Here is a 60,130-nt window from a genome sequence, read left to right as displayed (position 1 = left end):
TTGCTCGCTCGATGCGGATCCTCTTGCAAGGCGCGTTCTTGCGTAGTTTGCTCGCTTGCTTGTCCTCGAGAGAGGGAGAGCCTTGATTAACTCGAGCTCGCTCCCGCTGCCGCTGTTTCGTCATTCGGTCGCTGATATTAAATTCCGGCGCGAAGACGACCCCACATGCCAAAAACAGCCGAGTCACTGCGCTCGCAATTCCAATTCATTATCATTCTATGTTGTTTAACGCCGAATGCCGTGGCTGATTGCCGTTGCCCAAATTTTCGATACATCATTTTCGCGTGCGCGCGTTCGCCGGAATAATAGAGTTTACAGCGAGCCCGGCCCTCATTGGGCTAATTTGCACTCGCAGGTACTGATTAGCACTCGATTTAGAGTGCTATTAGCTTTGAATCCTGTCGCGGCCATATAATTTATGCGCGCGCATGAAGATTGTTCTTCGCTCATAAATTTACGCTAGGATAATAAATACTAGGCTTCGCGGGTAATGCTCCGTCGAGTTTCATCCGATATTTATCGATAATGTTTGTTATTTCGTCGATCAGTGTCGTTCATTTCAATAGCTCGCGCTTGATATTTCAAATCGGAGTTGCGGTTCAGTTGCCACGCACGTAAGACGAAAGACCCCAAAAAATGGAATACAGTCAGCCGGTCAATAAAAAGAAAATCACGAATAGATACGTAATTTTTATTGGTCAGGTAGCTGGCAAGCTCGTAAAGCTCGGCGAGCCTGCCCGGCCCACGGAAACGTGCCGTGTGCGTGTGCGAAAGCCCGATACGCCGATACAGAGCATTGATTGGTCCGAGCCCTTGCGTTGTTCAGCTTTATTAATTTCATTACCTAACACATGCGCCGCATTCACAAATGCCCGGCTGAATATTCTACGTGCATTTGGCTCTCTGGCTGCCTGGCCCACACCACTGCAACACGATCGTGTGCACGGCTTCCTGTTAAATGAGACTTTGCATCGCGCGGATCGCTGAAACATGATCGTAGTGATCGCAGCGATGCGCCTGGATCTGATTGCTCGGTGCAATATAATACCGCGACAGCGAATTGAGAAATAAAAAAAGCTCGAAAAATTGCAATTGAAATATGCAAACGCGACGCTGGCGCGAGATCACGTTTTTGTTGTAAAGCAAGGTGCTGCGTTGGCGGTGAAACGGAATGCAGGGTGGCGAGGTTCACGAGGGTTGCGCGATATCGAGTGTCGCGACGCTATCTGTTCCGCTTGATTTCCGACTTTGTTTTTTCCAAGGTCTCCTGCAGAGCTTGCTGCCCCGACATTTCAAAAAAATACGCACTCTAGCTTTCTCTATAATGCACTTGCTGCTCCGCTCGCTGGCTCATTTACCAGCCGAGATGCAGTATTTTTTCGAATCCGGAGATTTCGCCGAATACTTTATAAGGCATAAATTTCTGAACAAACTTAATGCAACGTTCACGACTTTGCTGTTGCTTCGGAAGCTCTTTCCAATAAATGATTGCGACTGAAGACTGAATTATCCTCGAAAGCTGGAAACGCCTTAACGCAAAGTTCTCGTTAACTTTGAAAGTATCGAATAAGTTGGACAGAGAGCAGGCAGTTTTCTCGCTTACTTATTGCGTCGCCGGTAAAGCGAGAAGCGAATAAATAAATTGACGCGACAGCGGGTCCGCGGGAAAAACTTTTGTAACGCTAGTTGCATCTGTGGGGCACTCGTCGCTTACCGGGATTGCCAGCAGAGTCGCAAATATCGGGGAGCGATTCGGCGCAACTCCAGCGCGGAAGCTAATTAAGCGAGGCGTACATCAGGCTTACTGGTCGGCTATCCGCTGGACGAAGATCGAGCAAGCGACTCGTCGAGAGCGAGGGAAGGCGTTGGCTCGGCTAAAAAGTTCCTGTGCCGCCGTTGGCGCTCGGTTTGGCGAGCCCGCGCAGCTGCCTTCGAAATTGAAAAACGAGGAAATTATGTGGAGTGTGCCCGCGAGGAAAAGTTTTTCGCTCCGGGCCAACGTGCCCGGCATAATGTGCAAAAATGAGGACCTCTGTCGCGGAGTCCGCGGCACTTTCACGCGCCAGACCAACAAACTGAATTCCCCTTTGCCTGTCGGCGAAACTCACGATCGAAGTTCTCTCGCGAGCGAGCGGCTGGCAAGTCGATCGATAAGGGAGCAGAGATCGCAAGCGGCTTTGTTGAACCCGCGCTAATTCAATTGCGAGCGGGAGTAAGCAGCGCGTCTCGCAAGTCGTTTCCGTCTGGAGCTTTCGTCAATTGGAATCCGCAATATACTTAGGCTCGAGGCAGAGAGTACCAAGTGAAATGTTTGAGGCGTCGGCTGACTGGCTGGCTGAGCGTCGCGACGATCGGCTCGCTGGCAATGTCGTCGTCGCCGCCACCGCCGCCACCGCCGCCGCGCTATTACCAGACACTCAGCCACGCCTTCAACTATGCGAGGCGCACACGTGTACGCGAAAGGCTTAATTGCCCACAGTCCTCGGCCCCGTCTCTGCGTCCGACCAGGTATTTTCTCGCTCTACCTCGCGATTCTTTCTCGTTGCGCTCGGGTCGCCGGCAAATTACGCGGATACTAACTAATCCTCGCTCTCTGGGGCTTAAGCTCGAGTAGTTGTCTCGGCATTTACAGCCAAGTATACCACGCGGCAGCCAGCAGCGGAATCGCAAGTTCGAGTTTGCTCGTGTGGAACTCCTCCTCCTCTCGTTTAGTGCGGGAGAGTGGGCGCGGAAGCGTTGTTCCTCCGTCCCGAGCTTGTTGCTGCTCACCCGATGCCCCCTCCCCCTGCACAGTCCAGTTCTCTTCGAGCATTCACAATAATTAATTAGCCAAGTTGTTGCTGCTGCTACTGCTGCTTCTGCTGCTGTTGCTAGCACTTGTTGGTGCTCTCGTCGATCGCGCGCCCGCGCACAGCTGCGCTCGCTTTGCTGTACACACAAAGCTTCGCCCTTCTCCGCGACGAGCACTCTCTCTCTCTCTCTCTCTCTCTCTCTCTCTCTTTTGCTCTCTTTCTCTTTATACGCGCTCTTGATAAATATCTACGCGTCATTGTCGCGCGGAGAACACTCTCGTCGATTACCCGCGAGCGAAAAGCCTCGCTGTTCTCTGCCGAGTTTTAATCAGAGGGGTATCGAGTCGAGAGTGGTGCTGATTGTTTTTTATTTCGTTCTATGTTGCAGGCAGCGGCGAAGAATCGAGGCCGAGCGCGACCGATCCCGCCAAATTGGTTGTAAAGAAGCCCAGACCCAAGGCCGGATCGCCCAATCGACAGGGTCCTCAACAGTGCCAGGTGAGTCGAGGAGCGCGGCGTTCAGTAGTACAGCCCGTGCTTTAGTCAGTCGCGCGAAAAAGTGAAAAAAAGAAAGAAGGGAGATGAATCGGGCGCGGGTGGCAAATTAAATCTTGCCACTCGCTCGCGTTTGCTCTTCTAAAAAGCGAACGCGAGGGGCATAGGGGAGAGGGAAAAGCCACAAATTTGGCTGGCGCGGCGTGCTTCCGCCTCGTTGGCGGTCGCGCGACCGCAGCGCTCTCGCTCCACCGTCGCGTAGTCGTCGTTTGCTCCCGTCGTCGCTTTGTGCGCCCGCCGCGCGCACGCTATCCCACTAACGAGTCCAACTTGCGACGATACAATTCTCCCCGCCGAGCCGTGTGTGCGCGCGCGCGCGCGATTTATCTTCGCGCGGGCCGAGGCGCAAGCTCCTTTGACACCGGAGATCCGACCGTTCGAACGAATAGATACGTTGTTCGCGAGCTCGGAGGCTCAGCGCAAATCTATAATTGTATCGTCGACTCGTGCGTTCGCGCTGTTTGTCTGCACCGGCGGATGCTCGTCTTGACGAGCATTTGTCGGAGCCGTGAAATCTTCGAGTCGTCTTTGCAATCTTGACTGTTAGCGCGATATTGCCGGTTCGTTGGCCTTGTTTGTTTCCCAAATAAGTTTTCCCTCCCGAAATTTGGCCCAGCTTGTGCTTTAGGATTTGTATTTTCCCTTTGGGGAGTCTCCAACTTTCCAAGCTTATTCACTTGTCGCGGCACAGCTGCGCAATCCAAACAGCCTCACTGATTTTAATTAGTCCTTCTGTCTCGCGCCCGTTCGTTGTTTTGCTCGGCGAATCCTTGATAACCTCGCTGATTTTTAATTCGAGCGGCGCGGAATAAATTCTGATCAAGACGGCCGCTCGATGGAAATTAGACCCAGGGCAAAAGGACGAGCACCCCTCGTCGGTGAGTATCGGGAGGGAGCTTTTTTTATTCGCGGCCCGTACTTTGGGCGTGAAAATGCGCCGGGACGGAATTCGTGAACGAGAAAAAGTCGACAGAATCGAGCGTGAAGCCAAATAGAAGAGAGATTAAAGAGCAAGAAGGTGGAGCGTGCTTTACGTAGACGAAGCGCAAGGTCGATTATCTGGGCTCGGTCTAGCGATATCAAGTAGCGCGCGCGCGCGTCACGGCACTCGGTCCTCCTCCCCCTCTCCCTAAATATATACAGATATATAGGCGTACCTGTGTATGCGCGTGTCTGGCCTCGATTCCAGCCGGCGAAGCGAATTGCTCGGGGTATTAGAACGAGGCTTCGTTTAATTAATTAATTGAGCGTGTTGGGGGGGGGGGGGGTGCAAGTTTGGTGTCATATTACTTCCTCTCGTTGCTCTGCCTGGCGGAGGAAGGCAAGCAGTCGGCGCTTCGCTCGCAATCTCGCCTTTTTCCCCCTTCATCCCTGGCGTCGGTGCTTGTTTGTGCCAACTTTACTCTGCCGAAGTCTGATTAATCGACCTTGGCCGCGCGCAGCGTCCTCTCCTATTGACTCTTTCGTCGGCGATCGAGAAATCACGAGGAAAAGTAAATCGAGTTTGAGCTCCCGTTCGATTACGCTATCCCCGTAACGAAGTGGCTGCCTCCGCAATGGAACGCCAACTTGCGTGTAAGTTAGAGAGAGAGAGAGAGAGAGAGAGAGACAGAGACAGAGACAGAGAGGGAAACTGGAGTTGTCGTGGGCAGACGCGCGCGGGCGCGCGTTCACAGCTTCCGTTAATTAACGAAACTTTCGAGCAAGTTTGGACGCCGCTGCCGTCGCGACGAAGGTCGCGCGGCGCTGGCATGTCGAGCATCAGCCTACAAACGGAGTCGACGGAGCTGATTCCACTCCAATTTATTAACGGACGGCCAAACAGCTACCAACTTGTTCTTGTCTCTGTCTCCTCTCACTGTTTATCTTCCATTCCGATGTCACAGTCTTTGAAGCGAGCGCCACGGCTACGTACAATGGGGCGTCGGCACAACTCTTCCACCTCTTTTTTTCCTCTGCCGCTCGCGGAAAGCCGTCGAGAAGAGAACTCTTTGAAGTTTGAGTCAAGGGTTTATCGATGCCGAAGAGAGGGAGAGAGAGAGAGAGAAGAGAGAAAGTAAATGGAAAATCACTATAAACAGCCGAGCGAGAGAGTGCGAAATGATTTCCGTGCGCAAGCGGATGGAAGCGAGAGAGAGTGAGAGAAGCAGCAGCGACAGACAAAGAAGGAGGTTAAGCTAAGGTGCGAACGCGACGAGAGTAATGATGTTGACTTGTCAAAGGGAAAAGGGAGATTCGGTAGAGGCAAGGATTGGGGTTTCGTCGCGGCTCTACATCTCGAGCGAGTGCTGCTGGCGTAAATTGAAACTTTGGCTGTAGGTGTGAATGCGTCTCTCTCTCTCTCTCTCTCTCTCTCTCTCTCTCTCTCTCTCTACAGAGAGATCTAGAGATGTCCTTGGGAGTGGAGTTAAATTGCGCAAATTAGATTTTGAAGTACGACTATCTGCTTTCCTCGCTCGCTCTCGCGCTGCTTAGCCGAGTTTCTACATAGCCTAGCTACTTGCTCGTCAACTTCGGCAACGGCTCACTTTCCTACTCCCCCGTTCCCTCTTGGCGCCTTGGAATACTCGCCGCAGACGTGGATTCGCGCGCCGCCCCGATAAGAGGCTTTCCAAGTTGCAAGTTGCGAGCTTTCGCGGGCCATCGGCGCTCTCGAGTGCGTCTCGCGCGACGCAATTGGTAAAGCACTCCGAGGAAGAAAAACGTCCGTGAAGACTGACAGGAGGAAGGGGTCATCAGTAAAACGCTACAAGTTGTATTGTTCAGCAGGAAACAAAACAAATCGAGCGAGCAGCAGCAGCAGCAGCGATGGCAGCGTATAAATCAGAGAGTGTGTGTGTGTTCTGGTGTGCGTGTGCGTAGTCCTAGCGAGTGAGAGAGGGACAAATGAAAGGTAAATGGAGCGATAAAGCGAGGCGCTCGCGGGACGCCGAATCAGCAGTGGGCTCGCTCGCTGCACTACTACCACGGCGGTTTTCGCGCTCTATTAGTCAGGCTTGGCCAGCGCTGCTGCAGCCGTGCGGTAAAACTGCAGGTAGCTGCAGCACCCTCTACCAATCAATTCCTCCTCTCTCTCTCTCTCTCTCTCTCTCTCTCTCTCTCTCTCTCTCTCTCTCTCTCTTCTTTCTTTCTTTCTGTCTCTGTCTTTCTCTCTGTCTCCTATTCGCGCCAATTATTTCGGCTAAGCTAATAAGTATTCAAGCCCCCGTTAAATCAGCTTTACTCCCTAATTGCCTGCCCTCTTCCCGCCGCGTTTTTCCGACGCTAACACTTTTACACCGTACAGTTCCTCGGACTGAGCTGCCTGCCCGTCTAATGAAGCCACATTGTTCCGACAGTAGCGCTCTATTTTTTTTTATTCTATTTTACTTTGTTTTTTGTTCTACTAACGCATCCGCGTTCCGCGTTCGTTATCAATCGGTTAACAATTTGAACCGTGAAGCTTCGATGTCGAAACGAAAACTTTTCGGCTCTCGCTTTTCCCTCCTCCATTCTCTTCTTCGTTTTAACTTCACGGAAGAAAATAGGTCGCTGCTACTGCCGAAGTACGATAAATCCAAGCCCTGAGCTTGCAAGTCGAGCCGAAAGTTCAGCTAATCCAGCCCTTTGTCGTAAAATCCTCTCCTCGTTGCTGCCGCCGCTACCTTACCTACCTTTTTTCTCTTTCTCTCTCTGTCTCTCTCGGCTCTTTTCTCTCCTCTCATTTTACGAGCGAGACTCTACCATGATAATTGAACGACAGTTTTTGCTCAAGCTTGTACAATTCTGCGATCGACGGTCGTTTCCCATCGTTCTAGTAGTTTACTTGTTATAAAATTGGTGAGATTATAACGATGCGTGTGCTGCTTGTGTTGCAGGTATGCGGCAAGGTGTTCAACAATGCGTCGGCGCTGACGAAGCACAAGCTGACGCACAGCGACGAGCGGAAGTACGTCTGTACGATGTGCGGCAAGGCGTTCAAGCGGCAGGACCACCTGTGAGTAGCGAATGCGCATCTGCGTCTGTTTTTGCTTTTTCCCTGGCGCTACGCGCGGCTGCCTGATCAAAACTCGCGATTACTACTTGCGGCGCGCATTCGCCTTGTGCACAGTGCCTTCGGACTGCTCACGTCGTTGTCGCTTTATTAACAGGCGAGGCGAACTCGCTCTGGCAGTACAAGAGCAAAAAAATAAAATAACAAAACAAAGGAACTTGCGCTTGCCAAGGAAGCAGGGCTTTGAGGATTCAATTTGGCCTCCTTTGCGGACAACGAAAAAAAAAAAAAAAAAAAAAAAAACAGGAAAAAAAGAGAGGAAAGAAAGGCAGGCAGTGATGGCTTTCTGCCTCGCGCTTTTTACTCTACGCGACTGCTGACGCCTCTTTCTCTCTGTGTTCGTCGCCGCGCGCGGTTCTCCCTCTACGTATGTCGGCGCACACGTGTGTATGTGTGTGTACATGACTGTACAATCTCCCCCGTTCGCTGCTTGGAATTCGCGATGCATTCGGGCGGCTGCTCGCACGTCCTTCGTCTTCCTCTTTCCTTTTTTCTTACTTAGTTTTTTTGAGCATGTGTAGGTTTGCGGTGGGCAGCGACCATCCCTCTCTCATTTTCTCGAGCTGACGCTGCGTTTTAACCCTTCGACGAAGAAAAGAGAAAGAGTACAATAAAAGAAAGCTAGCTATATCTCTAGGGCGAGAAGCCCGAGATCGAAGACAATTTGCCGCGCGAACGCGCTAACGAGGATTTGCATTCAAGTCCTTTCTCATCCTCGATACTTTTTCTTTGTTCAGCGCTACTTTTGTAGCTTCCCTCGCGCATCTCTTCAGTTTTATTTCTCTCTCTCTCTCTCTCTCTCTCTCTCTCTCTATCGTTTTCTTTCTTTATTTCTGTGAGTACCCCAGGGCTCCGTTCTGGTACCCCTACCATTCAGTTGGCATGTTAATGACTAGCGACATGTGCTGTACAAACGAAACATTAAACGCACTTTTACGTGGGCGACCCGTAGATGTATTTGTACATTGAAAAGATAAGCTTGTGGGGGGGTGGAGGTAGGGGGTAGGATATAACAAGATTATTCACGGTCGTTTCTGATTGGGTCAGAGACTCTAGATTGCGTTTTAATGCCGGAAAAACGAAGTTAACTATCATGGGCTCCAGCAAGAACGTTAATGCTATTTGAGTTATGCAGCCACCGAATGTTGAAGTGAAGAAAGGAGTGTTCGTTCTTTTCGGTGACGAAGTTGTCAGTTTGGGGTCAGTTTCGGCCCCGAACTTGAGTGGAGATCGTACGCTGAGCAAGTCACAGACTGGATCATCCGAATACTTTACAATCTGCGCTTCATCAGACTTTGTACCACAGTGGCACTTCGTGGGAAGTTGGTAAAATCCTTAGTTCAACCACACCTAAACTGTTAGGAGCTGGTGTGTTTGGCTGCTGCACACGAGGAACGTGGTCGATCACAAAGACCGAGTAATTAATGTGCGAGGTACATATAGCTGGGGTTGAGAAGGATGAACACATCTCTCCCTACAGGGAGCGTTTGAGCTGACTACGCTTTGATTCGCGCAGAAGCTATTTCGCTGCTCTGCTAATTTACAAAATTGTCAGACTACGCGAGCCCGCATACTAAGCAGAGTTCTTTACTGCGCGTATAGGTCCGAACCCAGCAGCAGGGCTGAGCAGCCGGAGTTCGGCGTTACCAGGGTGAGCACAGTCACTGGATCAAGGTCTTTTGGGGTTTTACCCTCCATTCCTGGTCTTTCAGCGTGGGGGGAGGTTCAAGGAGACGGCACGCACCCACTTTCTAGAACTTGTACCTTCGCCATTTTCGGAAGTGACTGGGATGAGGGTCCCTCATCTGTTTTATTTTACAATTGAATTTGATTATGTGACTACATTCCTAATCTGCTTTTACTCAGCATTTATTTCATTGAAATCGAGCTATTTAGACAACTGCCATAGGTCCATAACCGAATTATTAGTATTACGTAACTTTTATTATCTGAGAATGTGCAAACAGCTTTATAACAAAGTTAGTTTGATCGAACTTGTTATTCTTTATGCATGTATATTATACGTATTGTTATTACTTTTATCACTGGCCAATAAAAGGTTACAATCAATCAATCAACCTCTCACTCGCTCGCCTGTGCTAACTCGCATCTGGTTTTATTTATATCACTTTGCAAAGGTCTTCCTCGTCGTTTCCGCTTTTACTCGCTATTTTGTGCAATAGCCATCGGCTCTTTCATCCGCGATTAAAAACTTCTCGACGAGGCGCCGCCGCGACGATTTAGAGCACCTCTTCAAGATCCTTTAGTCGCAACGGGCGCGCTGGCTAAACCAGAATAAAAAAGACGAGAGAGAGAAGTCAATTTTATCGCTCCTTAATTTACTGCCACTATACAGCAATCAGCTCGCGCAAATGCAAATGAACTGTGAATTCTTCTTCTTTCCTGGCTCGCCTCTTGCGAGAGAAAGGGAGACGCGTGCGCTTGGTGTTTTATTAGAGGTCTACGTACAGTTAAGACTGAAAAGTTGGGGCTCGCGGAACGAGCAGCTACAAATTACAAACCTTCTCCGGCAGGAAAAGAGCGATTAGGCAAAGAAAGTTTGTCGATTCTCTCTGTCTCGAGTTGAAGTATTTTATAGCTTCGGCCATTTTCGGAGAAAAACTTCGCCCCGAAGCCCGGGGCAGCACCAGCGAGATTGCCGTCGGAAAAAATCTTGCCGCGTACACGAAACGAGAGCCTCGCTCCTTTACCTCTCCACCAAGTGTTAATCTAGAATGTTTCTTAAGCATCCCCTTAATACAATAATGAAGGGGGGAGGGGGGCATAGAACTCCGAGCACGCGAGTACACTCGTGGGATCGCTTGGTCTCTCTCTCTCTTTCTCTCTCTCTCTCTCTCTCTCTCTCTCTCTCTCTCTCTCTCGTCTCTCTCTCTCTCTCTCTCTCTTTTTCCCCCGAGTGGCTGGATGGCGACCAGAGAGACTCGGACTCGGTTAGAGCAGAAGTGGTTATACGCGGCGCCGCCACCGAGAAAGCTTTCTTTAAGCTGGCACACCTACTTGTTGCATCGCGAAACCGACAGAGGCCTATACAACTTCCTGGATTTTGCATTCAAACGGCCAACTAAACTTGATTTCGTTTTGATGAAAAAATCAAAAGAGAGAGAGAGAGAGAGAGAGAGAGAGAGAGAGAGAGAGAGAGAGAGAGAGAGAGAGAAGCAGAGAAATTTTGGCGAAAAAAGAGAAAGCGATCTGTTGTCGAACATTGCATAAACATACTTGTTGCACACAAAAGCCAGCGACACTCAGTGCGGGGTGCAGCAACGTTACGAGGGGACAAGTCAAGCTGACTGAGAGAGTCTGAACAAGCCTCATCTTTGATTTTTCAAGAGGCTCCTTCTCTCTCTCGCTCTCCCTCCCCTTGTTCTGTTTGTCGCGCGCTGGCGCAAAAGCGCACGCCTAGAGGCGCCACTCGTGAATTTAAACGGCCTTGCTTTTCTCTCTTCGGAGCTCCCTTTGTGTCGCGTGTCCCGGCGCCGCAAGCTCCCTTACGCTTCATTTTTCTCGCTGCAAGCAAGCACAGACAATTTACGAGTCGCCGCGGCTGTTGTTGCTCGTTGCAGAAACGGCCACATGCTCACGCACCGAAACAAAAAGCCCTACGAGTGCAAGGCCGAGGGCTGCGGCAAGTCGTACTGCGACGCTCGGAGCTTGCGGCGACACACCGAGAATCACCATGCCGCCGCTGCCGCCGCTGCCGCCGCCGCCGCCGGTGGAAAGCCAAGCGAAGGAGCCACGACGAGTGGCAGCACTCCGAACAGCGCCGCGGGCAGCGCTTCGCCGAGCAGTCCCAATACCGGGCCCAACACACCCAATAGCAGCCCGAGCACGCCGAGCGCTCCGCAGACGCAGTCGCAGCTACAGACACCGCCGCAGCAGCAATCGGCCAGTAGTGCAGCTACCACGCTCAAGCAGCTACTGGCGTCCGAGCCTGCGCTCTCCCCCATTTCGCACATCAAGGTTAGTCAACTACAGCTTTCTATCTTTGTCGAGTTGCGCTCGGGTACCAGCGAAATCGTCGATCGACCCGCACGCGCGCAACTCTCCTACTCGTTTCGCTCGCGCAAACGAAACGATGACGCAGAAAGGGGGAGAAAATAATGTTCGATTTGTCGCTCAAACTTACCGAATACCCGTGGAATTAAAAAAAAACAAGGCAGCACTCGAAGACTTTCATCGAGTTCGACGCTCGCGAACGAGAGGAGAAGTGTTTGTTCTTTTTTGAGGGCGGATGACCCGCGGAAACTTTTCAGAATCGCGCGACCTTTATCCTTACTTGCGAGATTTTCATCTCGCACTTCGCCACGTTTCCGTGGCTGAAATTTGGGGAAATATATCGCGCGCGCGAAAAAAGAAAATAAAAAAGAAGGAAAAAGTATACAAAAGAAAATAGGAATCAAACGCTAGAAAGTTTTATTTGTTTTAATCGACCGCGAAGAGAAAAAAGGAGCGAAGAAAAAAAAAAGTACCTTTTTTAAAAAATAACCTCGGCGTGTTGGAAAGGAAGTCGAGTCACGAGTAATTATTCTGAGAAAAACGCGGTGTATTTTGAGCGATAGGAAAAGAAAGTAATGTAGAATTTGCGTGAGCAAATCTCGCGGTGGTATAGCTGAGAGGTTTCGCTAAAAAGAGGAAAGAGCGAGGGCAAGAGAAAAAGGAGTCGAGCTCGTGCAGAATAATTGAACGAGCTCGAACGAACACGAAATCTCACAGTTACGGCTGAAGGAACGCAAGCGTGTTGCCAGTGGCAGAGAGTGGCGAGTAAGGAGGTCAAGTGAGTAAATAAAGTAGGCGCAGGCAGCTCCGGCTAAGAGAGGTCATTTCGTCGTGTGCGCCGTGGCGCATTCGCAGTTCGATACACTCGGCTCGGATTTGCGCTCTTCGAGGAAAAAAAAAGCGACCAATACGAGTCCGCTCTGATTAGGTTGACAAGTGCCAGTCAATTACTGGTCAGTGCTCGTGTTTGTGCCGCGCAGCCGTAAATGCGAGCTTTCGCCGCAGGAGACTGTACGCAGTGTTGATCTTTCGCTGTTTGTCTTTGCCAGTGCAGCAGAGCAGCGGCGAGTAGTAGCTTTCTCAAGAATTGAATTGCTGCTCGCGGAGCGCAGCTAACGGTCTCGCTACTTTTTGTAAATACATTATAGAATTCGCTTAAGCTGCCGCTGATGCTGCTGCGTTGGTCCTACCCTGCTTACACCCTTTAACTTTCAAAGGGAAGCAACGAAGCGCGAGCGGCAAAGGGAGCAAGCGGCTTCTGCATTTTGTGAACTGGAAAGCGCGATACCTCCCCCCCCCCCTCTCTCGCGCTGTAAAACTTTTAATTTAAGTCTTATAAAACTTTTTGAATTAACACTTCTGTCCTCCTTGCCAACTTCTTTTACTCTCTCTCTCTCTCTCTCTCTCTCTCTCTCGACAACTTTTCCTACACCCTTGCCGTTTCGATTTCCTAATGCACCTCATTTGATGCTATCTCTCTCTATATTCAAACTTGAATTCACTTTGGTGAGAAATAAACTGCACGAGAGAGCCGTACATTAGCGGTGGCTGCGGCTTTTGTAACGAAAAAAGAAGATACTAATTGTCCGTTGACGCTGGGTGACTTGAAATAATTTAGTTCGATCGAGGCGATGAGATGGGGTAAAAAAAAGAGAGAAGAAAGATGGACGAAGGAGGAAATTGACAGGGTCCCGAGTCTCGACAGCGATCTGCTCGGTATCAGGTTCTCTCTCTCTCTCTCTCTCTCTCTCTCAGTTTCTCTCTTGTTTCCGCGCGCGAGTGAAGTCAAGACTGTTTGGCGTAAAGGGGAAAGAGTTTAAGGTTCGTGTAGCATCAGGCTAACTGACACTAAGAGCAGGAGAAAGAGAGAGAGAGAGAGGGAGGGAGTGAAGAACAGATTAATTGAATGTTGCTAAGTAGTTTGGGGAGAGGAGGTAGGTCGTAAATAGATTACAGATATTGCAAGTTGAAGAGCAAATAAGGATTACCGTTTGTTTTTTTTCCCTCGCTCATCTTCGGGACATAAGATTGTCGCTGGGGAATTGATTGCAAAGGTGCGTCCTTTCGAGGTGAAATCTTAATCCTTAGACAGCTTGTCACCGCTCTCTCTCTCTCTCTCTCTCTCTCTCTCTCTCTCTCTCTTCTCTCTGTCTATCCGGCAGCCTTTACGAGGGCTTGGTCGGGGACTACATGCAGACAGACGTATCGCACGAGCAAGTTGACGTGCACGCCAGACGCAAGTAAATACATACTACAGTCGCTTCGGTAAGCTCGTATCGGCTTATCCTCCTTCATTTGCTTGAAGCTGGCCCGAAGCTTGGCCCACGGCGAGGCACTTGCTAGTTCTTCGATCCAAGTCGCTCGCACACACGAGCTCTGGCACTGCAAGCACAAGGATGTTAGTTTGATCCCTCTTGCAGCACCTTCGCCAAGCACTTTACGGATCTTTCTCTCTCTCTATCTCTCCCTCTCTGCCGGAGCTTTAAGCTTTGCACCTTGCAAGACTCTTCAGGCAATCATTAAAAATTCCGTGTATTCGCAGGCGCACACCGTTTACTTTTTTCATTGCTTATTTCGTTCGCATAGCCGGCAATATTATAAGCTCGAGCTTCATTCATACTGCGAATTTCAATGTCATTTATTATTTATCAGCGCTAAAAACACGCCAACTCGACGCCAGTACGCTCTGAATATAGTTGTGTCGTTAGAAATTCATGGCTGCGTGCTACATATAGAGAAGCTCGAAAGGTTAGAAAAGCTATGAAACAAAAATGACTGCTTTATATTCACTGCCAGCTAACGCTAATTGGCTAACGGAATTCAGTAATACTATACACCGCAGTGAAAATAAAGTACTGGTAGTTACTTGTCTGCGGGGAACAAGAAAACTTTTCAATCAACAGTTTCGAAGTGCATCCCTACAGCCGAAAGCTGCTATCCAACCATCGATGAACGCTGATTCTATTAAATTACTCCTGCGAAAGAGTAAAAAAGTGAGTTTGACGTGTCACGAAAAAACATGTCGACACAGAGAAAAAAAAATAGTCGCGAGACAGCGAGTTTGGCAAACGTTACAAACATGCGCCTTATCAGGTATTATGTTTAGCTTATCTCTCTCAAAAAAACAGAAAAAAACGGACATATGATGGGCATGTATTGGCGCGTGCATTTCGGCCTGGACTTTAAGCTCCAATATGAATATTCCATGGAAGGAATATCCATATTGGAGCTTAAAGTCTAGGCTGGGAGTGCTCGGCCTTGTTTTTTACGTTGAGCTTGTCTGGACGCTATGCAAAAATAATGAAGCAAAACTACGCAGATAAAGAAGAAGAGAGGGGATACAAAGCAAATAAATAAATAAACGAAAAGAAAAACAAGATCTTTGGATGCAAAATTCATTAGCGATAATGAAATCTGCTGTGGCAGGTGTGCTCGCAGCGAATCGCGCGATACATCCGCGCGACGTCCGTTATTCAAGCGAGTAAAAAGGATAGGAGAAAGCCGTAGCGAAGTGAGAAAATGAAAAACAGAGCGGCGCTGTCTGTGCCGGGGCGCGGGGGACAACGCTAGTCGCGCGTTCATTTGATATACAGCTAATTAGAGATCAGAATCTCGGGGAGCGCTCGCTCGGCGAAGTCGCCTACGTGCGCGAAACCGCTCGCGCGTATGTGTGCGCGTGCATACGCGCGCGGGGCACTCCGCGGCTGAATATTTCGCCAGTAACAGCGGCAGCAGCCTGCCAACCACGCCCTTTCCAACCCTCTCCTCCTCGTCCGCCCCCGACCGCTGTAGCGCCGTTATTTATACTTCATTTGCGCGCGCGCGTGCAAACGATACGCGTATACGCGCGTGTACGTAGGCGCGCAGGCAGCGCGGGCCCGATGCCAATCGAATTCGTTGCGCGCTCGGCGCTATACCTCCGCCATTCCGTCCGCCAACGCTCGTTTGTTTATCAATTCGATGTGTATTGCGCGCGCTCGCCAAATCGACCAGTGAGCTTTCCCCTGTTTATTACTTTTTTTTTTATTACCGAAATTCAAAAATCCCCCGGAACGCCTGGATTTTCGAAGCGAAGCTCGTCCGAGAACTATCAACCGAGATCCAAGAGAATGTTCACAGGCGTGGCCAGCAGCTGCGACCGACAGCCGTTTGGACCCACTTCGCGCCTAACCGTACACTTGCGCCACGCGGCTCCGATTGCCAACAACTTAATGCGCGCATGGAGCCGATGCACCGCGGCTGCATTTTTATCTGTCGTGTTTCATTTGACGGCGAGTGACGCTGACAGATGATGCACTTCTGCGGTCGGAATCCGAGCCAAAAATTCATCATCGATCGATGCTTTAGATTGGGGATGTACTAGGAGCGATCGTTAATCATTGGGCAAAAGGGAGAAAACAAGTGCAAGAATCTCGCGGGAAGTGAGAAAGAGCAGGAGGGAAAGCTCCGACGGAAGACGGAAAGTCCATGCTGAAAAGTTGGCGGTTCGGCTGGTACGAGGAGCTTTAACTAACGTAAGCCAGTAGTGCACGCACGTTGAGAGAGAAAGAGAGAGAGAGAGAGCGAGCGAAAGGCTGGACCTCAATGCGCGCGAAACTTTCGAATGAAAATTGACGTCGGCGCTGCACGGAGTGCGCCACGCCGCGAGTAATATGTGGCCAAGGGAGATGAGCTATAAACGAATTAAAAGTACGCGAGAACGCCCTCGTGGACGGAGCAAAGTAGAAAAGAAGCTAAAAGTCGCGCGCTGCCACCAAAGTATCGAGCTTTTCACGCCCGCCAGCGGCAGCGCGCAGCCCGCGGATAATCCGGCTTAATTAATTTAACGTCCGTTTCTTTTCTCACCGACGCGACTTCTTTGACGCCGCCACTTTCTCGTCCTCGAGTCGTGGAAACACAGTAGTCGCTGGCTGTGCTCTCTCTCTCTCTCTCTCGTTCTGATAAATTGCTTGGCTCGATTTGTCAAAAGCTCTCCGCCGGCGCGCGATAACGTCAAACTTTCGCACCCCCCCCCCCCCCCCCGCCCCACCCGTCCCCAGCCGCGCTCAGCCTCCCACCCTGTCTCTCTCAAATGCGGAAAACACTAGCTCACCGGGGAACAACTGCAGAGACGCCGTTGGGGAGCCGGTTCTCGTCTTTTTACATGAAAATACGCATCCCTCTTGCTCTTCCGAAGATAAAACCAACGACCTGCACTTTTCAGAACTTTGCTCTCCTCCTTCCCGACGAGTTTAACATGGAAAAGAGTCAGCGAAGAACTTGACACCGAGTCGTAATCGCTTGCCGTTGCTTTTTTGTCGAAGCGGCGCGAGCCCCTGTAATTAGGACAAATGACGCGTGGTACACGGGCGACAGAGCAAACACAGGAGGTGCAGCTTATAGCCGGATTCCCCATTGAGGAAATTCACAATGCGCTCCGGGCCGCCGGCTAATCAATAAATCCAATTGCGACGGGCGCCGCGGCCCTTGTGCCGCCCTCGGCAAAGTTTCGCCACGGCGACGGCGCGGCGACGCTAATCGTCAAATTGGAGCGTTCGGTTGATTGGCGGGACAGCGGAGCCCACCGCGGCGCATTGTCCGCGACGACCGAGGCGTCGGCCCCGAGCGAGCGAACGTCGGCGCGGAGCCCACGGCTCGGCGTCAGGGCGCTCGCTCTGATTTTTATTGGCGCGGGGATCGCGCTACCTTATTTATCGGCGCGCTTCGCTCGGCTTGTTTCTCCATTGCTCATTATCGGCGCTCGTTTCTCCACCGATCAGAGCGACAAAAGGGCCCCGAGCCTTCGCCGCGCTGCCTCGGCTTTCATCGGTCAATTATCCGAGCCGTCGAGGGAACGGTGATCTACGCGAATTTCCCCGAGTAGAATCCCCCGCACGGAATACGACAGGGCGCCCGTGCAAAAGAGACGAGAGCGATTCGAATGTTCATTTGAATTCGGCGAAGGTGGGTCGATGCCGGAAGGGGGCTCCGGGGGGGGGGGGGGGGGGGGGGGGCGAAACGAACGCATAAAAGCGAATGGACTGCTATTGAGCTCTGAGACAGAGAGGGAGAGAGGGACTGGAGAAATTGTCGAAGGACGTCGCCCGACGTTCGCACCACGGCGACGATTATACATGAGTTTCCGAGGCACCGGCGGCGTACGGAGTCGAATGCAGCTCGCAGTTTCCTTTGAAAGTCGAGCAAAGTTGAAAGGTCCCCGCACTTGCGCTCCGCGCCGTGAAGCGAAAGACGGTTAGCGAGTAATTCAAGTCCAACTATAATCGCGATAATTACTCAAGCGAGGGGCGCGGGAAAGAGCTCAACAAATTCTAGAAAACTTTTCGGTCAAAGCGCCCGGCTAATTTAATTGAGCTCGCTGCTGCAGCGACAGCAGCAGTTGCCGGCTGCTTCATTATCGGACCTTTCAGAGTGCCAGTCGCGCTTTCCGAATGAGCAAACGAAAAGCTAAGCAAGCCAAAGCTGGCCGCGATGATTGACAACGGGAAAATCGTCGACAGGGCACGAGTGGCAGCAGTTTGAGCTGCGCGATTGGCGGCAACGGCGGCAGCGGCGTCGGCTCCGCCAGCGACGGCCTGACCAAGCATCAGCTCGAGCTCATCCAGCAGTTAATGCAGCAACAGGCCACCACTCAGTCGACTAATCAAAGTCAGACGGCCAACGGCCAGCTGACGAAGAGCTCGCCCAACAAGCACATCGTCAAGTCGACTAGCACCATCTCCGGGCCGATCGTCAGCGCCAAGCTCAAGCTCTGGAACCACGCACAGGCAAGTCATTACTCTCTGTCTCTGTTTACCTTCGAAAATAAAGAGAAGCCGCACTCGAAATCAATCTGAGAGAATCTGCGCCTGAGGAGAGTCTGCACTGGCGAAAAACCTGCGGCTACTGGTTCACGCGCAGTCAAACGGAGCTAACGCACGGACCGAGAGGAAAAGCGAGGAAAAGAAAACAGGACTAGGGTCTCTCTCTCTCTCTCTCTCTTTCTCTCTCTCTGCACATGGTCGATATGAAGCCTAGCCGGCAAATCCGAGCCGCACCGCTCTCGCAATTCGGCCCTCCGAAAGGATTATCAGCAGCGGAGCGAGGCGCCCGCCCACTGATTCCATCCTATTATCAATTGTCTGCCTTTTGTTTTTGCTCGCTCGCTCGCTCCCTCGCTTCCACCATTATTTTTATCCCCCGCGTAGGTGCTAATAACGTCGGAGGTCGACCGCGAGGAATTTTAAGAAGCTGTCGGACGTAAATACTCTTTTGCAGTGCCCGCGGCCTAAGTTCATTAGGTTAATGGCATAATAACTGCAGCAAGGTTGGCTTATGCACGAAATGCAAGAACGCTCGAGAGCAAGAGCAAGAGCAAGAACGAGAGCGGGGGGGGGGGGAGGAAAAGCCAATGGGAAATCGATCGGTGCTGCATTAATATGTATGAGGTGTTGGGAGGGAGGTTGCCGCTACTGCTGCTCCCCTGAGGAGCGAGAGCAGCAGCTCGACAGCTCTGCAAAGTACTCCGGAGAATCATCGCGAGCGATTGTTCAACTGCTCTCCGGCGGCGACGTTGCCTGCCGCCAACGACTACGCCGACGCTCCAGATTTTATGCGCGAATCTCGTTACTCTTTTCTCGCTCCGCGCACTGCCTTTCTCCTCCCCCTCTCGCCGTTCTTTCTGCTATCGGTGATGTCGCCTCTTGTTCCGTCGCCCTTCCCATCTTGCCGCTCTCGCTCGCTCATTTTTATTTCTCCCATGGTTGGCTCCGCGAGCGAGCGCCGGAGCGTGCGATGAAAATTGAAAATTCTCGCGAGCATTGACCCAAATAAAAGTGCAACCGCCACCTCCCTTCGTCGTCCCTTTTTCTCCGCTGGCGGCGTCGCAATAACTACTTTTTTCCCTCCCTTTTCGCCAACTCGATCACATCCACGTTTGATAAAATACGATGATAATGCCAATGCAATGCGGATTTATAATTCGTGCCGACGAGCACGTTTATATTAGACGTACTGTTTTGCAGGCTTGACTGACGATCGCTCGACTCACATTGCAATCAATTGGCATATTTTAGTTATGCGATATGCAATGAGCCATCGTGAGCCGCTGGGATTTCGGTTCACGTCCAGAGAGTTAGGGCAAGTTTAGGCGAAGCGAGGGTGAGAGAGAATATGGTCACTGACCACACGCGCGCGCGCGCGCGCACACATACACACATACACACATACACACAGAGAGTTTGACAGTCTCGCACACCAAGTTTTCGCCGAAATTACACGGTCCGTACTCGGCGCCGTACCAACTCCACATCCCCCTTCGTCCCTTCTCTTTCGCCGCTTGTCTCCACTCGACCTTCCACAAACACGGGCACACGTACGGCGCGCATTTTCAGAACGACAAATATTGGCTCGAGCGTCTCTCTATTCATCTAGTAGACCAGCCTCGCCTCTGTAGTATTCACCTGGCCGTCATAAATTATAGGCGCCCGCGATAGATCTGATTACGCGCATCGGTATTTCGAGCCAGTGGACGTGGCGCGCTCGAATGAAATTCGCCCGTCCGCCGAGCGCGCCGGCTACATCGAAAAGTTGGGGAAGCCGTTTAACGCACGCGTGCGCGGGGGAAAAAGGGCCAAAGCGCGCGATCGACTAATAGCGCCGGGCTGCAAGTCGAGTTTCCATTAGCGCGCGAGCGAGCCGTTAAAAGCCAAAGCGCGCCGGGCCGCGGCCCCGAGCGTCTCCGAGCGGCAGCCGCAGCGTCCAGCGCCGAGTCCACGGCCGTATCCACGGCCGAGCCGAGCGAGGAGACGAGCAGTCGAAGAGCGCTCGCTCCCTTCGCACCTCTCGATGCGGCTGCGGGCGAACAAAGCGCGCGCTCGCTCCCGGAATGGCGCGATAACAAAAGGCGCCGTGCGCGCGCGCGCGCGCGAGGCCCGGGGCGCAAGGCGCGCTCGCCCCAAACAATGCGCGCAATTCCGCAGACTCGCGCAAAAGCCGTGCGAGAGAGCGGCTGCAAGCTGGAATAGGTAGTTTTAGCAGCGGGAAAAAGTCTCTGGAGGAAATAAGAATTACGGCCGGTCGTTAGAAGTCCCGCCGCCGCGCCGCTTAACCAGCCAGTCGTTTGCACTATCCGAAGTTTATGTCGCGCGTTTCTCCCGGCAGTAGTGTAGGAGCTCTCTACCTCTCTCGCATCTGTTGCCAGGGCTCGAAAAAAGTCGAGCGGTTCTTGCCCGCCTCCCTCGCTCGCTGCCGCGCCGCGGATTCGGATATTAAAAAGTCTCGGCACAGTAGCGTCCCTCCTACATCATCCTCGGAGATTGGCTGCGCGCCACTCATCGCTCATACCCCCGCCCGGAGAATTCAATTTTCGCGCTCTCTCGCTGCAACTTACTTTTTGCCCTCCCTCGCGATCCTAATGCCCACCTGGCCTCGTGCCCCCGCTGCTCGCCGAATATCTCTATTCCGCGGAACAGCGCCAATTCCATCCCGAGCGCTCTCGTAGCGTCGGAGTTGCCGTTGGGGCGAGCGCGCGGAATGCACAATTCGCCGGCTACACAGATAAGAGCGGTGTGCTCGAGCAACGTGCCGCCGTGGGAAAAGGGCTCGCGATCGCCGACAAAAGCCCCTGCCCGGCCGCCCCCCGAGAGGCGAACTGGAACTGCCGGAGAAAAAGAGGGAAATCGCATTCCGCGCGCTAGACTCTGTTTGTCGATCGCGTCTAGGCGCGACTACGAGAGTTCGCTGGGGGCCCCCCTTCGAGCCTCCGACTCGTTTGCAAACAGGTTCATCTCTCGCTCTCGGCCCCAACGAATCTTCTCACAGACCGGTTCGCCTCGCGGTGCCGCGGCGCGACAGGTTAGCGTGCGACCCCCGGCAGAGTCCGAGGCGCCGCCGCCGCGGCCGCGACCCCCAGCGGCCAGTCCGGCTGGGAGCTGCTCGGGCGGAGATACGTGCGTGCCACGGCCAATCCTGCCGCTATTTCCGGGAAGCGCTCGTCCAATCGGCTGGCTGCCGGCCTTTCATTTCTATCCTTTCCGCTGCGCGGCTCCTTTTAATAATGTTTTCCAGTGGGAAAAATAGGAGTGGATATTGCTTGCCGAGAGCGCGAGAGCGCGGGGCCGGCTCCAAAGTACGTTGGACGTACGTCGAATCGATGATCTCCGAGCAAGCGGCGGCAGCGCGAGGCAAGTAAAAAGCAGAACAGGAGCAAGTCCAAACGCGGAACTGAAAGTGTGCCAGCTGTTGCCCCAAGTATTTGTCCTCTTCAGCTTGCTAAATTGCCACTTCGCTCCATCGCCCGCGTGCTTCTTCCTTCCTCTCTCGCTCGCTCCAACTTATCCTATTCGTCTCTATTCGGCGGATCCTCGACGCAACGCGCCGAGCGCTTCAACGTTTTTCTCGGCGACCGGCGGCGCCGCCGCTCTAGCCAAGTCGCAATCAGCCCGATGAACAATGTTAATGCCGCAAACAAGGCGAAAAACCTGTTGCTTGTATTTCACGCCAATGACGAGTTTCGGGAGGATGGGGGGGGGGGGGGCAACACTTTGCTATGAAAGTTCAAGGAGAAGCACAAATGTAGCACGCACAGCGCTCTGTCAATCCCGTTCGGTGTAATCCGATTAATGTAATCCCAGGCTCTTTGTCATGTTGGCTTATGATTTAATTATAAATTCACAATTTGCAGATTCCAAAATTTAATACGTCAAAAGGATTCTCAACGATAAGACCGTGGCTTGCCCTTTTACCTTTGCCTTATAGCCCTTTGTCCGGGATATATTTTACTATTTTCGCTTTGCCAAGCTGTGACAAGAAAAATTCTTTGTTTCTGCGTTTGCGAAAAATCGTTGTTTCAAGTGGCTCGCCACGTGAAAATGGTAGAGTTTCATTTGAAACGCTACCAAATATTTCGAAAGCTGATTTAACTCGTTCCTGAATATCGAATTAGACGTTTGCAACTGCGACCGAAGCCCCTACTTGAGAGCATTCGCAAAGCTCGTGAAGACGACAAACCGTCAATGTCGAATTTAAAATACCGATAATGTCTGTTCACGCGAGTGACCGATACGAACAAATATTAAACGCAACGCCATTTCGCGTATGTTATTAATTTGTTCCACAACAATTACACTTTGCTGGCCTTGCGTTGGACACTCTCCAAAAAGTTGCCAAGTGAATTAGTGGCAGTAAGCGCTTATGTGCTGCAGACCTCGTGTGTCAAGCTGCAGCTGCTGTTTTAATACCCGGCATTATTTGAAATATAAATAATCCGTTTTTCTTTTTTCGCCGAGAAAATTTTCATTCAACTTTTATTAAGATGGAAGCGGCAGAATGATGCTTTCAATGTCGCAGCGCGAGTCTCTAACCCCTGACAATTATTCGGACGAAAAAAGAAACTGATTCACTGAGCTTTCAGCTTACTTCGTGGAATATCTCTGAAAGTTGAGTTATTTCTCTTAAAAATATATTGTTCTTCTCAAGCATTATATGTGCAATGTTAACGAGTTTTACTCGGGCAAACTTATTCTATTTTGAGTAGCTCTTGTAAATTTATGTGAAATAAGACTATTCTATTGGCGTCGTCGCGCACACTAAGCGTATGCGTAACGACTCGTCGACATCCAATGAGTTTTGTAAATGGATTACATTAGACACGGGTTCCAGGGGGATAATACTCCGTAAGCTGAGACAACAAAGGACACTGACGAGTCTGAAAATAATTTTGCAGCCAATCGGAAGCTTACGTAAATCAACTGGCATCGATTGGGAATTCTGTGAATGAAGTTTCTCTTCGGAATCTGCTTTTCCGAGCTGCCTTCTCATCAACAACAGAAGCTGGCTTCCTCTCTCGAATTGCGATCAAATAGAGGTATTCTGTTTCAACGAGTATTCCTAAGAGTTTCGAACTATCCGTTGCTACGCCAATTCCGCATAGTTTGGATAAAATCCAGAGTCGAAACCAAATTAATTTCACAGCAAGTACGTTCAGCGAATGAAGATGTAAATGTTCTTCCAAGTATTGAACTTGCTACTTGCCTTCTGGCTCGGCATGCGACCGAAGCTCACGGTTGACGAGCCAGTTTGCATCAACGCACCGAGTTTGTTTTGCGAGCGCGCTCGCTTTGAGAATGGGAGGTGAGAAAGAGAGAGAGAGAGAGAGAGAGAGAGAGCGATTTGGCTAAGTGAGATGTACGTAAGAGTGAATAACGTCGGAAGCAGCGCGGGAAAATGATCGCGGGATAATGGAGTATCCGAATAATTTTGCAAGAGCCCCGAACAAGATCCCATGTAATTCAACGAGAAAAAGTAATCAGTCGAACAAAAGGGCGCTCGCGGTGTCGGGAATTATTGAAGCGCGAAATGTCGGCCGAATCCTCGCGCGAGTCTCGCGTCGTTCGCTGCAAAAGCGACATGAAAATGGGAGGCGGCGGCGCGCGCAGCGAGAAAGAAGTAAAAAGTAATTGGACGGCTCTATTTCCCCCTATTATTAAGGAATTTTCGTCTCTCCCTCGCGCTTTCGTTCCACTTTTCAGCTTCAGTGAATGGAGAAGCGCGCTCTAATTATGCTCGCTCATTTTCTTTCGTTTTTTCGTTGTCGCCGCGCGCCTCGCTTCGGATAACCGCAAGAGAGAAAGAGAGAGAGAGAGAGAGAGAGAGAGAGAGAGAGAGAGAGCACGTTGCGCAATAAAATTGGAGCTGACTGTTTGCAATTAGCATGCAGCTGTTGTGAATAAACGGCTATCAACGGGCTATTGCTATACAGTCCCCTCGCGTGCGGGATATAGCTATTAGCAGCTTCATTGTTTCGCCAACTGCTAAGCGTCATTTTTTCTCTCTTCCTTGTTCGTCGCGTCAGACAACGTTTCTAGCCTTTCTTTTGTTTTTTCTTGCTTTTTCTAAGTAAAGAATGATGTATCCATGCCCGAGCAAATGACCCTTCACCGCAGCAGTGGCAAATAATTCGAGAGGTTTAAACGTCGACAGTTCAATCAATTGGAGCGATTTGTGCGCTCTCGCAACGAGTATAAGCCCCTTAATTGAACTAGTGAGAGAACGCGCAAGTCTCTAATATAGATTGAACTGCTGACGCTCAAACCTCTCGAATTATTTACAACTGGTTCGCAGAGAGGTTTGCTTCCATCCCTCCACAGATATATTATTATATATATAAAAGTAGTTATACGCATCGAACACTAATAAGATAATAATTCAGCTCAGACAAATACAGCATTGACGAGTGTTCATTTACAATAACAATAAATATAAGATGTATTTATCGTTTCATTCGTTTTTGTTGCAATGAAAATATTTACATTGTACCCGCCTAGACATGTCGGCTGTACATGAAGTTAGTATTACGATTGATAGTTTGGAACTCTTAGAAATATTTGTTGGTACAAGTTCTCTCTACTTGATTGCAATTCGAGAGAGGAAGCGAGCTTCTGTTGTCGATGAGAACAGTACTTGGACGAGCGGAGATACCGAAAGGGAAACTTTATTGACAGAATTTCCCATCGGCAGCTCGATTTTATCTCGACAGATGGAGAATAACGAAATAAATGTGGGAGAAAATGCAGAAGATACTTTTGCTTGATCAATTAAAAATCCAGAAATATGGGAAATACGTCACTAATTAGTATATTTATCCAATTAGATGAAAAATGCTTTTCCAATATTCGCATGCCGTTTACTTTTTCCAAGTGAAAAAGCCTGTAAAATAATTTATAATTTCACTTTAAAAGAGATGTACGCTCTGGTAACGATCATAAGCCTCTTAATTGGACTAGTGAGGGAGATAGAGAGAAGAGACGCGACCGGTAGGTTGAGCGTTCGAAGCCGACGCAATATCGCTGCTCGAGTGAGTTTAATTTCGGTCTTGTGAAGCTTAGGCGAGAGAGAGAGAGAGAGAGAGAGAGAGAGAGAGAGGGGAGAGAGAGAAAGCGCGAGCAAGAGAGAACCAGAGAGAATGAGAAAGCTTCCTCCGGCAAAGTTTCTTCGTCCTCTCCTTGTTATAATTTATGCCAACGCATTCTTGCGAAATGGCTTGGATATTAAGATGCATTCTTTCCGCGCTAAATCAAAACACCTGCCAGTCAAGATTGAAAATGTAGGTAGTATTGAACGCTGTAGCGGCGAATTTCGGTAACTGGGAAAATTCGAAATTGGTAGGGGTGGCTGCGCGAGGCCAATTGGATTTTTCGCTGACTACGACACTTGTCACCGAGTCGCCGAGCGCACGGACAGAAAGAGAGAGAGAGAGAGAGAGAGAGAGAGAGAGAGAGAGAGAGAGAGAGAGAGAGAGAGCGTGTTTGAGCGAGAGAGGAGTGGAGCAAGGGGAAACGGCTATAGATTGACCCTTTCGCGCGCGCGCGACATCAGAAAAACGAGTCTGCGAGATTCGAAGCGATTTACGATGGGGATCAGCCGACTGGTTCCTGTTTTTCTGCCCCCCCCCCCCCCGGCCGCTCCACCCCTTCCTCCTGCTCGCGGCTTTCGCAAGCCTACTTGCCAAAGCAAACTTTGCGAAGATGCGCGCCGTCCACCGGGCAATCTACTCTACATCCAAACGGATCAACTTTTTTACGAGCCCACGGGAAATATGAATTACCCTTTTTTTTTCCTACCATTGCGGCTCTTTCCGCGCCCCGTCTCTCACTGGATTTACTCGGGATACCGACTGTGAAATGAATCCTTGGTCAACGCTTAGAAATGAAGCTTTATGACGATCCCTCGGCCGAACGAACATTCGAAAGAACTTCTAGTCGATTTCACTTCTCGTGCAATTTATCTGGAAAAGGCCGAGTCGATTCCAAGTTGGCCCAGTCTTTCGCGCGACTGCTTTCTAAATTCTTTGAGATGAACCCGGAAATGCCTGAGAATGCAAGATATCCCCCCCCCCCCTCGTTCTTCGTTCAGGTACGAGCTTCGTTCGCATTCCGTGGCTTCCAAGTGAAAAAGCCGTCGTTACCCCCTTTTCCCTCGCAGCTTCCTGTTTGTTTGAGAGTAGACCCCCCAAGAACTGCCGGTGTCCGGTCCGGCGGATCAAAGCGACAACAAGAAAAAAAAGAAAAAAAATGTTCTCACCAAGCGCCGCCCCTTGATCTCCGCAGCAAAGAGAGCGAGAGATGAGAAGAATGTGCGGGGTGGGGCGTCGATGAAAAACAAGTCGAAATCATCCAAAGGACCATAGGCATCCTTGAATCTGAACGTCGCTCTTGGCGGTCAGTCGAGGAGCAACACTTCTGTGCACATATCGTGCGCGAGCGGAGTAGTGCGTTCCTGGCTTGAACTGTCGCTTGGCCGCCGCAGTGCGTCGCAGTCCACGAACGGGAGGCGTCCAATTTGCCACGGCGATCTTTTATTTGGCTTTCGTTCTCTTCCTCCTCCTTCAGTGCGTTCACAGCGCGGCTTAATCTCCAGCCGGAGACGCTCTGATTATTTCTCCGCTTGCCTAAAGACCTTCTATCTCTTTTTTATTTCTCTTGGTTGCGCGCAACGCTAAACAATCACCCGAGATTATTTTGCCAATTAACTCGGCTCTGCCTGGAGTGCGTTTTTGCGGTACGACGATGCGTGTGTAATTATTGGTGCTCTAATCGGCGACTGCATTCATTTCCTCTGTTTTCCTGCGCCCCTCCTACGACTCCGGGGGCATTTTCCGCTTTTGGCATTTTTCGTTTTGTTTAACTTTGCTCCTTGTCGCTCGTTCGTGTTTCTCTTTCTCTCTCTATCTCTCCCTCCCCCCTCCTCTCACCCTCTCTTTCACGCTCAGGTCCTCCGTGTTTTCCTCTCGACTTTAACGCCACACTAACCGCAAACTTTTAACGAACGTAGCAGCGCCTCGCCGCCGCCGCCAGTCGTAGAATAAAAATAAAAAAATTTTTAAAAAAAGCGCAATCGCGAGATGCGTCGCACAATAAGCGGCAAACTTTAAAAACTTGCCCGCGAGTTGCAGCGTTAATTACTCTTGTCGCTCTCGGTCTGCGCGCGCTATCGCATGAAATTTTCTTTGACGCGGCCTACTTCCTACTGCGTAGCGTCGAGTCCTTTTCCGGATGAAAATAGGCAAAGGGTTGGCTGGACAATCAGTCGGGTCTCGTCCCTCTCGACGGAACGACTGATATGTCCGCGGCTGTCGCGAGTTGCGAGCTGATAGTAGTCACTGTAGCCGGGCCCCGCTCGCCACTGACATGGATGGATATAATCAGGCTTGGTACCAGCAGCACCAGCAGCAACAGCAGCCGCAGCAGCAGCAGCAGCAACACCAGCAGCAGCAACACCAGCAACACCAGCAGCAGCAGAATCACCATTACCATAATCATCATCATCATCATCATCATCATCATCAGCAGCAGCAGCAGCAGCAGCAGCAGCAGCAGGAGCAACAGCAGCAGCAGCAACAGCATCACGAGCTCCACGCCCATCAAAACCACCATTACTCTCAGTATTATCCGGCAGATTACCTCTATCGATTTTCCCTACAGGTAACGTGTCGACTTTGCTTTTTCTCTTTTCGCGTTCACGGATGATTTGTCGGCGGCGGGCGCAGCGAAATAAAGCAATGGAAAATTGATGAACGCGTCGCTCGGGTCGCCAAGGAAAAGTTGATGAAGCTGTCGCTCGCAGTCGCACGACGGTCAACGCAATTTGTAGAAAATAGGTGGACAGGCGCGAGGAGACAACAAAAGGCAGCGCGCGCGAGAGCTCATCAGCGAGAGAAAGAGCGACAACAAACAGCAATCGTCGGGGGGCTATGAAAATTCGGTTTCTCTTCCGCAGCCGCACGCGCGAGCAAAGGACCGAGCGTGCGCCGAAAACAAAGCTTTTTCGACGGCGCCGGGTCCGTCCATTGTGCTCGGCGAATGGAAAAGAGAGAGGGAAAAGGCAAAATAAATAAAAAAAAAACAGCAACAAAATAAAGAACGGCGAAAGACAAGCGAGCGCGAGAGAGAAACAAAAGTGGTCCGCGCCGCTGCCGCTGCTGGCAGCGCTGCGAGGCCTCATTATAACGTCAAATTGCAAATAACGGCTCGTTCGGCTCTGCGGACTCGATAATCGTTATATCATGTCCAAAGCCTCGGAGCGCAGCGACGGCGGCAACACCCCCCTCCCCCCCCCCCCGGTAATTGCGGCGATGTTCCGTGTTATAATGAGGATAGTGCCGCTCGTCCGCGAGTGCCAGGCGCCAATAGTATAATTCAGTGACCGAGAGGGGGGGGGGGGGGGGGGAGAAACGAAGCCATTCGCACTTTATTTTTTGCGTCATCGGGGATGTGCCGACGGTAAAGTCGGCGGCGCGTACGTAGGTACAGCGCGTGCTCCATTTGTATCGATCGGCACTGGGCCACGAGCAACAATTGCCGCGCGCGCAGTATCTCGTCGCTTGTATTTCATTCCCGATCGTGTTGTCTGGTGCGAGCAATTCTCTCTCTCTCTCTCTCTCGGGCGCTCTCGCGGAATTTGATCCGCTTCTCCGAAGGGGAGGTGGAGAGAGCCGAGGAATTCACCAATGACATTAGTTTAGCTTTGTTGGCCTTTTAATAGCGTCGCCTTCGCTTCCGCTGCACACAATGCGTCCGATGCGCCTCCTCCCTCTCGTCGTTTCCGCGTTCGCCCTTCTTGCCATTATCCCTCTCTCTCTCTCTTCTCTCGAATAGTACTATCCAACGATTCTCCTTCTTGCCCGCTTCGCCCTTTTCTTCCGACGTCGATTTGTCCGACATGCAACGCCGCTCTCGCCTCGGCTATCCGCTTCTCGTCATTGTTGTTTCTTGTTTCGCCCTTTCGTTTTCTAATCGCGGGCTGGAAACGTCAAAAGTGTTTCGAGCTTGCAAGTTTCACGACGTGTTACGTCAAAGTTATTCGATCACTCGCGGTTGCCTGCTCTCTTCTTCCGCCACTAGCGCTCCTTTTTATTTTTAGAAATGGAGTTGACGTGGTTTGTGTTTAGCTCGTGGTCGCTTGCGCGTTTGTTTACGGCGAACCCACACTCACTTCGCTTTGTGCAAAGTAATTAGACACGTCGTCGACTTTACGGCCGGACGTAAAACTCAAACTGCACAAGAGAGACGGGAGCGAAAGAGAGAGAGAGAGAGAGAGAGAGAGAGAGTGAGTGAGTGAGAGAGGGTCCCGCGGGAGTATACGCGCTCGCCTGCTTGCCGATGCGCGTCGGCGCGTAAAAGCGCCACTGGCAAAACGTGTGCACCACGTCGCACGTCGCGGTTTGCGCGTGTATACGTGTAGCGCGCACGCAGCAGGTCCAAAGACTCGCTCGTTCCACGAGCTGGGCTGCAGCTTACGCTACTGAGAAAGAGACGGGGAGAACTTTGATGATCGATATAGTTCATTAAACAAGGGGTACACGCCACTCGGCGTTGGGTCCGATGCTTATTAATCGGACGAATCTAGCTGTGACCAAGTAAGAGCGTGCAATATCGCGCGCAGCAAGGAAGGAGAAGCTCGCGCGGAATGAGCTTTAGCCCGCTCTCATTAGAAAGAGAGAGAGAGAGAGAGCAGCTGCTAATTGGCTGGCGTTGGATTTTCTCTCGGAGTGGGCCCCGACCCTCATACTCTCTCCCCCACCGAATTCCTCGAATATCTCTGGCGTGCTCTCGAGGAATTCGTTATTAGCGATTTTTAACTCCCTTCCCTCGTTGGACTAACCTTTGCACAGCTTCGTCCCTCGCGAGAAGGGGGAACGGGGGTGGGGGGTGGACTTCGATTAATTATTCGATTGTCGGGCGAAAGTGAGTGGCGACGTGGTGTGCGGCGGCGTAGAGGCGGCTGATGGCCGTATTATACATGCTTTTTCGCTTCTCTCCTCGAGGGAGCTCTCAAAGTTTACCTTATTTTTCCGGCTCTTCGTCGACTACCCGCCTCTCACTCGCTCCAAGCGAGCGAAAACGAGCGAGATAAGAGGCCTGCTCCCTCGCTCGCGCCGCCACCCTGGAAGAAGATTAATCGGATAAACTTGCAGCGGCAGCACCGGCAGCGCCGGCAACGGCGCTGCTATATGCACGCAAGTGGCGCCGAGAGAAGAGTTGCGGCGTAAATATCGCTGCCCTGGCGCGGCCGTCCACGGATCAAGTCGACTCGTCAGTGCGCGAGGCGCCTTTGTTATTGCTGCTCGTTTTTTCTCTCTCCTTTCCCTTCTTTTCTCACGAATTCGCGCGCGCGCACGAGAGTCGGATCTGTTGTCTAGCTGTGCATATCAAGTCTCGCCTAGGGCTAATTACAGGAGACTATGAGTAAAGCAGCGAGAGGCCGAGGGCGGGGGGATGCTCGAGAGCGAAGCCGAGAGATGGGCTCGAGTAAATGGAAGTGCGCGCACCGGCTGAGAATAATGCGCCCATTAAACGCGCAGCTCTTGCCCGCTATCCTTCTTACTATCGCTCTCTCTCTCTCTCTCTCTCGCTCGCGCACCCTCGGCCCTGCCTGCCTTTATCCCAGAGGAGCTCTTCTTTGCTTCCTCGCTATTAATTAACGGGGAGGGAATGGCACACGTCGTTTGTTGACTTGGCCTCATCGGAAAGATACTTGCTCTCGATGCTCTCGTTTCTCCGTCAACAAGGCTGCAAAGGAGGAGGCCTGGGGCGGACTAACGGCCAACAAAACAGATACGCTACGCACCCTCGCTACACCGACGGACGACTCGTGGCAAGGACAATGACATTACGAATAACTCGTCGTCTTCGGCGTTTGCGAGACTCTCTTTTCCTACATTTTTTTTCTTTTCACCCTGCGTCCGAGTTTTCTTGGCCAGGCGCTCGCTGGCTTTTATCGCGGCTCGATGATCTAGTACGGCTGATGAATTTCCTCTCGGCTGCTGCTGCTGCTGCTGCCACCACTGCTGCGCTGAACTAACGACGAAAATACGCTTCCTCCGTGCAAATAGACTCAGCAATTTCGAGTGCAAGACCAACACGGGCCGGGACGCGCGCAGACTCCAAATCGATAAACTATCCCCTCGAGCTCTCCCCCTCTCTGTATTCTTGAAGCGCGAGTACCCCTTCCGCCGTGCTGCGAAAGTTGCACGACTCGCATTGGAAAGCTGACAAATAGCAATGGGACGTGTAACGAGGCGAGCCGAAGCTATGCCGGGCCAGGCTCGCGCTTAATCGCATTATGATATTTGAATGTCGACCGGGGGCTGCGCGTATGCGTAACGCGCGCGCCTGCTCTCCGTGGAAAATCGAGTTGGGAGAGCGTCGCAAGACGACGACGACGAACTGGAGGTGCGCCCGCCTCTAAGACAATGCAATTATTCGCAATTAGCTCCTTCCGACGTCCATACGCCCCACTCCCTCGTCCTCCCACCAGCCGCAATTTCGTTGGTCGTGTGCGTGCATCTGTCGTTCTTCACCCCCCCTCCCTGTCGCGAGCGTACGTGCGCCGTCGTGAGGTTTGCTTCCGCCGTCTTTGCCGACGAGCGCGCAGAGAAAGTAAACCAGAAGGACGCCTCGTCGTCGTTTGCAAAATCAATCCGCTCCCGTCGCGAGATATCCGCGCGCAAGTGCGTGCCGCTAGGCGGGGATAAGGGATACCAATTAAAAGCGTAATTAATTAAGAAAATAAGGGAGGCTGAATTGGCGCGCGCGAGCACGCTCGCAGAAACGATAATTAGCAAGCACATAAAATCAGATTCTCTTCAATTTTACGCTCTTTGATTTATGAAAATTACCGGGGGAAAAGCGAACAATTGTTCGTTGGGATCGACGGCGGAGCATCGTAATTAAAGTCCATAATTTTACGAGAGCCAGAGAGTGAGAGAGAGAGAGAGAGAGAGCTTGCAGCAGAGCGTGCTGGCAGGGATGGCGCAGAATGACGATTGCACCAGTAGAGCCGAGCTTAGCCGAGCGTGCGGCCCCCATTTATCGCTAATCTATTATCTAGAAAGGTGCGTTCGGCCGGCCAATCGATACGAAGGATTCGCGCAATTTTCGGCTCTCTGTCCGCGCGCCAGCGAATCGTCGAGTTCTCGATTTGGTCCTCTTTACGCGTGCGGGAATTCGTGGTCGGATACGCGTAGGTATAGTTTGCACAATGCTCTCTTTCTCTCTCGTTTGAAGGATATTCAGAAGAGGACGAACGAGCAGAATGGGCGAATCCTTGTTTGACAAGTGCGCTTAATAAGCTAACCGACCGACGGGCTGGCGGCAGCGGCGGTCGGCACGAAGAGAGAGAGAGAGAGAGAGAGAGAGCCGCCTACATAGTCGAGGGCTCGCAACTTGATTAAGCTCGGTCAGCTCGGTTTGTCTTTCACTCGACACTCAAACTTTTTTCTGCTCTCCGGCTATGTCCCGTCCTGCTATCTCTCTCTCTCTCTCTCTCTCTCTCTCTCTCTCTCTCTCTTCTGGTGCACTTTGAAGCTCGCTGAGATTTCGCGGAAAGTCGAGCTGCCTCTTGTGTTACCCTCTCGAGTAAAACTTTAGTCAGAGGCATAGTTGAGCGAGTGTCGTGTTAATAAATGAAGCCGCGCGTGCAGGCGCGCACGCGGGCTTTGATGAGCGAACGCGAACGAGAGCCGATCAAATTTCAATTTGGCCGGGGACGAGAAGCTGCGAGCGATGAACCGTGGGCGTGCGGACGCCGCGCTGGCGCTGACAAGTCCCAGGCAAAGGGGCAAGACGACGAGGAAGAAAAAAAAAATAACTGGTTGTCGGCGCTGCTGAAATATTCAGGCGTAATCCCTGTCGAGCTCTTAATCCTGCAAGTGCGCCTGAATGTTTAAGCTTGTTTGGCGAGCTCCCTCGAGCCTTCTTTAGCCGCGAAAACCAGCGTACTTTTAGCAAGGCCCCGCGCGACACGCTCACCGCCGACGCACTCCTCTTTTCTGGTCCGTCATTTTCTTTCTCTCTCTCTCATTTTCGTTCGAGCGATTCGCACACCTGTGCGCACCTACTCGCCTTTCAACCAATTTAGCAGCTGCAAAAAGTGGGAGAGAGCGAACTCGTTCGTTTTAAACCATTCGGCTTGGTTTATTTATCGTGTAATTCCAGCAGCGGCAAAGCGCGTTTCGCGTAATTGCCAGGCCTCTCCCGCGTTTCAATGCGCATTTAAAACCAAAATGCTCTTCTGATTTTTCTCGTTGGCACGAGTGCTTTTTTCGGCGCGCAACTTTTCTTCCGACGCGAGCCTTCGGCCGCTCGCGCTAATTGGCTTCCACGGCGCTGCGGCCGGAGGATGCGCTGAGGACGAGTCGGATGCGTCGCGACGGACGAACGGCGATCGACCGAGGCGGTGGCGGATACCGGCCGAAAGGCTGTACGGTTAGAACGATAATTATTTATCAGCTCAGAGGCTCTCCGGCCGTATAGCCTGCCGGAGTTTAATCCCAGAGCGCGGCCTAAGTCCTGGGGCTTAGCGCGGCGGGCGCCGGTTTAATTTAAAAGCGAGCGTCGAAAATCGGCTCCCGCGGCAGCGCCAGCGACACGGCAGCCTCGCGCGTCGCGCGGGCTCGATTCGCAGGCCCGAGGATTAGCTGCTCGCGCGCGAGCCCTAACAGCGCCTCGATAATGGCTTTCGGGGGTGAAAACGCGAAAATCCCGGCGAGAAAGACGCGATCGCTCGATACCGAGCCTCGCCGGCGCCAAGGCCTGCGCGGCCCACTCGCGATTACACGCGCCGGCTACGCGCGCCGACCGAGTAGTAGCGCTCGCTCACGGGTCGGACGAGCCGAGGCCTCGCGCAAGTCAAGACGCGCGCTTCGCGTTTCTGGCTCTCGCTCGTCTCGCCGCTGAGCGCATTTTTATCCCCGCGAGCTACCGCAGCTACTAGAGCAATTTGCTCCGACCCTCCTGCGGCACACTCCTCTCTCGCAGTTCTTCCGCGCGAACGACAGCGTAACGAGAGAGAGAGAGAGAGAGAGAGAGAGAGAGAGAGAGAGAGAGAGAGAGAGAGAGAGAGAGAGAGAGAATCTGTTTTACCTCTCACGGTCTTGTTTTTTCCCGCTGCTCCGAGCTTTGATTTTTACGCAGGTAGCACGGTAGCTCGTGAAATTTGCTCCATCCGAGTGCGTTTGCCCTCTCCCTCTCCGCCGGGCCGCCGCGCTTATTACAAGGTACGCCCAGAGCAGCCGGCGCTGACGAGTACATAACTATAAGTCAGACCGAATAGGGGAGGTTTTTCATTTCGAACAATTTGTGCTTGGCCGTGCTAATTAACCCGATATTTTCCATGAAAAACGTCACGAAGCGCGTGGACGCGCGGAGGACGCGCAGTGTGGCGAGATATTGCGCCCGCGCGCAGTTCCCCAATTGTTGGATGTAGCTCTCGGCTGAGCCGGCGCGCGCGCGCGCGGCACAATATAACGGGCGGAGAATTCATTAAATTCATTTGACGACTGCCGGCAGAGATGGGAAGGAGCGCAAGAAAGGAGGCGAGCAGGCAGGCGAGTTGCGAGCTACTCCCCCCCATCGCTCCTTTTGCGCTTCATCCTTCCTGCCCAGCCCGCCTCCCATCTCGTTTCCTTATTAACGACAGAGCGTGCCATGTCAAAGAGGGACTTGGCTCTTTCCCTCCCTCTCTCTCCTTTTATTAGTGCGCAAAGAGTGCTGTGTATCCACGCCAGTTTCGCCGACTCCGACTTCTCCTTTTTACAGCCGACTTTTGCTTCTGCTTCATTTAGCAGATTTAGACAAGGCCGCCACCGCGAAACCAGTCCCTCGCTTTTGTCTTTCGCCCTTTACCCTCCACGAGCGAGGCTGCTTTATTATCGTTCACGTGCAGCAGCGAAATAACGAGGAGCCCTTGGTTTTTTGTTGCAGCAGCAGCAGCAGCAGCAGCAAGCCCAGCAGCAGCAACAGCAGCAGGCGACTCAACAGGTCCAGCAGCAACAGCAGCACCAGCAGCAGCAACAGCAACATCAGCATCAGCATCAGCATCAGCAGCAGGTGAACTCGCCGGGAGGTGGCAGCGGGGGAAAAGTCGGCGGCAGTCCGTCGCCCGGTGCGCTGGTGCCTCTCGGCAGCAAGTCCCCGGTGGAGCCCAAGCCCGTCGAGTGCAACCTCTGTCATCGCAAGTTCAAGAACATACCAGCGCTCAATGGCCACATGAGACTGCACGGCGGCTATTTCAAGAAGGTCGGTGCAGCGACCATTACGACCTAACGAGCCTCGCCTCGCCTTGATTAGCCATCAAATCCTCGCTAGCCGTGGCAATTACAGCAATGAGGGCCGATTCTGGCGCGAGCGAGCAAAAAGAAAAGCCCCCCTTGTCCCCTCCCCCTCCCGCAAGGCCGCAACCAGCGCCACCGACAATTAGGTCGCCGCCACTTCCAATTCATTATCTCTCTCGGCTTGCACTTTGCTTTTCGCGCGCAGCTCGTCGCTCGACGAGAGAAACCAAAGCGTCTCGACGACCGATTCAAATGATTCGGGCTCGCTCGGAGATCAAGGTGGAAAAGAAAACGGGACAATGCGGCGAGAATCGGAGAGAGGGAAATCGAAGGAAAATCACGCGCAAATAGTGTGTCGAGGCTTGCCTCCATTATGCAGATTGAATCTCGTCGGTCGGGACGCTCTCGCAAGCATTTACGTTGCTCGGCGATGGGCGGCAGAGAGCTCGCGAGCGCGAAAGAGCGAGAGCGAGAGCGAGAGCGGTCCGGATGGGAGCTGCGCTTGCGCCGGGATTTATCGAAAAGTTTCAATGGGGCGCTCCAGCGGGAAATCTGGATTAATGCACGCTGCGGAGGCAGCGCCGGCCGCCAGTCGTTTTGCCGCGAATGCCGCGCGCAGTTTTTGAGGTCGCCGTCTCCATCGGCGCGAGCGGGGCTCCGGCGGACTTGATCTTGTTGCTCTCGGTCGACGTGGCGCGCTCGGCCGGTGGGTGGCGAATCCGACTACGCCCATTAGCCGCAGTATCCGGATGCGCGGAGCGTAAACAGCGCCGTTTTTGCGCAGTTGCACTCGGGGCCGAGCTGCCCCGGTGGGCGAGGTACAAAGGACTCGCTGCTGCCTGCCGATGATCGATAGCGCGCGGCGATTCTCGATAATTGGAAGGCGATATCGGCGATCCTTCATCGTGCTCTCCCTCCGGCTGGCTGCTATTCATTGTCGCGGGACTGCGCCAAGCAAGCTGTATATGCATCGCGACTCGCCGATAAATCTCCGTGCCGCGGAAGCAGCACCAGTAGCAGCTAGCGAGAAGGACGCTTGGGATCGATTGGCACGTGCGAGTATACGTGTACGCGCCGCAGCCAGCTCTCGTCTCTCTCCCTCATCAATATTCATGACACGGACGACGCGCGCCACGCGTGCACTCTCTCTCTCTCTCTCTCTCTCTCTCTCTCTCTCTCTCTCTCTCTCTCTCTCTCTCGCGTGTACATGCGCGCTGCGCTGCTCGGCCCCTTCAAAGACAAAGTTCAATTTGGTGCATGATCTATAGGTAGGCTGCGAGAGCGAGCGGCAAACCGCGGGGGAAATTGAGATCCTGCGCGGCCCCGCGAATCCTCGCGTTCCCCCGAAAAGAGCAAGCCGCAACGACGGCGACGGCGACGGCGACGGCGACGGCAACGGTGATGGACGACAAAGACCAGTTCGCGGATCGAGACCCCTTTTGGGCTCTCCGCCGCCTGCCTGCTTCGTAGAACCACCTCACAGATTCCATTAGCGGATAATCGAATGCCGCTTCAATTAGCTCCGCTTAGTGATCAGCTAACAAGCGTCCCGCGTGCTGCTGGCGCCGCCGCCGCCGCCGCCGCCGCCGCCGCCGCCGCCGCCGCCGCCGCCGCCAGCGTCGACGCTTCACGCTCCTCCGCCATCCGACCTATTAATCTCGCATCGGGCCATCACGCCGAAACGCCTTTCCATTCGCGGCCTTGCTCCACGGACGCGACGTGACCCTATCATTACGACGGCTAATTAAAATCACAGCGCTTTGCCGTGCATTGATCGCTCTATGTTTATTCTCTTTGTCTTCCGTTTGTCTCTAGGATCTCGACAGCAAGAAGAGCGAGAAGAAGGAAGTGAGCGGGCCACCCTTGCAGACAGCCTCGGTCAGCGTGCGCGCTCTCATCGAGGAGAAAATTATTCAGAAGAGGACCACAGGTACGAGATAATTGTTTCTCTGTCGGCACTCAATAATTGATTTCGAATATTTTCGGATTTCAACAATAGCGAGCCAGAGAGAGTCAAGTGCTTTTCCAATTTTCCAATTGATTGAGCGCTCATCGGTGTACACACGGCGCGCATAATCCGCAGGCAAAATAAGTCCGACGCATGCAACTTTTCAAAGTAAAAATCTTGGACTATAAAGCGCGCGAATTCTTGGCGGATTCCGCGCAGCGGGCGAGCGAAGCGCCCGCCTACGCGCTATATTTCGACGGAGTCGGAGCGCATGAAAGCGGATTTGCTGGAAACGAGGAAACGGGAGTGAGGAGTGTACGGCAAAGAGCGTGGCGAGCAATATATATATATATATATGTATGTGTGTGTGTGTGTGTGTGTGTGTGTGTGTGTGTGTGTGTGTGTGTGTGTGTGTGTGTGTGTATAGAAAAATAGACAAAAGAGGAAAAACCGAGCGAAAGAAAGGAAGCAAGCAGCGGCGGCGGCGGAGTAGAGTAGCGCCAGGGCCGGTTTCCAGCCAGTAATTCATCGAACGCGCTCGCCGGAATATTTCTTGCATTGTCCACGTCGCGCCGATAAATCAGAACTCGCGCGAGCACCAGGAGGGGGAGGGGAGGGACTCGAAGCCCCCGAAATCCGAAACCTCCACTGAAGCGCAAAGAGGGGCAGATTCACGACAGAGCGAGCTGCGGTTTTGTGGAAAGTGCGCGCGCAGCTTCGCCGTACTTAGCGATTTATGCACGACTTCATCTCTTGCTACCGTTGCTCTCTCACTCTCTCCCTCTCTCCCTCCCTCCTTCAGTCGACAAACAGACAAGCTACCGACTCGGCGGAAAGTTTGTAGTTCAAATTTCGCTCCAACCAACCGTGCAATCTTTCACGTCTATTTTTCTTCCCGTCTATCTCGCTTCTTTTCTCTTATTGATTCCGAAACTCGCTCGTCGATTTCCGCGCTTTATTCCATCAAATACGGCTCCGCTCATCGCTAAATTAATTTGTGTGTTTGCGAGGTATTGCGTTATCTATTACTAGCAGATGTCCCATCGCGCGGACTTTTGATGATGATTGTTGCGATATACCGCAGCCGAGAGCTTTCCGATGACGGGATGAACGGCCAATAAATCAGTTCAGCTCGATTGTCCCGATTCTCCTCCGAGGGTATGCCAAAAATATACGGGAGGCGAGAAGAACGCTTCCCAAGTAATTAGCGAAGCGCGTATATGCTTCCGGGAGAGGAGAGGAGAGGCGAGAGAGAGAGAGAAGGAGGCAAAGCTTGGGCGCGCGCGCGCGCGCGTGGGTATATATGGGTGACCGCAGGTTCGTTTGGCCAACGAGCAGCCAGGCCCGCACGTATTAGCTTCGGGCTTTGAGGAAGCAATTTGCTCTGGTTACAGTGGGTGATTGCCAATTTGTAAAAATCCCGTCCCTCGAATCAGCCCGTCTTGCTCGCGAGCGCGAACCACGGTTAACACGAGAGCACGCGGCTTTTATAACTTTCGTGAATGGCCGCATCAAAGGCACGTTATTGGAAAATTCAAGTTTGCAAAAAGAAAAAAAAGAAAAAAAAAGGACGCAGTGCGGCCAACGGCGCGGAAAGAGAGCGAGAAAAATCGAAAATTAAAGAGGATTCGTAGAGCGAGAGAAAGAGAGGCCGTGTGAAAGCTTTTCTAAATGGGTTAGCCAATAGAGAGAGAGAGAGCGAGCCGGAGAGTCCGACGAGTCCGACTGGCACAGAAGTTAATTAAAAAGGGGACTCCGGCCTGGCCGCGTCGTAACGCTCGCCTGATTTGATTAGTAGTTTTAGCCAGCGACAAGCCCGAAAAGTCAGTCTCGTAAACACGCTTCTTTATTTGATCCCAGGCGCGCGAATGTTGTCTCTCGATACGTACGTGCAGAGGTGCTTAGTGTTTACCCCCCTCGTGGCATCGACTTAACTTTCGCCAGTCTGCGTTTTCTCGCTTTTATCGAGTCGTAAATTCTCAAAAGCCACTTAGTTTTTCTAAAACGCATCCCATAATCATCCCCTCCCCCAACCCGCGCTCGAATATAATCACCCTCGCGCGGGGGAACAATTGCAAAACCGACTGCGCGTGCATTATCGTGACGCTCTCATCCCGAGTATAAATTGGCATTTGTTTGTGCGCCGCAGGAAGTAGAGAGAGAAAGAGAGAGCAAATGCACGCGACTGCCAGAATTCCCTGGGAATCCGACAATGAGGCGCGCGCGTGCCGTTACGCCCCCGTCGGTCTATATTTTTTTCGAGCAACAGCTCCCCATAGGCGAGCGATCATGCGGACTTTCTCACACGTTCGCAGCGGCGTTGAAAATCTCTCTAGGAAACTAAGGGGTGAGGATGATGCTTCTCTCTCTCTCTCTCTCTCTCTCTTTTTCTCTCTCTCAATCTCTGTTCAGGGTAATGCGAGAGTAAAGCTGTCGTTAGCGTCAATTGCTTATGCTTCGGATGAGCGATGACTATTTTGATATCGAGGGTGGCTATGCATACACGCGTACTCGAGTGGATGGGATTTACTCGGAGCTTTAGTTATTATACCAATGTCTTTCGAAGACAGAGAAAGAGAGAGAGAGAGAGAGAGAGAGAGAGAGAGGGGTGGCCGAGTAGGAAACCAGGCGTTTGGTATTATTACTATTGGTAAAAACGAACGGTCAACCGGGCTCCAAATGTATTTCGCCATTTTTCCTTTGCCACGTCGCCAAATGACTTTTAATTGCGCGCACGCTCGGCCGAATCAGCGAGGAAAGGTCTCACTCTCGCGGGAAATTGACGAACGAAAAAGCTCGCTCAATCGGGTTTCCTTCGGCGAAATAAATATCGAGTCGGATTCGCTCGGCGCGATAGCCGGCCGGGCTTGCAAGCGCGCTTTCGCGTACTCATATTGCTAGGTAAGCATCGAAGGGAAATTTACGAGGCGGCAATATTTACGAGTATTGCCTGGAGAGCGCGGCTGGGAAAGGGGGCCGGGCAGAAAGACCAGCGAGGCTCGCCTATTCGCTCCCTTGCTCTCCTTGTCTATAGCTCAAAACCTGCGACGATCGTCACATTCGTATTCCTCGGGCGAATTCCGTATTGGTTTCGCGAACTACGCGATTCCAAGCGCTACAGTCAACAAATCAAATCAACGCACGCGTAAGAGCTTTGTGAAAAATTATGTTTACGGGGCTGCTGTGTCGAGTCAATAAAGTAACAAAATCAATGAAAAGACGACTACAGCGAGTGAACGATTCGTCGAGCATGCGACAAATTTCATTGTCTCGGCTGCTACGATTAATTAAGACGACATTACCAAATTTAACTGCGCTTTCTGCCAGAATAATATCGTCCATCATTTATACGTTCACGACTATTGCAATACATTCCATGCTCACGGCTTTCTTCAGCCAAAACTCCATCGCTGATTTTACATTCACTCCAATCATGAGTCGAAAGTTTTGGCTTGCCTTTTCGAAGAGAAAGGAAAAATGAAATCATCTTGTTTTTTAATGTTTGATAGAAGCACCGATTTCTTTTCTTCCGCGATAAATTTATTAGCCGATAAAGTTTCGTTGTGATTCGGTGTACTTTTTCGTGGTTCACAAACATTGCCAAAGTTTCATGATACTATAATAATTGACTTTTACTATTTCCTAAAAGTTTTGATGGCGTCTCTGATGGCGCCTGATGTTCGTTACAATTGTTTGAAAACTATCCGCTATGTAATGTGAGTTTGATGAACTTTCCGCAAAGCTGATTACGCCATTCTTGACGTTACATTACAAAGCCACTGCTACGGTCATCGATGCTAGTAATTGAGGACGAAAACGTCGGTGGAGATCCAAAATTACTTTTTCTCGATACGTAATCGAGTTTACTTGTTCGGCTCCTTCTGTTTTCTCATTCTGTTTCCATGACGTTTGAGATGCCGTAGATGTAGATGTTAAAAACATTAACGAGCTCCGAATAATCTACGTTGCAATGTCATAATTGAAAGATAAGACATTGCTCGAGGAACAAGTTGGCTTCGAGAGAATAGGCCACCGTCGCTTCGCCTTCCTTTGTCTCGTTCCTGCGGTGCGAAGTTTCACAAGGTCAAGGAAAATGCGGGGTTAATGGTTATCACGCTAAAAGAGTCGAGCATTTCGCTCGTGTAAAGCGAATCAGCGTGAGAGCCGCACGCTCAGCAGCAGATAAACGACGCGTGCACGCACTGCATTCAGGATATTGCGCGCCGGCTCATAGAATTCTCGACCTAGTCGCCCCTTCGAATTGACTTTGGGACTTTGACCACAGCACATCCCTCGATCAACCGGCGCGAGGTTAATTTAAACGTTCTTGGAATACAAATTGATCGTTAATCCCTCGGTAACGTCTGATATACTTCGGGTCAAAGTGATTAGCTGGTACAGTCTGGCGTACAAGCGTGCCACCTACGGCAACAAGTATCGCGATAATTCGGGCGACAATGTTGCAGCAACGGACCCGAATGCGGTGCAGCAGCAGCAGCAGCAACGCATAATAACCGCGACGCTGACGAATCAAGGCACGACCACGAACATCGTCACGACGACTACGGCGGACGCGCAGCAGCAAACGCAGCAACAGCAGCAACAGCAGCAACAGCAGCAGCAGCAGCAGCAGCAGCAACAGCAGGTGCACCAACAAGTGATCGGGAAGATGAGTTTCGTGGTGCCGGCGCCGCCGCCGCAAGCGGCCTGCGAGAAGGTGCGTCGACTGTCGGACGGCGAGCACTTCCGGCAGCCCAACGTGACGATCGCCACCCTGAGCGGCGTCGGCAACTCGGCCCAGAAGCAGCTGCAGGAGGCGCAGACCCAGGCCCAGGCACAGGCCCTCGCCGACATGATCCTGAAGGTTGGCACGCGTTCCGAGCTCGGCGCTGGCCGTTGCGCGCCCGCTGCGATACCGTTGCACGGCCGACTGACTTGCCCGCAGGGCACCACCAAGATTTCCGTGAAGCGCGCGGGCTCCGAGCCGGGCCAACGGATCCAGCTGACGTACCAGACGCAGACGGGCGCGCAGCCGCAGGCGCCGCTGGCCGAGAGCTTCGCGATGAGCGCCTACCCGGAGGACGGCGGCTACTTCAGCCCGAGCCTGCAGGACGAGGTCTTCCAGCAGGTATTATTTTCTTCCTCGCGCCCTCCTGGCCGTCATCTGCACGCTCTGCTGGCGCGCAGTTCCAGAGCGCCTCGGGACTGCTGCAGGACCAGGGCGGCGGCGGCCCCGGCGACGCGGGCCTGCAGGAGGCGATGGGCCTGGAGGAGCGCTACGGGGCCGGGGCCGGGCCCGGCGGCGGGCAGCACGTGGTGAACCCCGACCTGCAGGCGCTGGTCAACTCGCCGCTGCCCGACTCGCTGGCCGAGTTCGGCGCGTACGGGGCCGGCTACGGCGCGGCCGACGGCCAGTCGCCGCTGGGCTCGCCCCACGACAGCCCGAGCTTCACCTACCCGACGCCGCCGGCCTCGCAGGAGGGCCTCCTCTCGAGCGGCTCGCTGCCGCTGCTCAGCCCCCAGGAGGACAGCGACGCGGTGCACTCGGTCTCCTCGCCGCTGTCCGCGGCCTTCTACAGCACGAGCATGTCCTCGGCGGCGGCCATCGAGGAGGCTCTCAGCGAGGTGCTGCCCGACGACGAGGAGGAGGACGAGGAGGAGGCGGCGGCGGCGGCGGCGGCGGTGGCGACCGCCGCCGCCGCCAGGGCCGGCTGCGAGCCCGACTACGCGTCGCACGCGCACTCGCACTCGGCGCCGCCGCCGCAGCTGCCCTCGCCGGCGCCCTCGCCGCTGTCCTCGCTGCCCCCCTCGTCGGTGCCCTCGCCCTCGTGCCCCATCCAGAGCCAGATGATGCCCAACTCCGAGGACCCGCTGCTCTCGTCCAGCCCCAAGGACTTCGGCGGCGCGCGGCGCAAGTTCGAGTTCCAGTCCTACAAGCTGCTGCAGCTGGCCAACCAGAGCCTCGTCGACCTGGGCGGCCTGGCCTCGACCATCGTGCTCGACAACGGCGAGCTCAAGCTGCTGCAGGGCTCCGGCGCCGCGCACGCCGCGCACGCCGCGCACGCCGCGCACGCCGCGCACCCCGCGCACGCGGGCGGCCTCGCCGGCAAGGCCAGCATCTACGTGCAGGCCGCGGCGGCGCCCGGCCTCGGCGGCTTCGGGCCGCGCCACGCCGAGCCCGCGCAACTCGTCAACCCGGCCAAGTTCCTCGTGCACGCCGGCGCGTGCCCGCCGTCCACGCAGAAGCCGGCGCCGGGCGCGGGCGCGCGACTGCCGGTGCCGCTCGACCAGATCAAGCAGGAGGACTCCGTGGACGACGAGGACGTGTTCGTCAGCCCGGCCGGGCAGCTCTCGTCGCTGGGCCTGGGCGCCGACGCGAGCTGGCGCTACCGGAGCAAGCGCCCGCGGCTCGACTCGTCGCGCCGCGACGGCGGCCCCGTCCACGCCAGGTCGCGGCTGCGCCGCGCCTGCGACCGCCACTGGGACAGCAGCTACACGCCGGCCCCGATGCTCGACCCCTCGCGGCCCGGCGCGGGCCTCTACGCTCGGCTGCACCGCGCCCACCGCGACTCCGCCGAGTTCAGCGGCTCGGACGACTCGCCGGCCAACGAGCTGGCCTCGGCCTCGTCCGACGGCCCGCCGCCGCGGATCAACATCGGCACCAACTACCAGGCCTCCATACCTCCGCTGCGCGAGCTCGACCACATCGGCATCGCCGCCGAGCCGGAGAAGGACCATCTGCTCTGGGACCCCGGCATCGACGCGGCTCTCACCGAGACCGAAGGTTGGCCGTCTACGCCGCGCTCGCTCTTCCGTCGTCTCGGACGTCCGGCTAATGCCCACGCGTGCTTGCATTTTCAGTGGAAGTCTACCTGCAGTTCGCTTGTTGCGCCGCGGCGCCAGGCGGCGGTAGAAACAAGGAGTACGCACTTCATCTCTTGCACATGTGCGGGGGTAACATTCGAGTAAGTGCTTACTGGAATAGTAGTAGTAGTAGTAGTAGGAGGCAATGACAATGCGAGGGCAGTTTGAATGTTGAACTCGCGATCGCGTCTGATTAACGTTCTGGCCCGCAACGCATTCCAATTCGCTAATTTTATCTGGATAGAAAACGCCTAAATAAATAAATGAACAAATGATAGGAGGCCATGCTGAGGCTGATGCGGCCGACGTCGTCGTTAGCGGCGGACCACCCGCTGCGCAGTTACGAATGCCACGAGTCCGATCGTTGGACCGAGAGCGAAACGAACTGCTTCTATCAGAGCCTGCTGAAAAACAGCAAAGACTTTTCCGTGATAGCGCGCGAGGTGGGCAGCAAGAGCAGCAAGCAGTGCGTGCAATTTTATTACTTGTGGAAGTGGCTCTGTCCCGAGGAGTACAAGAGAATGCGACTGAGGCACTACAGCAAGATCGGCATAAAAATCGAGCAGAGCAACGAGAGCGAGGACATGAAAGAATTGCGGGAGACCATGGCTTCGGTAGCCGAGCTGGACTTTAGCGAAGGAAAGTCCATTCTTCAGCGAACTCTGGTAAGGCACGACTGAAATCCCATCGCGATTCTCAATTCTGACGCGTGTCTCTGTCTGGCGTGCCATTAGATGCAGTCGACCAACGAGAGAGAAAATTCGGCGACTTTGACCACTAGCGAGGGCGAGCTACGGCTCTACGCTTACGACTTTCAAGATGTAAGTACGGGCCTTAACGCCGACGACACCTTGGCGTAACAGCGGTATACGTGATTTTGCCTCGGAAGCGAGGTGCTGCGATCTAGCCGAGCGAGTTTAATTACGAACGATTGGGTTCTCGATGTAGCCGCTATTGAGCTTTTCAAATTGTTGATAAGATTTTTTTTGAATGTCGCATGTATACATTAACTGTAATACTACTGATCGTCTTGTATATGCTTAATACTTGATGTTGCGTTGAATTCTCTGTTCTCTTGACAACTGATTTTTTTCCATTGACGTGCTTGTTTCGTCGTCCAAGTGTAAACGTATACTTGTGGATTTGTCGAGCGAGATGAAATATCGGCTGAGGGATGGGGAAAGGGGTGGCTTCGAGGCGGCGGGCCAAATAAAGAGCTGATGAGCCCAGAGGTTTAAGGTTTGTTTCCTGTGTTGTTGTTTATTTTGGCTTTGTGTTTGCTTTTTCTTTACATTGTCCAGAGCTTTAGCGGGAGTACAGTAACGGTAACGAGGGCCGAGAGCGCTCAAATTGGCCGCGGCAGCTACGCTAGCGTCAACTACACCAACTCACAAACTCACACAAGTATCGAGCGACAAGCACCACTACCCGCGCCTACCTTACTCCACTACCCTTGCAAGATTTGCGGGAAGTAAGTCTCTAAAATCACTAATCTTAGCTCCTCAACACCCACACGCATCGTCTTTCTCTTTATTGACTTTACCGAGTGCCCACTACTTGTTGTCTCTTTCTATGACTTTTGTGTACACTCGCACTCGTAGCGATCGTACGTACGAACGATGAACGCAAACGACACCAAGATACACATCGCTTACCTCAAAGTTTCTTTGTTTGTTGTACAACATTTCAGTACATAGTCGATACGTGCAAGTGTGGCCAAGTCCACGCGATATTGTCCATTCCGCTGAATACCGCACATAAAGTACTAATCAAAATCATCACTTCATACATTTACATAGTTTACAAATGCACGTATGTACATACATACATCTTTACACTCCAGTAACTAAATCGTGTTTTTATGGTTTTTACATTTTACTATAATAATGTTTGATTGTAACTTTTATCTCACCATATGCTAATGCTTGGCACTTAATAGCTTTTCTTTGTAGACTTCTCAACGGTTATAAATTTGTTGTATGAGATTACACGGAGAAAAAGACCAACTAGGTAGAGATGAGTAAAGCCAGCAAGCAACTTGAGCAAAAAGCCCCTAAAACGATTATTACTGTAACTTGAAGAGAAATTCTATAGGTCGTTTGTAAAACAACTTAATTAAAAGAAATGCCCAAAAATATATTCATTTAGTCTAACGGAATCGTAAAAGAAGAAGATAGAAAAAAAAACAAGTAGAATTTTAGAAAAAATATTAGCCGTGACCACAACAGAGATAAAATAATGAATAAATATGAATAATCAAGTTACATCGTTTATTTAAAGTTAATAAATTAAATGAGTTATAGATACAGAAATACAACCACGTGCAAAACAACTCAGTATTCTTTAGCCTCGAAATAAACTGATATGTTGAATTCGACTTTTCAATCATTTTCAGAGTATTCAACAAAGTGAAAAGCCGAAGTGCACATATGAAGTCTCACCGATCAATACCCTCGCCAGATTCAACGGGGGCACAGGAATCTAAGAAACAAATACAGTTACAGCAACAACAACAGCAACGTCTGATACAGAGCGGCGTTCAACAGCGACACGACCAGTCGAACGCTCATCAAAATAAGCAGCAACAAATGAACAGTATACAAAATTTACAGCAGCATCAAAGTCACTTGATGAATACTCAAGAATGCCATTTAAATCAACAACAGCAACAACGACAACTATTTCCTATCAATTACGACTTGCACACCAACCACATGTGGCACAACCCACTGAGACTGCGACCTCCATAGGATGAGATTCGTAGCGAGGCTACACTGAAAATACCCTAACAAAGGCTACTTATTTGTAACATGCGCATGGATATGTGATTGTGATAAGATATGATAACATCACTTCTACTAGGGTGTGACATACGTTTTATGTATTTTTACACAAAACCACGATATAGAAGTCGAATAAGAAAGAAGCCTAACTAAAAAAAAAGACGTTGTGAGATAAATAATCAATACTTCAGTGTCTTAGGTGTATGATTTTTACAATAACTGTATATTCTTGTAATTATTTTATATATAACGAAGAATCAAAAAAATCACTAATCATCCAGAGAATTTTGAATTTTTTTTCAAGATTTCTTGACATTGTTTTTTACTTTCGCGGATTCTGAGTATCAAGTATAATTATTTATTACACACGATGATCTTCGCATTCTCATAATTTTAACGCAATATTTGTTGCCGTGATAATATGATTAATTTAATTATAGACAAAAATAGTTATATTGCTAATGTTCAGTTGAAAGTGACTAATATGAATGAGAATAAATCAATATATACATTACAAGTATCCATACGAATATTTAAACGAAAAATCTATAATTTATCGAAAATCATACTCATATACATTTCGTATTCATCGAGTAAAGTGGCCTATCAAATATCGCACGTATTTTAAATGTTATCTATGGTTACTCTTATAAGGATAGAACATTGAATGACAAAACCACCTCCTGAACAACCTCATAAAATCAAATTTGAATAATATACTCGCAGAGTACCGCATCTGCATAGTTTACACACAACTTTCTTGATGTTGGGTCATGAATATAATATTTATTACTCGTTAGATAATTTTATCTCACTATTAGAAACTGTAAAATTGGCTGTACGCCGGTACGTCATTTCATTGTCGAAAGTAAATTCAGAGAATTGTAGGCACAAATTGATTTTTATTGTATAAAATGGATATAATTTTTTTTTCAATCATTATAAATTATTATTATTAATGAAATGAGCACATTTTTTGCCGGTTATTAACATAATTCATGAAATTTCTCCTCCGGATATTATGTCATTTCAGACATTTATTATATTTTCAGTTATGTGATTAGATAATGAAAAATTTGTTGTTTTGAAAGAAACCATAAGTTGTAAGCGTAGAATAAATAAATTAAAAATAATCATAAGATTGCTAAATCAATCATTGAGCAAAAGAAGAACTTGTAGCGAAGTAAAGCGAGTTGATTTCATGGTGCTTTAAAATATAGGTACGCTTGTAAAACACTGTTATTCTGACGAGAGTTGTCGCATGTCGTATTTTGCAATTGTAATAATGGATGTGTTTTCTGGATTATCTACATTGTTGATATTATTGAAAGAACTTGTTGCTTTCGATCATAAATATATTTTTTAAATTAAACTTACTCTTTAATTATTTACTATGGTGGTACATGAGTAGAATGACTTTTTAATATTAATTCATTTTTGGCATAGGCATGCAATATTACAAAATTAATGTCATTTCTTTTAATCACGCGCATAATGCATAAATGCCATACATCACAAGGAAGATTATCGTTGCATATTAAAATACACCATAGGTACCTGGATATTAGGAAAATTTTTCAATTTCCAAAGTTACGATAAAATGCGAGTGATAGCAGTGAGTTAATAAAAATTATGGTTTTCGAGTGGTTGTTACTATCTCAAAATATAAGAATTTTGAAAATAACGTTCAAGATACAAAACACTGAGTTATGATATAAAAATTCAAGATGATTTTCTGACATTTTTGGTTAATTTGTGGATTTTCTTTCTTTATTCCTTTTTTTTTTATTGAAAAATAACTTTATGCAAAAATTGTAATGTCTAAAAAATTTATAGAAAGATTGATATAAAATTGTAATTTTATCACGAATACGCAATCTCCGGCCAAAAAGTAGAAAACTAGTATAATAACAATTTCTATGATAAAAAATGGGTTAATCAAAAAAAATTGGAATGGTCGAGCATTAATTAAATAATTATCAATGTGCCATTAATATACACTTTATGAAGAAAAAGTGCAAATAAATATAATTGACAATTAGCTTCAAGTTCCGAAACCATATCAAAAATATTATTCATAGTCATTTTTAAAACGTTAATACAAGTTAACGTTCTTGATTTAAACCGATTCTTGAAGCGGTTGTGAGTTGCCTTCAATCGGGAAAACTCTTGCTAATATACATTTTAAATAAATTATTTTAATGCTGTCCGTAAAGTGATTCGTCAGTATTCGTGAATAAATAATCACCAGTCTCCAGTACTTACTTAGAAATACTTACGGAAAGTATTATATTGATTTTAAATAAATTCAACTTTCTTATAGCAGAGTTCTACTGTAAAATTGTGTAACTTAGTATAACATTTTAAAGAGTCGAGTGAGACATTATATAAAGTTCAGTAAACATATCATTTATTGACAATATTGTAGCTGATTTACAATTGGAGTTTTAGCTTTGCAAATTCAGATGGATTGATGTTGAAAACATGAAACTTCTGTCTGTATGTGTATATATGTATATAAATTTTTTTATCTACAAAAAAAGACAATGAACAAGTAAGAAAATTTTGGTTTTCTTAAGAACTATGGTATTTTCATATTAGTTATATAGTGACAGAAATATTGTTTGATTATTTAATATAAAATAATACTTGAAATGTTAATAAGAGACTAATGAAAAAAATCAAAAGTTGAACTTGATCGCGTCGACTTATCTACTGGAGACTGTGTGTAAGAATTTTGTAACGAAGCAATGAACTATGTAACGAAAATATTATGCGTGAATTGTACAAATGAGTCCCTCCATGTAAAATTTTATGCACGAAAATATGATATAACCAAGTCGATGGACATGTGATGCTCTTAAACTAAATGATATGTAGTGAATTCGAATCCACTTTCATGGACCAGATTTTCACATAACACGGAAATGAATTGAAATTGATATATAATATCGTAGAATGCATCACGGACTGAAACAATTATGATACCATAAAATACTAGAGCAGTTGCTTAAAACACATGAAAGACATGAAAAAATATTTAAGCCACAGTAAACTTGATTCATTAAAACGTCTAACGGTATTGCAACGAGCAATATTTTTCAAAATTCAATGGTTTAAAAAACTTATCAAGCAAATAATTATGTGATATTCTCATACTTTAGAAAATGATGCACTGCATCAATTTTATCAGTACATATGTATGAGATTTTATTAACGCTAAAACTTGCAAACCTGTGACAAAAACAATATTTATTGTTTTACAGCACTAGCAATGTTGCCATTTATTACCGAATCTATTAGAGTGAGTTATTGCTATGAATAAAAAGATAGAATTTTTCGTCACAATCGATACGTCATTTTATCTTTGAAGCTATATGTTAAAAAAAGTGAATAGGATAAAAACTGGCATAATAAAACAATGAGTCAATTAAAATTAAATCTGAGACGTTCTTACACATCACGTAATGATATATAGATATATCATTACTTCTTAAATTTAAGAATTCGTTATTTATAGTCATGGAATTTGATTCTTATACTCTAATAGTTGGACTTTAATACTTTAAATAATGTAAGTGACTAATTTTTATTAAATTTAAGTATATAAAATAATAAAAAATGTGAATTTTCGTAAACTTTTAATGTTATACTATCTCGATTAATTTATTATAATATCCAATTACACGTGAGTTCGCGTTTTAAATTTACTGAGTAATTAAGAAATTTTATGAATTCTATTGCACCTGTAAATGATTTTCTATACCCGGTAATAACAGTTTCGCTTTACATTTATCAAAAAAATGTTTTATTATAGAAGTAAAATTAATTATGAGTACACATTTAGATTATAATTAAAGCTTTTTCTAAATACCAAGATAAATTAATAATTTGAGAATCGATAAAAATACTTGCAAAAGTTACAACATATTCATTTCATTAATGAAGTTTCATGAATAGTTTTCTCAATCAACATAAATAAATAAAAAAAAGAAACTACTTTTTTATCAGTATTAGTTTGAAATGACCATGATAAATAATATTGCATTCATATTAATGTACTATGATTCTGCATTTCAATTAAAAAATGCAGTGTTCCTTAGAGCAATCCCGTGTTTATGTCTGCAAACGGCATAAACCATAAAAGTAATTTGTCACCAAAACAAAAAAATATATGACAGCGCTTAATAACATTTAGTAAGATCAGTGGATAAAATTTAAAACAAACAAACTAGGTTTAAAATATTAAGTAAGAGCACAAAAATGTTGAGATTTGAATTTTCAAAAAATTACGTTCAAGGAAAATATTTTACAATGAAATTAAAAATTCTTTTTTAATACAATAGAAGCATAATGAAAATCAGCATACTAATTAGCCAAACAGTCATCTGTGTATGTACAACTAATACAATTTCCTGAGAAATGTACTACAAAATAATAGTGAGCAAACTGTAAGAATGTGAATAAATTAAAAAGAAAATTAAATAAAAGAAATGAAAATTGATCGTAAAATAGTATGATCATCTGAAAGACACGCGTCTTGAGGATACCTCAAGTAGGAGTGAATTAAAATTCATAAAAATAAAACCCGTGAAAAACGAAAATTAACCATTTTAGTGCTTAAAAGTAAGTAAATGATTGATCAAATATCTGATATATAGACAATTTTGTAATAAAAAATCAATTATGTAAAATACATATATTAATATTATATAATTATATACTAAGATACACGTGCGATATATACATACACGCGTGTGTATATATATACCCTAACTCATAGCTATTTTCTTCTATAAATAGTTAATGTATCTTACTTTTCAAAGCTGTTTTCTGCGTTTTCTTCATTATTCGAAAACTTAAATAGGTACGAGAGAATTTCGGAAATGAGACATTGCACCGTATAACATTATCATTTCCACGATTTAAAAGAAAAAAGTATAACACTGCAGTTTTCAAAGCCGCTTCAATTCAAACCTAAGATTTACCAAAAAAGTAAGAAAAATCTTATATATTATGCAAATAAAGAGTATAATGTAAGTCAAGTGCCTTATGTTCTAATAACTAATCGTTGACTCTTAACTATATACTTGAATAAACGGCGATAGTTAGGTAAAGAGAAAAACAGCGATAGAGAAATAAGGGAAGACAAAGATAAAATTAGATGATTCATAAAAAAATCAATAAAATCCGCCAAAATCAATATGAGATAAATAGATATTAGGTGAAGCTTTTTAAAATCCACAGAATAACTAAAAATAAGAAGGCTTTTAGATAAAAGTCTATGAATAATATTTGTATTGGCTGTAGGTGTATTGATATATGAAAGATCCAGTGATTACTGGTTTTATAAGTAATAAAATATGCAATTAATTGCAATCTATAGGCGAGAAACTGATTGTCAATGTATAAGAGAATGATAATACTCTAAGAACCAAAATAAAATAACTATGTTTAAACTTTTAAACATAGAAAATTTGAAGACGTAACTTCTACGGTCATATTAAAATTAAGATCTATGGAATGTTCAATGATAAATATATTTTCAATTATTATCTTTGCAACAAGAATGATTAATATTGATTTGAATAAATCTATATTAATTTGAACCCAGTGACGAACAGAATAATATTTTGTTATATACAAGTAGTAATTATGACGACTGTATGTACATTGTGTCTCTTAATACAACAATCCTCAGTATGTTTCTCAAGGTGTAAAGCCCATAATCACATTTCTATTTAACTTAATAAGATATCAATTTCATAAATGCATATTACATTAAGTTAGTACAGTTTTGTATACATGTGCCAAAAAATGCGTTTATTATGCGACAAATCCGCCTGCACTTGGGATTATTCCACACTTTTTCACTGCCTGTTAAGCACAAGAGTACTGAAGATTATCGATAATCACAAATTTTTATCAGAGTACTTTGTAAAAAAGATGCTGAGCACTTTGCGCTTTATTTTGAATCAAATATATACACTGCAGTGTGTACAATTCTCCCTTCTGTAAAGTTTGAAGAGTGGTAGTATTTACGGCAAACACGATGATTGATATATTATTTTTACTCATGTAAGTATTCCGTCAATTTCAAATGAGAATCAATGAAAAACCTATCAATAAATTACGCTCATTAATTGTACACATTAGAGGAATAAGAATGTTGCGCAGATGATGATACAAGAGAAATGTTAACCCCGTCATAGTGAGAACCCTAATGGGTCTTTTTCAATCTATTGATTAAAATAAAAATTACAAAGATTCGCTAATTTGATGTAGTTAATGGAAATGTTAAACATCAATTTAGATGTCTACGCTTTTAATATAAGGAATTGATAGGCATATAATGGATGAGATGTAAATGTTAGATATCACGTACAGCTCTTAGAAATGTAAAAGAAAAATATTTTTGTGATAACTGATCTAACATTTTCACTTTTATTATCACTGATATTTTTGCAATTTTTCTATTCGTTTACGTCTATTGTCTCTGGAAAGAATCTTTCAAATTTTCGAATGCAATTGTCATGATTGGTTTAATGCTGCAACTGGCCTAAATAAATAAATGATAAATCATCATTACAATAATATTGCTTTTGATTGTTATGCTTTAATAATCTTTGGACACACTTAGTTTGTAAACAAGGTAGATATGAAAAAGACCCTGAATAGACAATCCTTCTAGTTAGCTAGATAACTTTGAAACGTCTGTGTAAATACATAGTTATAATAATGTGCAAGAGAGTACGCGGAAAGTATTAATTGTTAAATTAAGGAATGTATTAAAAATATTAAAGACTAATTGAGCGAACTATCACAAAAAGTATATCTTTCTGTATTAGTTTTCCGTCGCTTCATCTCTTTTTCTCATGGATAACTGACTACATGTACTTTACGCAATATAATAACGATATTGTGACTACCATTGACATTTATTATAATAATTATTATATAACCACAACAAGAAGCGCATGGTGTTGCGATGTTGTTGATATGTAAGTCATTATAATGGCTTAGGAAACGATTATGTGTCATCTAATATGCTCAGTATATTATGATTATGATTGTACTTGAAACAGAAACTCTTGTAAAACATTGTACTGGAAAAATACATTGTTTCGTCTTTTTGTAATTATTAATGCAAGAACATCGAGTGTTGGCTCGTCTTATCATCGCAACATAGCGTTGAATAAGTAGACATTGCAATGGGCTCAAAGTAGAGCTTGATAAAAATATTGCCAAGAAAAATGTGGAAAAGTAGGCAACTGAAAACTGTGTTGCTATGGCTTGATCTTTTCACGAAAGACGCATGAGTGCAACGATCTCTTTTTTCAAAGCCATATTCATCATCGAATCATAGCGACTCTTCATCATGTCACCTCTTTTGAAATCAATATTTTTTCATAGAACAATTAACGATTTATTTATTTATTAATATCAATAATGATGATCTATCTTAATTGAAAACAACATTCGAAAACTCGTTGTTGAACTTGTCAGTTGAATGCATCAATATTTATCAAGTGTTTCATGTACTATTGTCTTGAACTACAGATTTTCTAGTAACAATGAATGATCACGTGTTGAAATATTGAAATACAGCCTCTATTCATACAAACTGAAAAATTTTGCTTTTTGTTTGTACACGTTTCAAACTGGATATCAATATGAATTTCATATGAAATAAAAGATAGAAAACGTGTAGAATGCAATAATTTGTACATATATACGTATATACACATAACATGCATTAAGAATTATATTATATTTTCAGTACAAGTATACCGTGCTCGATCACCCTATTCAAAAGAAATATAATAAATATAATATTTCTACATGTGTGAGTTTTGAGATCAGTTTAACGTTAAGAAAGTTTTTTGTTTACTGTGCATTTCCAAAAGAAATTACCGTGCTATCATGAGTTTTTGCTAAAGAAAGTGCACATTATTAAAGATAACGTTAAAATCAACTTGCAAGTGCGGACACTACCAATCAGATTTACATGTTTTTAATAAAAACTTATTTCTGACATGACGTGTACGAGAAAGCATTTGCGAACAGATTCTATCAAATATTAGTCTTTCCTTTGTGATTAGAAATCAGAATTTTCAATAAAATACTTTTAATTTATTTTGATTGAATGACTAACAGTCCAATCTGTATCACCAGGCTTTGAAGAAGCATAAATAATGACAACAATATTCTTTAGAGCATTTCAATAAATATACGTTGTCTTTTTGTAATATAAATTATTTTTTTAGGAAAGACTCATTGTAGTATACGATCAAAGTGCAAACTCAATTTTTTTTCATAAATAACGAAACTGATTTTTAAATGGATAATTCATTCTTAAATTGAGTAAGATAACTGATTAGTTTTGACACCATGTTTTAACAGGCTATCGAATTATTTTATAAATAATCTTTACGGATAACAATTTTAACACATGGGAATAGATTAATCATTAGCAACATTCAAGGTGTATAAAAGACGTTTTTTTCTGCATAATATTTTTAATATCAATGAAATAAATTAGTTTCATAGTTAGAAGACATCAAATTTTTCCAATAGACGAACGAGTTAAAAAAACTTAATTTTATTTAAAAGCTAAAAGTATGAAAAACAACTTTAGACATATCAATGAAATTTAAAGAAGGAATATTTATCGACCGCGAGGAATATTATAATCTTTACCTTTCTAGTTGATACGATAGAATTGTCGTGTTAGAAATAAATTTTCCTCGCTATACATATAAAACATAAAAATCTGTATTTGCATAAAAATATTTTATAAAAACTATGACTTCTAGAACGTAAAGAAAGTAATTCTAGTGAAATACAATGCATGTCATGCGAAATAAAATTTCTAAATTTGATTTTTATGCAAACAGATCAGTGAAAAGACAATAGTAAATCTTACTCTTGAAGCTTTTCGGAAGAAAGAAATGATGTCTTCGCCAATTGAAAAAAAAACTTTGAGTGAAACTGAATACTCATACATATAAATGCAAATATCCAAAGTCCGATTGCCACATGTTTGGCTTGATTGCGTAATAGAGTAACTCATTTTCACGTATATATGTACAACTTTTCAAATATACCAAGTGATAAATATTGCAAATAAAATATTGATGTGTGTTCCAATTCTCAATAATATATGTGAAATTTAGTTAAGTAAGTGATAAGTGGGAAGAGTAAATTTGTTGAAATAAATACATGCTCAATGATAAAGCTAACTTCATCAAAAACATAGCGAATCATAGCATCTTTGTCATAACAATTATCTTTTCATTTTTATTGAAACAGAGAATGGCGTAATTTTATTTATACATAATGTGTGTACATAAGTAGTAAAATAAGTAAAAGATGAAATTATGCAAGAATTTTATACTAAATAACGATTGTCCGTGTTATACAGTTCTTGGATAATTAGCGTGAAATAAATGTTCTCTTCAAATCAAATGGATTGTAATATAGGCAAATTTTTTAAAATCTTAGTAGGATTGACGACACGATTGGTAGCAAAAGACAAACGAAAATGTATTATCAATTAGTCGAATCTTTAAATATTTATATTTTTCGTTATTATTATTATTTTATGTTCCATTCTCTTCTGTACGGTTGTTGACGAATGTAAAAATGATATTATGTAATTAAGTATTCAATCTAAGATGCAAATGTATCTTATATATTAATATATATATATATACATACACACACACACACATATATATATATATATATAGATCAATCGATGTAAATAGATGTTCTTATGATTGTTATCATCTTCAAATACTGTGAAAATGATGTGACTAACTTGACTTTTTAAAAGAAAATCGAATGCTTTTATTGACTAATCCTAATGATGTTTCCTAGATTATAATATTTTTGTCAGCTATGATATTTAGAAATGATTAAAAGAAATTTTCTCAAAAATCAGCAGTGGTGGTTATTAACTTTATCACATATGTTATATCGTATACTTATTACTCACTCATATCCTCAGCAAATTCATAAAATTTTAAATTATAATTTAATGCATATGTATGCAACGTATCTTATAGCGCTAAATTTTTTTAATGGCCGTGAATCGGCTAAAGAAACTCAGCAGGAAGTTAACGAAAATCGACCAAAACAAATTATAGAAAAACTGCGCGTGGTTAGGAAAGATAGCAAAAGTTATTTATAACTCCACGCAATTTTATTTTCATTGATAAAAAAATTATCAAAGTTAATCACTAAAGAATAAGGATAATAGGAATTTCTATTAATACAGCTCTTATAATTTGAGAGTGTGCCTAATTACAATAATAAAAGTGTACAGATCTATGTTACCGACTGATCTGTTAGATATATATATATATATTGCGTTTCAATCTCTTGCGGGTACTACTATACCGGCGGTAACGCCGACCAGTTACCACGCGTTAGCGCGCCTCGATAACTCGAGTCACCACTAGATGGCGGTAGCCCTCTAAGGCACTTTGGGAGACTTAGGCTGGAGAATTCTTATACATTGCGCGCTTCGTCGCCTGTATGTATTTCTCCATGGTTTCTACCAGGGAGTAAGAGAGAAGGAGACCCCACTATGCGGCCGGCCAACAGAAATCTGGGACGTTTTCAAGGTCAAAAAAGTTAGCACCCAGAATCCTTTTTTTAAGCTAATCGATAAACTAATTATACCGTTAGATATTTCGTCAGGATAGCAACAACTTTTCTCTTTGTCATTTGTTGGTTCGTCCACTGGAAATCCTTAAAATTAATAAAATAAGTCTTAGGTGCTGGCCTTAGCACCCAAACCAAAGTTGCGGTCAAACTTAGAAAATATTAAGTAAAAAAAATTCGTAAGTAAACCGATCGTTAGTTCGTCTTACGAACTAACAGCACCCATAATAAAATCATGACTAATTTGATTATTTAAGCAACTAAAAATAAAAAACTGTTTCGAATATTGGCTCACGTTCAAACGCCAAAGCGCGGTACGCATGCTTCCTGAATTATCCCCGCCGGTGCGCGAATCCCCGCTCTTATTTTTTACTACACCTGTTTGATTTTAATACATCAGATCAAATCAAACTTTATAGTAACATTAGTAAACATTAGTAACTAGTACCTATTGTCCAATCAATGGGTAAATGGAATTTAAAAAAGTTACGCTTCGCGTATTAATTACTCAAGTATGTACTTTTTAAATTCCATTTACCCATTGATTGGACAATAGGTACTAGTTACTAATGTTTACTAATGTTACTATAAAGTTTGATTTGATCTGATGTATTAAAATCAAACAGGTGTAGTAAAAAATAAGAGGGGGGGTTCGCGTACCGGCGGGGATAATTCAGGAAGCATGCGTACCGCGCTTTGGCGTTTGAACGTGAGCTAATATTCGAAACAGTTTTTTATTTTTAGTTGCTTAAATAATCAAATTAGTCATGATTTTATTATGGGTGCTGTTAGTTCGTAAGACGAACTAACGATCGGTTTACTTGCGAATTTTTTTTACTTAATATTTTCTAAGTTTGACCGCAACTTTGGTTTGGGTGCTAAGGCCAGCACCCAAGACTTATTTTATTAATTTTAAGGATTTCCAGTGGACGAACCAACAAACGGCAAAGAGAAAAGTTGTTGCTATCCTGACGAAATATATAACGGTATAATTAGTTTATCGATTAGCTTAAAAAAAGGATTCTGGGTGCTAACTTTTTGGACCTAGGTTTCACCCACCGGCAAAGATCGCCAGGGGGCCTATTCTGAAAAAAAATTTTGTGGTAAATCAGTTTGTCACTTCAGTTTACCACAGAATTAATCACTTTAGATGTGATAAATGCTTATGACATGTGCTAAAATTTTTTTTCAGAATAGGCCCCGTGCTAAAATTTTTTTTCAGAATAGGCCCCCAGGCTCGCTCATCGGAATAGCTGACACTAGCTAGCGTCAGACCCCTCTAGCGAGCGCCATTCGTACTGCGTAGCAGGTTGATTTTATCTACCGTTCCCTGTCAACTGATATGCCACAACGTATATGATATTATATAGGATGCGAACCGGCAATCCTAACAATTCAAAGCAGAAACCTTAGCCTCTCGGCTAACGTGCTTATATCACTGTATAAATGTCAAAAGTTATATTTAAGTTGTCGAGAGGGGCCTGTGATTAAGTTTATGGTTATAGTATTTGGAGTTTGAGTCTCTTGATAGCTGACATCATTTATGTCAACTCAAATCATATCGTCATCATAATTAAGCACAGTTTTGAAGCATAATTTCATATACGTTGTTGCATGTTAGTTGACAGGGAACGGTAGATAAAATCAATCTACTACGCAGGTCGAATGGCGCTCGCTAAAGGGGTCTGACGCTAGCTAGTGTCAGCTATTCCGATGAGCGAGCCTGGCGATCTTTGCCGGTGAAAACGTCCCACTTCTCGTATATGGCGTTGGGTCTCCTTCTCTCTTACTCCCTGGTTTTGGGACAGGGGCCTTATTGTGATGTTGGTCATGCGCACTTGGACGTTGCGTAGTGTATTATGCGTCGATCTTGTCCGCCTAGTCACAAAACTAATTGATAGGTTATACATACATACATACATACATAATCACATCAAATACATACATACATACATACATACATATGTATTATACGTACATATGTATTATACAAACATATGAATTATAATACATTATATATATATATATATATATATATATATATATATATATATATATATATATATATATACACACACACACACACACACACACAGTATTTTCAATTTGTCTTCTTTTGATTTCGTTATTGGATAATTTATTTTCCATAGGGTCTGGGCGGCAAAATTGTGATAATTGGGTGCTTACTTCTCCAAGTGAAGGGCACTTGCCAATTTTACTTAGAACTTTTATGAACGATGCTAAAAAAAATCAAATATTAAATAACGCTTTTGTTTTTATTATTATTCCAGCAAAGTATTTTTATTCTTTAAATATTCGATTTTAAAAATATTTTTTTATTAATAGCTCAATTAGTCCAATCAATTACTTACGTTCTTACGT

General features: G+C 47.3%; 1 protein-coding gene across 1 annotated transcript; it reads left to right on the top strand.

The window, feature by feature from the left end:
- The first annotated feature begins 3,177 nt into the window (after positions 1–3,177).
- Positions 3,178–48,449, top strand: LOC131674577 (uncharacterized). Its single transcript, XM_058953318.1, has 14 exons — positions 3,178–3,290; positions 7,205–7,323; positions 10,962–11,358; positions 17,892–18,158; positions 35,133–35,447; positions 37,298–37,412; positions 41,897–42,294; positions 42,376–42,558; positions 42,618–44,214; positions 44,292–44,395; positions 44,573–44,959; positions 45,029–45,115; positions 45,596–45,765; positions 46,690–48,449. Exons 2-14 carry the CDS (start codon positions 7,289–7,291, stop codon positions 47,042–47,044), a joined length of 4,410 nt encoding a protein of 1,469 aa, XP_058809301.1. The 5' UTR covers positions 3,178–3,290; positions 7,205–7,288; the 3' UTR covers positions 47,045–48,449.
- The last annotated feature ends 11,681 nt before the right edge of the window (positions 48,450–60,130 follow it).

Source organism: Phymastichus coffea, unplaced genomic scaffold, assembly GCF_024137745.1.
Source record: "Phymastichus coffea isolate CEN01 unplaced genomic scaffold, Cenicafe_Pcof_1.1 PCOF00257, whole genome shotgun sequence".
NCBI lineage: Eukaryota > Metazoa > Arthropoda > Insecta > Hymenoptera > Eulophidae > Phymastichus > Phymastichus coffea.
The sequence above is the reverse complement of the archived record's forward strand: the minus strand, read 5'-3'. Positions and strand labels throughout refer to the sequence as shown.

Coding starts and splice junctions, on each gene's coding strand:
- LOC131674577 (XM_058953318.1), top strand. CDS start 7,289: ATGTGCGGCAAGGCGTTCAAGCGGCAGGACCACCT. Junction 44,215..44,291: donor GGCTCTCACCGAGACCGAAG/GTTGGCCGTCTA, acceptor TTGCATTTTCAG/TGGAAGTCTACCTGCAGTTC. Junction 44,960..45,028: donor CCATTCTTCAGCGAACTCTG/GTAAGGCACGAC, acceptor GCGTGCCATTAG/ATGCAGTCGACCAACGAGAG.